Source organism: Lygodium microphyllum, chromosome 16 (genome assembly GCF_053477565.2).
Source record: "Lygodium microphyllum isolate KBCC chromosome 16, Lygodium_microphyllum_v1.1.10, whole genome shotgun sequence".
NCBI classification, from domain to species: domain Eukaryota; kingdom Viridiplantae; phylum Streptophyta; class Polypodiopsida; order Schizaeales; family Lygodiaceae; genus Lygodium; species Lygodium microphyllum.
In genome coordinates, this window is record NC_141150.1 from 12,600,064 (window position 1) to 12,672,152 (window position 72,089).

Consider the following 72,089-nt stretch of genomic DNA (forward strand, 5'->3'; position numbering starts at 1 on the left):
GATTTGCAACAACATGCATAGTCAAGGGGCAATAAGTACTACAAACCAAAAAACATTTTCATTTCCTTGAAGGATATTTGGCCCAAAAGGGCATGCCAAAGAGATACATGTGGGATGGAACTAATTAAAAAAACATGGTCAACAGAGGACCCATTAACTACAAAAGGATAGAGGCTGCCAGCCTTGGCACCTCTAACAAGCACAAGTCTACCACGGGTAATCTTTCAGGTAAAATCCTCAAATGAAACATGAAATCCAACATCATCAAGCTGCCTTGCAGACATAAGACTATGTGTAAGCATAGGTACATGACGTACATCCTGTAATAGAAAAGTACTCCCAATAGAGAACTACAATCGTATATCCCCAATGCCAACAATAGCAAGTGACCTGTCATCACCCAAGCAAACTGAACCAAAGATAGTGCGGTAGGAATGGAACCACTCACAACATGGTGTAACATGAAATGAATCACAGAATCTAAAAGCCAGCACTGCACATACATAGAGTGAACCTCGGTCAATGGCGTAGCATCACAAGAACTAGCTGCAAGTATGTACTCCCCATCGAAGTCATTAGTCTGCATGACATTTATCTCCTCGATTTTCATACTAGATTTCACAAGCATAATGCTGCGATCAAAGGATTTTTCCTGTACTTTGTCTTTCCCCTTCTCTTTCCGCTTCTCATTGCGCAACTCATGACACTACGGGCATATGTGACCCTTCTTGCTGCAGTGATGACATGTCACATTAGCATTTCTTCCACGAAACTTGTTGCATGACTTACCACGCAACATAGACCTAGACTTCTGCGAGTCTTTGCCACGGCCATTTCCACAATCATTCTTTCCATTATCATCTATGCCTCGAACAATCAAAGCATGCAACACACGAGAGGCATCCAAGTTCTTACAATTGATCTCTTCCTACAGAAGAGCACTCTCTATATCAAGCAAGTTCAAAATAATAGCAGGAGCACATAAGGCAGTGCAGAATACATCCCATGACTCACTCAGAGTCCCAAGCAAAAACAATGGAGTAACCTCATCATTGAAGGTAATTCCCTACAAAGTCAAGTTCTTGAGAATAGCATGGAATTGGCTCAAATGATTAGACATCATCATATTCTCCTTCATGCATAGGTCCATAAGTTGCTTCAACCAATACATCTAACGTGCTGGACTTTTCTTGTCATAGAGGTTCTTAATTTTATCCCAAAGATGCCAAGCACTCTGTGCTTCCTCAACCACATTTTAATGCACCTATTTAGTGAGAGACAAGATGAGGGTGGGCTTGTATAACTCATCAATCTCATTCCATTCGTCATCAGCCATAGTTTCAAGCTGCTTGCCATGCATCCTTAGTGGCTTTATCTGCAATTTTTGCACCAATACCTGCCAAACTTGACTCTTCCAATAGGCATAATCCGTACCATCAAGCTTAGTGATGTTGAAGATAGCACTGTCGGTGGAAGAAGATGCCATACTGCAGTCCAAAATGGTGCACACAGTTCAAAACGGATGTTGTTTTCTATTGTGTAAACAACCATAATACCATCAAATCCAAGGCAAAATGACCACGAACTGATAGCTTATGATGCTGCCCACCAAGTACCATCAAAATTACATAAAATCAAGATGATTCAGCATGAAAATTCCACATCAATCCATGTATAACTACTTGATGTAATAAATTACAGCCAGGTATAATGAGAGCAAACTCTAGGAAAAATGAATGGACCAAGTCAACCACTGATTGTTAAAGCATAATCAGCCGGGCATAAATCAGTATGTGACAGTCATACAAACATCAAGCAAACACCCAAGCATGTCAAATGAATCTGTCAATAAGCCGACACATCCCTTATGTAATAGGGCAAAGTGTACACAGCATTGTTAAGACTTGACACAAAGAGGTGTATATTCAAGGAGTGGAAAGCCCAAATCAGCCCAAGTACATCTATGAGGACCACGGCATGTCAATCATGCAACATCCAAGTAAAGATCCCAGTCTCAAGTATCTGAATGCTCAAGTAGCATAAACCACCTGTGTCAAGCATATCAAGATGATCCCACCGGCACAAAATCCATAAATATCAACCAAAGAAGCTCAACAAGGGCATATGATAGCACTAGTGCCAAAAGATCCAAGATCAAGCATCAATAAGACCTCATGAGCATATAGACAATGTAGCATCTATACATAGCATCCATAGACATCAAGTACATCCAAACTATAACTCTGGCAAGCTGAAAAATAGCCAAAGTAAGCTCTGAGAAATCAAATGTCAAGCCAAAGCAAGGCTCAAAATTTACCAACTCCAAATAATGTAACGGACATGTAGTAGTGGCATAGGCCAAAAGCATGTCAAGACCAATCATGAGCAAAGTACATGCCATAAGTACATCAAAGATGAAGATCCAAATGCTATGTGAAGCGAGCTCAAGCTTAACCAATGATTCAAGAGCAAATCCAAGCTCTATGTTGATCCACTACATCAATGTATACATCCAAGACATAGACCGAATCCAACTGGCATATCCAAACATAAGCAAATAATCTTCAGACCTGAATATTCCAGCAGTAAATAAATGTCCAAAACTAATCAATTAGTGTCTCAATCCAAGCTCAAAACCATAGACAAACCACAGTCATACTTTCCCATATGTATAGGTACCAACAAGGCATAATCGGCATCAAATGACTATGTAGCATGAGCATAAAGTGTAATGACAAGGGGCTACCCTATTTTGGGCTGCCTGTGAACTATGTAAAATAGTGAATGAATGAGCAAATTCAGCCCCAAAAGCATCTCATATCATAGGCATACATTCCCCTAGCATTCAGTGGAGAGCATTCGAGACCACAACCAAGCAACCAATGTCAATGTCAACCAAGCATAAGCATAAAGTGCTGATGTAACACTATTTGTGGCTGCCTGTGGACCGTGGAAAATAGTCCTTGATTGAGGTAAATCAATCCACAAATCAATGCCAATGATAACCACTAATGTCAAGCATCAAGTGGGGTGTTCCGAAGTGCCAAATGAAGTGTTTTCAAGCTGCCAATGAGTGCCAAGGGAAGACTGAAGTTAAAAAAATGAATTTTTTGTAGGTCTTCAAGCTGGCCCAAACTAAACTTGGGCATGTGGAAGGGCTAGGCAAGGTCAAGGCAAGGTTGGGGGAGTAGTTAAGGACCCCCAAGAGCTCCCTCTTGAAGGGAAAAGTCACTGGTAGAGAGTAGGCATCACAAGAACCAAGAGGACATGGCTGCCCTACTTCACAAAACCTATGGAATGAGGTGAAATAACAAAAGAGAGCTCCAATATCTCTGAAGGAATTCCTTGAGGATTCCCAAATGGGCCAGGTAGGTGCTCGAGAAGCCGGGGAGTGATGGAAGCTCAGGAGAGTCAGCTATGGCTGCCACCGGGAAGGAGACTCAATGAGTGTAGGTAATCGATAGGAAGCTGAAGAAGTCACGAACCAAGTCGAAATACTCAAGCAACCATGCTCTGATACCAGTTGAAAGGTGAGAAGGATCAAAGATTGCTTGGAAGAGCTATGGAGGGAGAGCAAGAGCAAGAAAGAGAGACCAAATGGGAACTCCAACATTCACAATGTGTGATCGGGCCTTCCTTTATTCAAATTGTCACTAAAAGAATAAAGAATAAAGTGACGGTGGTAGGCGCCTACCACCTGTAGTGTACACTAGCGGGTACTGTCAGTGTAGTAATACACAAGCGGCTAGGCAGAGGCACCTTTACCCCCAACAATGTTACTCCAAAACCTACATCAATTGCTTCTAGTGAAGAGGACGGTGAGACCTCTACACTCTTAGTTGATTCAATTCTTTACACGGATACTTCGAAACCCAATGTTAGGGGCTAGCTCATGCAAATTGATCTCTTGAAATTTGTTGAATTGCCTTGATCATCTTCATTGGGTGATCATGATAGTACTCATGCATGTAAATTGCTTGCTCCACTGAATATGGGACTTGGATTGAGTGATTCATAGCAAGATGATGCTTTTGATTCTCCTATGTCTTTGGATTTTTCACTGTGGCTTAATGATGATGTTAACCAGGGTTTGTCTCATGACACTAATGTAGTAATCATAGATATGCAAAAGAAAGTCAGGTTTTCTAGAGCCAAGGTGGAGACTATGTAGATTACACAAGAGTTGATGCAATAGTAAAATGCTATGCATGTAGAAGGGAAAAAATCACTGGCATCTTATATGCCTAATAATCTTGGAGAAGCATGTCCTATCATAACAGGAATGCATAAGTTCATGATGGATATGTATTCATTCAGATTAGTTAAACTTAAAGTGGTTCAATCATTGCAAGAATAGTTGGCTTGTGAAAAGTCTAAGAGAGACACGAAGCATATTGACATGGATAAAATGAAATAGTTACATGAGAATGAAGTAGTTTCTTTGAGAATGCAAATTCATGAACATGCTTTATAATTATAAGATATCTTCATTGGCTTTTTAAGGAGTGGACAACCACTATGCAAGATCAGTTTCAAAATGAGATAAATATGTTGGCATAAGAAAATGCTAAACCCAAGGCAAAGAGAATCCTCTTGGATGCTAGAATGCAACCTTTGTTGAAGGTTGAGAAGCAACTCTTGCAAGATATGTAAGTGGACCTAGATGGTTCGATTTTTTTGGAGAAATATTTAAGTTCCATGAAGAACACCTTGAATAAGTTTATGTGTGCTCAATGGAAACTTATTGCACAAAGGATGGCCCAAGTAATCTCGTGGCCATATGCATTGGTTCTATAGGGTTTTATTTCTAAAAAATGCTCAATAAATCCATCTAACTTATGCTTCTTGACCTTCTAAACCCATTTGCAACCAATAGCTTTCTTGCCTTTAGGTAAAGGTACCAATTCCCATGTGTCGTTATCCATAAGTATATCCATTTTCATCTATAGCACAATCTCAATACTCATCACCCACTATATGCTCAAAACAAATGGTTTCATATCCTGCACACCCTTAGCCATATATGCACTGTCATGAGCTACATAGCTATAATGTGTTAATCACTACATTGGCTTTCTTGTCCTACTTAATCTGCATGGACCTAGATCATTACCATGTGCTGTAGGATCCTCTTGTCCCTTCCATACACCAGGCATTTTAATGGGGACAAAATCCCAAACTTCTCATTCAAGCTCTACACATAGCCATTTGAATCTACTACAAGATATAGGCCTTATACCGACGTTAAAAGTGATGAAAATGTAAATAAAGAAATTTTTCCCCGTCGTCACAAAAAGTGTCATTACGCCATAGAACAGTCGGTATTAGTGTCGTTATCAATGTCGTTATTTGCGTTGGTATCAATGTCGCAAATGCAACGCTGATACCGACGCAAATAACGACATTGATAACGATGCTTTGCGATGCTAATAATGACGCCAATAATGACGCGTGCAGGTAAATTTACAATGCTAATAGCAACGATAACAGGGGAAAAAAAATTTGTGGCAGGCAACTTACAAAATAGTTTTGGCACTGTGTACAATGCTCATGTAAATAAAGACAAAGTGTACTTAAATCATAACACTGATACATGAAATAAATACATGATCGCATAATGAAAGTGACCGGTACAACCATGGCAAGATATCACTACTACATAGAAAATGTCTACACATATCAGGTGACCAAAAAAGAAGTGTGTGTGAGCTCTAGAAATCCAAGCGCGAGCTATATATCCTCGCCATCTGAAAGCTCATCCCGCCGCAGAGGAGCATCGAATGGACTCTGCAAAAAAAGAAACAACTACACATCAGTCCACCATACAATAATGTATTCTAATTAAACATGGTAACTACGGACAAGAAAGATGAGTGACTTACAAGGCTGCCGTGTCTATACAATCGGTCGATCAATACAGTGAGACCATACCTCTCTGCAGTCTCAAGGCCGATCGGATCGCGATTTGTAATGGAGTGTTGCAAAGAAAACAAAATACTAACTGTTAGAAACATGATTGTCAGTACAAAGGATATTGCAAAAAAATAAGCAAGCAAAACAAAAGAAAAACTTATAAAGTCCTCCAGATATGTCCTGTGGCCGGCCGCCACTCCCAAGATGATGGACCACTCCGGCCTCTAGTCGTACCCTTGTCGCCTCGCGCTGCTGACTCCAATGTTCTGGAGAATCTGTAGCCTCCTCCCTCAGTCGGCGCCAGTCATTCACGTCTAGCCACTTGGGCTTTGCAGCCCCACTCTTGAGTGCCCTGCGTATGTTCGATCGTCTATGTGACATATATGCACGCATGCACTCCATCATCCACGCCGTAGAAAACCTATCTGCTGTGGCTGGAATCGAAAACTCCTCATGCAAGGATGCTACTATGTAGTCCTTGCTCCCCTCTGGTATGTTTTTCCAATGATCTAAGACGTTTTGCCGAAAAACTTGTTGGCACAACTCTCTCATGCGAACCATCACCCTCCTCCCCTCATCATTCATGATGATGGCTCCTGACCTATCATCGACAACATAGGCATATCCCTCCAAGGTATGCCTAAGATGGATCCTCTCCTACCTGCGACCACGCTCCTGGGCATATCCAGGAGACCCCTATATATCTGATGTACCAACCAGGGTAGTATCTATCAGTGTAGCACCCATAGGGGTGCCAACTGCGGACGGTTGAGCAAAAGGTGGAGTAATTGGAGTAGACGTCCCCACAGATGTGACACATCTTGGAGGTGATGCAACTCCAGCAAAACGACGAGACAGAGGCACCGCGTTCGTGCCTCCACAGCAACCACCTGAGCCACGCTCTGTAGAATCGCCACGAGAGCAAGGAGTAGCACCTATATCCTGTGCCGACCGCGGGCTCACTACCTCCATATCTCTACAACATCCCCCTGACCGTGAAGCACTCCCTCCCTCTGGCCCAAGTCTAGAGCGTCGACCTCGTTTGCTCAAAGCTGAAGCATGCCGAAGTAGATCTAATAGAGCGGCATAACAATGTCCGAGACAGCTCCTGGTCCGCCATGTCTCTGAATCTTGCCATCTGATCTAGAGACATGTACGTGAAGATATCCTGCAACTCCTCATCGCTCATCCCTCAACTCATCCAGATGATCTAAGTATCCACAAAGGTCACCTACACAGACAAAAAATAATGTTAGCATAATCAATTTAAATCATACAAAGCATGGTAATATAAATCCTTAAAAAATGATCTCACTTAAAATGCATATCTTATGTACCCTTATAAGCGATTAGTCAATGAATTGAGTAAGTGAATGCTCCAAGTATGAAGTATCCTATGGTCCCATATCAATCTCCTGATACAACTCCGCATACACTGGAAGGTCGATAGACATGTCACCACAAAAGGATGTGTCCACCTCGTTCTCAAAGAATTATTCTTGGACTCCTGCATTTCCATCATTATTACCCGATATTGGCTCCTCTACATGCTCCAAGATTTCAGTTTGGATAGAAGATTACCTGTTCACAAACACGTACAAGAGAGATTAAACTATTGTGGCATGTACCATGTCGTAATACAATTAACAAACAAATGAGTTTATGCACGTGTTCACAATGGGTCGGCAACACAAAGGTGTTGCGCAAATCCTTCCATTTTTTTTCAGAATCTATTTCGAGAAATCCAAATGGACCTCGTCGAACTGTTGCTCCAGCTCCTTCAAGTACCACTTTGAACCACTGCACATCGAATAGTATCATGGAGAAGCTACGGTAGTCCACCATAACAATACTTTGCAAGTTCCCAAAATACTCTATCTCATCTATAACTGTGTTTGGATCCGTTGCTCGTCATCGGCTCTCTTGCTCGAACCTTACCATGATACCACAGTCTGTTGTGGAGCGCATTTTGTCAATATGCTCCACGTGAAAATGTCATTCAGGCAACCATGCTATACTATATATTTTGTACTGTACATTGAAATACTCAAATTAGTTGTCACATATAAAATATAGATACGACAATTCCTAAACACATCATCACCTTTGGACTACATCCCCTCAAGAATTCCCACTCCTCGGTTGAGACCTCCGCCCTTTCGCGAGACGCTGCGGTCAAAGCTCCATACAACCATCACGTTGATATGAACCATGGCATCTCCTCCATGCCCTCGGGATATTGAATCGGTCGATGGCGTGTACTACGTTGAAATTCAGATCGTGCTTCCTCTCGATCTTGCCTAGCTTGCTGGTACCTGGTGAGCCACATCTCCATAGAGGCATGGTGTAACATACAAAAGCGATTCACCTTCTCCTCCATTGCAGCATCCATTCTTTTTTCTACCCCATTTCCAACCACCACATCTCCGGTCAGTCCATCATCGTCCTTCAACGACCGTAGCATATTGTTGTCTGGATTCACCGTTGGTAGCCATTGTGAAATATGCACTAGCGCCTCAAACACCAACCAACCTTCAACCATGCTACCTTCTGGCCGAGCTCATTGTCGCACAAAGCCTTTCAGGGTTTTCATGAAGCGCTCTAAGAAGAACATCCATCGCATATGGACAGGTCCATCAATCTCCACTTCATCTACAAGATGCACAAGAAGGTGGATTTGTATCGTAAGCATGCTGGTAGGCATGTATTTCTCAAAGAGATAGACCGTCTCCATGGCTCCCCGCCTCACGGATTCAATAGAGGACGTCCTAATCTCCTTCTGTGAGATCCATTGCACTAAATTTGACAACCTGTAAATGGCCCCGCGTATTTCTGGAGTAAGGCATCCTGCGATCACGATCGGTAGTACAAACTGCCACAAATGAGAAAGCATTATGAACAATGGCTACACTCCAAATAGCAAAATGCGCACGCCAATTACAATCCATTCGTAGTACAAACCTGACATATCTTATGCCAATCGTGGGATTTTAGCCGTGATAATTGGTCATCTTTAGAAAATGCAGACCTAAGAGAACGCATCATACTCGTCGGAGTGCGGATAGACTTGACTATTTGCTTCACAATGCGCTCTTCTTTAGTGGACAAAACCTAAGGAGTGCGAGGTAGCTGCACACGACCATCAGCACTCGATTGCGGCCAAAGCGCCTCCATCTTGCCTACCTCCTTCAAATCCATTCATGCCCCTATAGTGTCTCTCTTTCCTGTGATGTGGTCCCATAGCAAGCTGTCCACATTCTTGAAAATATGCATGGGATCCATGATCTGTAAATGAGGTGTCAACCATAACAAAAACAGAATAGCTAGGAGACCAAATCCCACTGCCAGATACTCCTTTTACCACAACCAGTTTCCCAAAGCATTAGGAAGCCAACAAGAATGCACCTCAAGCCTTAGCTAGTTTGAAGACAATGTTAATGTGTCTTCCTTCATGATCAATTTTACCATAGGTCACGCTTTTGAGAAATTTAAAAAAGAATCAATACTATCACTCAATTTACAACATGGAGGAAGAAATGGCCTAACAAACAAATGTTCCTCTATAGAATGCTTTTTGCGAGTGGACTCAACCTTAGGTACTTTTTTAAGCTATTTGTGTTGATTGATTTGGATCTAGTTGATGATAACATGGTCGTGCTTGCCTCCTAGTGGCTCCCCTTGAAACCTTACCACAAGAAGAAGAGGAAAATCTAGAAGCTATGCAAAGGTACCAAGAAAGACACAAATCGAGCACCTTGGTAATGTTTAACTTTAAGGTGAGTGAGGAAAGCACATTCAAGATACCACTACCCTTGCATATAGTATGGTTGCTCATTTAGGCAACTGAGAACATAACAAGTAAATGGCTTGACCAGTTGGATCTCCTAGCCTGTTGTACATCATGTTGTTCCTAGGGAAGCAAGAGTAAATACCTTAAACATGATCTGAGAGAAGTATGGCCAAGCCTACCAAAGTGATGATATTGAAACCCCAACAAAAGACCATGGGAATGTTACCGTTACTCACATTAAGATGAGAGAGCTGATCCACTTTATTTCCCCTATTCATGGAGTCATCGTAGTGATTTACGAAGAAAGTAAGCATGGAAAGGTACAACTTTCCCCGAATTTTAAACATAAGGACCACCCTTTTGGACAAAACATACTTGTTCTATCCTGTAGATTGAATGCCTTCCTTCAACCACTTTGTGAGAGATTTCAACAACTGCCCAAATCCATATTTTATCACAACTTGTAACTTCCTCAAGATTTTGATCAAGATACTACAATAGTTGGTCACACCCTACACAGATAGGGTCCATCCATTTTCTTTAATATGAATGCAAGTGGTAATGGTGCAACTTTATCTTTGAGCTATGTTGTTACCCACTTATTGTATACAATTTCTAAAGGATATGGTGGGCAGTATAATCAATAAGTGCACCCATCCTTTCTTCCCTCAGTCCTCTTCGCAACTTCTAAGTCTCTTGACAAGGGATGCCTCCAAAGAACAAATAATCCACCCACTTCCTGAATAGTGCACTATCCTCCACATGTTTAGTTATATTTTCATTCCAAAAAAAAGGGGGGGGAGAGAGAGAGAGAGAGATAGATGCATCACATTTTCATTGCACATAAAAGGGTTCTTGAGTTAGATCCATTATGTGGCCTTGGTCAACTCACTCCACTCCTCACCCCTAGCCCTACCCCCACAACATAATCTCAATGCACATCAAGGAAAGGCATCTCAAGATTGCTCAAATGACTTGTCACCCTAATATTTGCACAACACAATATAACTTCACACCAACTAGGTACTCATGTACGTCAACATTTTGGGTTTACCTAGAATTCAACCCATCTCCCAGTTGCACTAGGACATGGACTAGTCACTACATAAATAACATGGATATAGCCTTTAGGAAGGGCACAAGTTTGCTTATCAGTTTTGATGGACTTCCTAAAAATCCCTTAACATCGATGGCCCTACATCATCCATAATCTATGTTTTCTTTATCCACCATGCAATCAACATCCTTCCACCTTTTGATGCAGTCCTTAACCATCATCCACCACTAGAGTATAAGCTATCTTCAACTCCAACAAGATCCACCCATCTCAGCTTCAACAAGAAACACCTAATAAAATTCATGGTGGATCTAGAACTTAGTTGCTAGCTAAGGTGGAAAGAAATCATATTGAAACATTTCAACTAAGTAAAGAAAGGAAATGAATAGAAGAAACTAATGAGGCAAGCACTTACAAGACATTGCTCCAAGATCTTGCTCTATTGCTTGCTTTGAAATATGAGCCAAGTACATCATTTTATAGCTTCTCACCTAGAACATATCACATTCTCTTTGCTTATGGGATACAATATATTGCATGTGCCTTTAGCACAGCTTGTAGCACTAGACCTTTTAACACTTGCCCTTGGTGTTGGCTTATCCTTTAGATAAATGCACCTAATGATGTAGGTTTTCCCTCAAAATTATTGCAATGCCTTTATCTTATGCAGCGATAAAGAGTGTAGGCACATATTATTTTGGTCTCCTTAGCTACATCATTGGTGCCAATGGACACTCTAATGTTTAACTTTGGTGTTTATTATTCTGTGACTCTTGGTTAATCTTCTTGGCTTTGATTGTCTCCTCTTCTTTTTGCTTTACTTTTTCTCTTTTGCCTTTCTTTCTTGGAATTCGACATTCTTTGGTAGGTTTGATTATTTCCTTGCTCTTCTTGAACTTCTTTGCCTTCATGACCTTCATCTTTGTATGGAACTTTTCTTTAATCAATTGCTCTTTGTCTTCAAGTTTTATGATAAACTCTTTTTGCTCAATAAGATGGATACACAAGGATACATGGCCTTGGTAGCTTCATGGTATACATGGTTTTATGAGACATTACATAGAGAAGAAACTAGTGAGGCAAGCAGTTATAAGACATTCCTCCAATATCTTGCTTTATTGCTTGTTTTGAAATATGAGCCAATCAAGTACATTTTATAACTTCTCACCTAGAATATACTACCTTCTCTTTGCTTATGGGATACAATATATTGCATGTGCCTTTAGCACAGCTTGTAGCACCATACCTTTTAACAACACCCAACTATCCTCTACGAGGACTTCTTCACCAATTGTCCCAACATTTCTCATGTTTGGTACTAGCTACCCCAAGCTACCATTGATGTAAGTGCCATAAGGCTAGCACTTGTCTATGAGGGGAGCATTATATTAACCATAATGTGAAGTACATCTCCACAATTTTTTGGAGAAATCTTTGAAATTTTTTTGAATCTTTATACTATCAATTTTGGATTAGTTTTATAAACAAATGAGGTCCAAGATTCCTCTTGTGCAAATCATAAGCATTCTTAATGGACACTATAAGTTTAGAATGTGCATGAGTTAATTCACACATTAGGGGTAAGGTTTAAGCTAAGGTGGATACATGCAATTTGAGGAAGATCAGTCAAGTGGCTTAAAAATGAACTAGATGCCCAAGGGAAAGATTGAAACCCTAACCCTAAAGGAATTACAATTGAGACCCCTTATCTATACCAAAATTACAATTAGGTTAAGTCACTTCTCTAGGGTAGCACTCCATTTGCATTTCAAGATTTGGACCCCTTTTGTATTTTAGGATTTGTTCCCATGTAAACTAGGGTTTGCACCCCACTTTGTGTTTTAGGTTTTTCACAAATATGAGTAAGGGTTTGCACTCTCTTTTGAGGTATCCTACCCTCTTTATGGGCTTTTGGCCAATCACTCCTCAATGCATACTTGTATCTTAATTTACATCCATTATTCGGACTATAAAATTATTCAATTGATTTTACAGTATTGTGAACAAAATTCACATGTGTGATCCATACAACCATTGTGGATGCGACAAATACAACTGTGGGTGATAATATAATGTGCTTGATTGTTGCCGCAGTTCGCTTTCTCTAGCCTCCTCCATTTCTTTTACAGCATTCCTACACAGTTGGTCATCCTTGAAAGTAATAAGTCTTTTTCCCTATTCTTCTACCTTCTCAAAAAGTCTAAAGAGGTATCGGTGCAATTATGAAAAGTCTAGAAGCTCTTCTAGAACCGGCAGATAATCTTTTAATCTGGGATTGGACCTCCACCATGTTTGACTCCATTCGTCCTTAAGAGTCTTCATAGATTTTGCAATCTTCTATAACTCGTCTATATCAGCCTTATGTGCCATACGATTCTGAAAATTCTGTGACAGCTGCCTCAAGCTTCTTTATGCAGTGGTTGAGAGCTACCACAGACACACTGCTCTCACTATAGTTGCTTAAGACTATGTTCTTACCAATGAGTATATTCATCGTGTTGTTTTTTCAAAATATGTTGAGCTCACACCGGTAATTCTCCAACATAGCCATATTACAATCTGAAGGGGATAATCATTTAGCACTCCAGGAGCCGAAGGAAATCGTAATGGATGATACGACCATAGTTGAGTAGGATCAATTGAATAATTTTATAGTCCGAATAATGGATGTTTTATTCTTCTCCAAAAACAAAATGACAATGGACTGGCATGTTTTTCCTCCTCACTAAAGCTCTAAATATTTTCCATAAACTTGAGCTCCTGCAACGATCAATCAATTGAGTTTCCATCATTATCTTTATTATTATGATCGCAGCTTTCATTAAGAGTGGCCATTGACTTATTCCAAATCAAAAGAATGAGACTTTCCACATGTAATCTTAGTTAAAGTCACACCGTTTAAGGTGTATAGTATCCCTTGATGCTATCCCACCTTGCCTTCTCTTTGGAAAGACCATTTCCATCATGGCATTCCATGTCAATTTTCTGGAGAGAAGAGAGATGAGAAACAACTTCTGGTCTATCTACTAGACATAATGTGACTAGCGTTATCAAGCATTTTTGCGAAAACTAAAGACCCCCTACGATAATTTTAGGTAGGAAGTGTTTTTTTATAGTTCAAATGTTGTATGAGTCTTTGTTTTGTCATCTAGTTGTTGGATTTTTTGTAATTGTTTAGCTTAGGATTTGTTTTTGTTATTTTGTTTGATTTTATTAGTGTGGAAACTTGATAGCATTGGTCAACATTGGAGTTTGTTTAGACAGGTTGTCAACATATTGAGAAGCATCATTTTTCTTGAGCAACAAAGAGTTTTTGGGTGGGTGGAGCAGAGTACAATATTTTCTTGTTGAGTGTTGAGAGGTGAGGTTAAAGATTAATTCTAATCAAGGAACTATGTTTGCATTTTGCATGACATATACAAGCACATGTAGATAAGCTAGGCACAATTCTTCAATGCATTCATATTTTCGTGTGGACACATTGCTTGTTTGATTGTATAACATGGATCTCGACATTGCAAATTTTCTCAAAAAATGTTTGATTGAGCACAGCGTACATTTTTTCGAAGCATATTCTTTAGGACATATTGCATGAGAAATCAAGTACATACGAAGAAAAAAGCAGTCTTTGAAGACTCGAGAGAGGGAGTTCATATGAACTTTAAAAAATTATCTTCGAAAAGACTTCCTCAATTAAGGTTGAAGCTAGTTACATAGGTTATCATATTCAAAGCTGGACTGTGTGAGTTTTAGATAGTTCTTTTGGAGGTGAATATTGATGATTATAATGCCAAGGACGAGGAAGAAGAATCTAATGATGAGGATGCTATCGAACATAGTATTACAAATAAACAACCACGTCTATCGAGAGATGATTCTCCTTGTGACTAGTACAAAAAGAGTAGAGTTTGAATGGGGCGAGCTCACCGGCTGAGTTGAGAGAAGGTTGGTGGACTGCCAAGTGCCACAACGTCGTGCGCTATGAAAGGCCTTCGAGGTTTCAACTCTGCAAAAATAGGCTATCGTTCGACGATCGATCAAACACGCATGGAGCCACCCACCATCGCCTGACGTGCATCAGCCGCTAAAAACTGAGGGAGCTGGAGAGTCATGCTGGACGTGGCGACCTACCTCGATTGGGGGATGAAGCCGCTACTGTAATAAGAGAGGCGAGGGTAGATCATCTCGACAAGGCTAGTGAAAGATGTATGCTGCGGCAACGATAGCCAATCGTCATCGCGATGAGCCACCGCCTTGTGAAGGCCCTCCGTTACATCCACCCAATAGCTCTAAAGGCAAATCATCACCTGTCCAATGTAGCGAGCAGCAGGCGATACTTGCATTCGCAACCTCGAGTGGATTGTCCAGCAGAGAACTCAGAGCTGGTTAAAGGACCTTGCAATCAATCTTCTTCTCTTTTTTTGAAAATGGCATATAACAAATACTTTAGGTTTACCCCAATGGTGCTATATATAGACCGATAAGACGACCCGGCAGGCACTGAACATTCATTCTATCACATGTACCATGGTTAGAGTTGGCTCCAATGTCGACGCTTATATAGCCATAATGAAAAAAACGAAATGTGTGTTTTTACCCATTTCTTTTCTTAAATGAAGTTATGATCCGTATCTTCTCAACACTCCACTCTAACTAACCATGGATCATTCTCTCTATCCCATCAAAATAAGAACACAAGACTAGCTTCAGGGCGTAGTAAACTCATCAACTTATCTTTTTACATTTTAATCTAAAGGGTTAAAGGGCTTGAAGATGGTTCCACAATTCAAGCAATACAATTCAATGTCATTTCTCCTTTGTATCCACCACCAAGTACGTGAATGATAAGAGAAGAAGAATATGGAGAAGAGCTTCACCAAGCTAAATTCCTCGCTCTCTTGCAATCTCGCAACATCACACATAAGTTTAAACTCGATCCTCTTACCATGGATGGGGAAAAAGAAAATGTAAAGCAAGAAAAAAATGTAGGGTTTCACACCACTTAATCCTTCGCTCAAGCACCTCTCTCTTAACAATACAAACAAGATGATAAGATAGGAAATATGAATGGAAAGCTTTAATAATTGTACTAATAAAGCTTCTAAAGTATAGATATGCCAAAAGAGTAAATACAATTGAGACATTCCACCCTTAAATAAACCAAGATTCAAATTACAGTTCGACCGCTTCTCTAAGGTAACTCCCTGTTTGTGTTTTACAGCTTGTCTCTTTTGTGTTTTAGAGTTTGTGTCCATGTGAATTAGAATTTTCACTCCACTTTACATTTTAAGATTTCCACAATTGTAAATTGGGATTTGCATCATCTTTTGGGTGTCCTACTCTCTTTATATGCTCTTAGCCCATCATTCCTCAATGCATGCTTGTATCTTAACCTAAGTAGACCTAGCCTATGCTATTACATATGTGATCCATACAAAAATTGCAAGTGCAACAAATACAATTGCAAATGATAATACAATGTGCACAAAAGGAGCTCAACTCTCACAAAATAATACAACAATGAACATAATGTCACCATAAAATACCACAAATAATACAAATGCCCACAAATAATACACTCAAGCTCCAAAAATAGTATAGCCTTTCACATTTCTTATTAACAATTAACCACTCCTCTCAATACATGGACAAGATTAAAAGCAAGATCTTGAGTGAAGGTTATGCATGTGGATTGGGGAGCGGCTCGTCAACACATCGCAACTACATGGTAAGAATTGGCAAGTATGCTCAATACAACGTCTCAAATCAATCTATTGTTTGGTAGATTAGTTCGCCATTTTATCTACATATAATTAGACCAGGTGAGATAGTCGTAAACTTTGAGCAACAAGCACTATGAAACAATAAGGGCATCTCCAATGGTCTCATATAGAGTTCATAAAGGCAACAATGACCAAGTAAAATTCTTGACTAACTTACTATTATAAAAGATTTGGGCTATTCCATTGATTGGATCTTAAATCTAAATCAAATGTTGGGATGGGTGTCTTACAAATTGAGAGAAAATTGTAATTACTGGAAATTGTCTAATCAGCCCTTGCATGTTTGTTTGAAAATTGTGCAATCTATCATGATGGCCTATATTCAATTCTTCTTGCCTAGGCAAAACTTGAAATTGACTCCTTTATATGTTGACGAACATAAAACTTTTTATGGAAAACTAAGAGGAACAAGAAGTGTGTTAAATTATTGGCCATGCAAAAGGTTTACTGCCCTAAATCTCTTGGTACATTGAATATTTTCCATGTATTGACTCATAATTGAACTTAAAAACACATGTTTCTAGGAAGGACAACCCCCTTGGACTAGAATGTTGACTACTTTGTTCACTCATACAAAAGTAAGTACTTGAACATGATTAATTTAGATACTTAGATTTGCCTCTATATTTTTAATATCGTGTAACCTTCACGAAACATGAGGCATGAAATAATTGGAAAATGTGCAAAAGGACTTCAGAGTCAAGGTCCCCTAGTCCTCATCTTGTTACAAACATTCATAGAATATGTGACCATCATCCCCCGCCCCCCCCCCCCCCCCAAAATAAAAAATGTGCGCACACAACATTCATAGAATATGTCATTCCCCTAATTACAAACCCATCAATTATTATCATGTATTCTTATTCTAGCAAGGGCAAACCCTAATGGAGATGAGGCTGATTTGGCCCAAAAAAATTTGTTTTAAAATATTGCATACCAAAGAATGTGCTTCAGCTTTCCCTAGTACCATAAACATCTAGCACATATCATTCTCCCTACCAAATATTTTACCATAATCAATCAAATTCAACTTACTCATCCTGATACTAGTCTTCATTCCAGGTATACAGCAAAAGCTTCTAATATCATCTGTTTAGTATAAAAGGAGAGCAACAAAATTGTTACATTATTACTTCTACTTGACGAAAGGATTGGACTATGCTACAAGACACTAGTCCCTGAGTACAAGTGAAAAGGAAAATTTCATCTCACCCATATATGATAAGAAGAAAGATGTTACATTATTGCATTGATTCCTTCAAACTGCCAAGTTTTAATATACCACAGTGGATAACCACTAAATAAATGGCCACCCATAAAAAGACTATTGCATGCAAATTATCCACTGCAAGGCATCACATTACGTGACCTGAATCCCCCAAATTAAAACCATGTATGCCGCTTATCGATAAAGGCTTTCTGACCGTAAGTTTTCTGCAATTTCTGTCTCCCATCTGTCCCCATTCTCAAGAAGTTTTTCTTTGTCATACAAGAGCTCCTGCAAGTAGAAAGCATATAAACTGAAGCTGCTGTATAATGTCAGAAATGTGCTAACATCGAAAACATCCTAACAATTGAGGCCATACCTCATGGGTTTCAGTTGCAAACTCAAAATTAGGCCCTTCCACTATGGCATCAACTGGACAAGCTTCTTGACAGAAGCCACAGTAAATACACTTGGTCATATCTATATCATACCTGCAAACCAGGAGCCAGTATGTAAGGTGCAAAAGCATTCATTTATATCCAAAAGGCCTTGGCTAAGGAACATCATTTCAATGTTAACAAATAATAAGGTTAATAAACCTTTGTTAGACAATGGCAACAAACCTTGTAGTCCTACGACTACCATCTTCTCGCTCCTCTGCCTCAATAGTTATAGCTTGAGCAGGACAAATCTGCACAAATTTGATGAAGCATATTCAACAATGGATGAGAACATTCTGGCAACAATAATAAAAAGAGCACAAAATATTTAGGGGCATCAAAGAACCATCTATAATAATAAAAGTCCAGCCAAACTGAGCTGTTCAAGACTTTAATAAACAAGCCTTCCATGAAACCAGCCACAGATACACTTCTGGAGAAGACGCCTACGCAATATCAATGAAAGTCGTTTTGATAACTAGAAAATTAGAAAGCACAATGCTGACGAGTAAATATTGAATAGACAGACCAAAACAAAAATACTGGACAAAGATCCCTCATATTGTCTTGGTAGATGAAAAAGTCTGTCAGAATGCACAAGCAAGAAAGGAAGCAAAATTATTCTGAAGACACTTGAGCAAAATGAAGATGAGAAATTGATCAGCAAAATGATGAAGCCGGCTAAGCCAATTGGCAATGGTAGCCACTGGTAACTGCATGAGAGCTACCATGTGAATCCGCAGTGAGGCTGCTGAGGAGTGAAGAAGGCTAGAACTATGAATGACAAGAGCCCAACAATGTGTCGCAAGAGTGATAGGCTGACCTAATAAAGGTGCACATAACTAAATGACTCTCGCTAGCATTTGGGATCCCAAAAAAAAGGTTTAGAAAACCAACAAATGCATAATGAAAAAACGTGCATAAAATGAACAGATCTTGCCTGTAGAGCAAACAACAGAAGACAACCAACCACTAACAGGGATCCCCTCTCAAATATTGGGTGATGCCTGAATGCGTGAGGAGCATGCATGATGGATAAGCAAAGGCAAGTAAAGGGCCTTCATGAAAAGTATCCATCCTAGGGAACCCCAGCTCCCAATCCTCTAGGACACAGCTTAATGCTTACATGAAGCACCAGTTTACTGGAGGCTGATTGCTGCATCAAAGAACAGTACACTATCTAAGTGGAAAGCCAACCTCAGCCACCTGCCAATCTGAAAGTAGAGATTTGGGTCATAATTCAACCACCAACCCATCTGAAGTAGAGATTGTTAGGTTGCCTAAGTTGGTCTTGTCAGTCTATCATCTCCTGGTTGTGAGATCCTGTGAGAGTCTAACAAAGACATAGGAGCTCTGGTAGTTTAGGTGCATTTTCTTTATTTGTCGGCTTCTTATGTGCATTCCTAGGCCAGTTTCTGCTTTCCACAGTCTGCCTACAGCTGCCAAACATTGTCATTGTCATCTAGGATTTTTCCGGGGTCTCCCCTATTTTTTTGGGCATTTTTCTTCAGTGACCAACATTTAATGCTGGTCGGCCAGCATTCATGGCCTCCTCAGGATCAGGTCAGCAAGTTTTTTTGTGCTTTTGCCATTTATAGCTACATCCCCCACTTGGTAGATATATACACTCTTCAGTCTCCAGTCTTCCCTTTGCAGGTGCACACTCTGACACTCCAACCCTCCGTACTTGGTGCTGCCATTATCATCAGCCAAATCAAGTGCCCTTACTGACGCTTTGGGCTGCATGTAGGGACTGATCAATCCATCATCATTGTATCAACATTCTTCTTCAGTCAGTGCTGTTGATAAACCACTTCTTCAATTCACACACTTCATTTGGGGTTTCACACTAACAGCCCCAAAAGAGGCTGGTGTCCACATTTTGGCCACTTTTTCAGTGCCCACCCTCACAGTGGTGTGCCACCCTAGACAACTTACGCCTATAAATAGGCAATCACTTCATTCATTCTCACCACTCTCTTCAATCATTCTTCACCTTCTTTGGTCACCACCACCACTTCCCTTCTCTCACCAACCCCTCCCACTGCCCTCACACCCCTTCAAGAGGACATTGCAATTCGTGGCTCGTGGCTCGTGGCTCGTGGCTGCCTTACCCTTCCTCTTCTGCTTCAAGTGCCCTGTTCCATCGTTAGGCCTTCTGTTTGGAGCATCTTCCACCTGGCGTCACCATCATCTACTTGGCATCGGCATCCTTCTCCTTCAAGCTCTACCTTCACCTGTGTCGCATCTTCCACCTAGCATCACCATCATCTGCTTGGCCTCAGCACCCTTCTCCTTCAAGCTCCACCTTCACTTGCATTTTTCAATCTGGACGCCTTGTCCTTGCCTAGTGTCATCATCTCCGAGTTGGTGTCAACATCCTAACCTCTCGTGACAGTCTCCATCACGAAGCGTCAGTGATTTCATCACTCCTCTATCATAGGGGTTGTTGGGACCTACGTTTCTGCAGCCTGGCTTCTCCTCCATCACCCGGCGTCACTCATCTATCACAAGGGTTGTTGGGACCTGCATTTCTGCAACCTGGCTCCTCCATCACCTCGCATCACTCGTCTGTCACAACATTTGATGCGTTTCTGCAGCCCAGCTCATCCTCCATCATTTGGCGTCATTATTATCCACCTGGCATCAGCATTTGGGCTGCTCTCCCTACGTCACACTCTAGGATTTGCATTTTGCTTCCGAGGTCACTCCCCCACATCAAAGGATTGCAGTTCGCTCCCTTGACAACTAATGATCATCTTCCACATCTCCAACAACATCAAAAGGCTACGGTCTACTCTTTCAACAATTGTCCTTCACCTTCCAGTGATTACTTTGATAGCCCAATGCTCAGAGGACTGCATTTAGCTCCCTTCATTGAGCAAATTTTCCAAAAGTGCTACTGCTTGATTCACAAAAGACAGTGCAATATCTTTTGAGCTTCGGCTCCATTGTATCAACTTTTCTTCTTATAGCATGATTCAGTACATCATCACCATGTTCTTGTGTTTCTAAGTTTCTCTTCTCTCAGTGTTTGCTGTACACACTCTATGTTACTCCCCGCAAACCCTATTGTCTCTTTGTACTGTCGCTTATTTTGGCATGGTATCAGAGCATACCTATTATTTTAACAAGAGCAATATTCTTCCTTCACCCTCTCTCTCTCTCTCTCTCTCTCTCTCTCTCCGTGTTTCTCTTCCGTTGTACACTCACATGGTATCATCTCCTAAAGGAGCACAGAGTCTAGAGAAATATTGGCAAAAGTATCCCCATTTGAAGCCAAAGGAGAAGGATTCAAAGGATAGGCTGCCCTGACAACGCCAAAGTCTATCTTTGTGCATATATTTGCCAAGGAGGGCACAGCTCTTACTTCTTCCGCTCAAGAGAAGCCTTGGCTAGTAGATAGTGGGGCCTCTTCTCACATGACCTATAGACAAGATTGGCTTCAAGATCTAAGTGCTAGAGGGGGGGCACTGTCACCATTGGTAACAACTCTACCATTCCCATTCGAGGAGTGGGAACTATTCCTTTATTGCCAGACAGGTAGTCTTCTTCCGCCAAAGTTCTCTATGTACCGGATTGAGGTTTCCCCCTATTGTCTATTCATGGTCTTACACGGCTTGGTACTCGTGTGGTATTCACACAAGATGTGGTGATAGTGGAGGATGCTTCTACAAGTGCTGTTCTTTGGACAGAATCCCAGAAGGTGGGCTTTACACACTCACAATCTTAGCCGCGAGGTCTTCCCACGAGCTTGGGCTGCTTTGGCATGCTCGTTATGGTCATTTAAATTTTGACACTATGTGACGGCCTTCTCAAAAGATGATGGTGGAGAAACTTCTTGATTTCCCACCTCTTTTGTGCCCTAGCCGTTTGTGGAGCAAGTAGCATAGGTAGCCTCATCCCCAAGTTGCCACTCAAAGAGCTTCTACTCCACTTGAGTTGGTTCATACCAACCTTTGCGGACCTATGGGCACGGTCTCCCTTGGGAAGGCCAAGTATTTGATGCTACTTACAAACGACTTCAATCGTTATGTGTCGCCTTATTTTTTGGAGTATAACAGCAAGGTGTACTCTCGTTTTTGCGAGTGGAAGGTGTTTGTGGAGAGACAAACTACCTTCAATGTTCATGATGCACAAGCAAATCATGGTGGAGAGTTTACTTCTAACCTCTTTTTTCAGTTTTGCAAAGATCACAGCATTCGGGTGGAGTATACCCATCCAAACACACCTTCACAGAATGATGTGGTGGAGTGTGCAACACAGCCCATGCTAGAGATGGCCCCGATCGATGTTGGAGCATCAGGGTCTTCCTCATACCCTTTGGGTTAAGGCGATGGCTATTGCGGTTCACATTCGCAACCGGTCCCCGACTTCTATATTACAAGATATGGCTCCCTATAAGGCTTTCTTTGGTCGAAAGCCCTCCATGCCTCACTTCCACATCTTTGGATGTGATACATTTGTCCATATGGACAAAAAGAAGAGAAAGACAAAGCTTAACTCAAAATCCTGGAAGCTCATCTTTGTGGGCTATAGCACTACCACAAAGTGCTATCGCCTCTATGACCTCACGACACGCAAGCTTGAGGGGAGCAGGGATGTGATCTTCAACAAGGTTTCGACCTCGAAGGATCCTATTGATAGTTCTAGTGATTCTTCGTCATCGACTAACCCTCCCCCACCCCCAGGTCCTCTACTTTCTTCTAGGTTGCCTCTTAGCACCCCTTCTTTGTCTTAGGTTCCTCCCCTCCACCCTCTACTCCGACTTCCCTACCACCTTTGATGAATGCAGCTACTACTACTACTTCGTCATACACTTCCACCCCTTCAACCTCTCTGTCGGAGTCTTCTAGGGCTAATCAACCATCACGGAGGAAGCCTTCTTCAGATGAGAAGGATTTACCTTCCCTTGGTGAGGGGAGTCCCTACCCCAAACAGGTGCATTATAGGTATCGAAGGCTACTTAGTCGCTCTCATAGCAGGATGAGTCTATTCAGATTTCTCATTGGTACCGACAACTCATACAGGATTTAGGTGTTAGGTGTTTCTCACTTTCATGCTTCTCCTACAGATCCACGCAAATCACCTCCCTTACATGCCTAGCGGACTAGTTCACTTTGTGTGAACTATGCTCTTATATCACAGATTTATCATGCCAATGAGCCCACTACAATTAAGGAGGCTCTTGCACAGGATATTTGGCGTCAAGCCACGTAAGAGAAGCTCAATTCTATCAAGCGTAATCAAACTTGTGAATTCATTCCACATCCCCCAAAGTGGAAGGTGATAGGTGTGAAGTGGGTCTATAAGACGAAGTACCTTGCAGATGGTTCCTTCGACAAGTACATGGATGATCTTATGACTACACGGAGCTCTACTTATGAGGTTGATTGTACTCCGGAGATTTTACAATAGGAGTTTGACATGATGGATCTTTAGATCCTACATTTCTTCCTTGGCTTGGAGATCTATCAGATGCCACACGCATCTTTATTTCCCAACACATGTACATTTCTAACCTTCTCTCAAAGTTTGGTATGGCCAATCGATTCTTTCTACAGAGTGGCTTCCATTGATCCGCTCATGATCCCAACCTATACTTCAAGGTTGAGCGTGACATGTATGTTTTGCTCATCCTATATATGGATGATCTTATGATTACACGGAGCTCTACTCATGAGGTTGATCGTCCTCCGGAGATTTTACAATATGAGTTTGACATGATGGATCTTCAAATCCTACATTTCTTCCTTGGCTTGGAGATCTACCAGATGGCACAGGGCATCTTTATTTTGCAGCACATGTACATTTCCAAGCTTCTCTCAAAGTTTGGTATGGCCGATTGTCAGCCTATTTCTTGCCCCATGGACCCAAAGTCCAAGCTTTTGGCAACCAGTGCTCCCCTTACAAATGCCACTCCTTATCAGTGTCGTTGGCTCCCTCATCTGGCTTATTTACACTCAGCTAGATGTTTCTTTTGTTGTGGCATTGTTATCTTCTTTCATGAAGACTCCCACTCAGGAGCATTGGAGAGCGGCCTTGCACATCCTTCATTATTTACAGGGAACTCAATCCCACGAGATCATGTATGGAGAGGGGGTTACTCTCTTTGGTTGGAGTGATTCTGACTAGGTAGGTGATGTGGATTTGTATAGTCTACTACCGGTTATGCCTTCAAAGGTCGAGTATCGTGTCTTATGTTCTACAACTATGGAGGTGGTTTGACTTTGTCATATGTTGGCACAAATTGGCTTTCCTTAGCCTGAACCTATAGAGCTGCATGTCGACAACTAGAGTGCTCTCGCTCTAGCCAAGAACATTGTGTTTCATGCTCGCACAAAGCACATCAAGGTTCAATATCACTATGTTCAAGAGCAGATCATGGATTCCGAATGAGTAGTGGCATATTGTCCCACAACAGACAACACAATTGATCTCTTCACGAAGCCTTTTGCCCCAGGCTTCTACCCTTCACCACATGAGGTTGTTGGGTCTTTAGACACTCCCAAGATCTCAAAGGGGGTGTTAGCCTGCCTATGTTAGTCTTGTCAATCTGTTATCTCCTAGTTATGAGCTCCTGTGAGAGTCTAACAGAGACATAGGAGCTCTAATAGTTTAGGTGCATTTTTATTTTTTGTCGACTTCCTGTGTGCATTCCTAGGCCACTTTCTGCTTTCCATTGTTCTACCTATACCTACCTAACATTGTCGTTGTCATGTAGGATCTTTCTCAGGTCTCCCCTATTTTTTCTAGCATTTTTCTCCAATGACCAACATTTAATGCTGGTCGGCCATCATTAATGGTCTCCTCACGATCAAGTCAGCCAATTTTTTGGTCCTTTTTCTATCTATACTTGCATCCCCCACTTGGCAGATATATACACTCTTCAATCTTCAGTCTTTCCTTTGCAGGTGCACACTCCGACTCTCCATGCTTAGTGTTGCCATCATCATCAGCCTGATATGGTGTCCTCATCTGTGTGTGTGTGTGTGTGTGTGTGTGTGTGTGTGTGTGTGTGTGTGTATGTTTCTCTTTTGTTGCGCACTCTCATAGAGATTTGAATCATGATTCAACCCCTTGGGTAAAAAAACAATTGATCCAATGACACCAAACTAAGGGTGCTTGCTACAACCATAAACGGGCCTTCGACAAGCAGTAGACTCAATCAAACCAATTGCCAATCCAAAGAAGAAATTTGGGCCATAATTCTACCCCTTGGGCAAAAAGGAGAAGTTGATCCAATGATACCAAACTAAGGGTGCTTGCTCCAACCATAAAGGGCTTTGGCAAGTAGTAAACTCAATCCTTTGATCATGAGACACTCAAACCTAGCGGTTGCTGAACATGAATCTCCTCCTAAAGAACACCTTGCATGAAAGCTAACTTCACCTCTAGCTAATAAATGAGCCACCTATTATGGTCAGCCTATATGGTAATCATATGAGTTGTAGGTACAAATTTCTCTGCGTAGTCTGCTTGGGCTTGTAAGGATGTCGCTTGGCAACCAATCTAGCTTTGTGCTTCTCCAAGGTAAGGAATGGGTGATTCTAGAAGGGACAGGTGAATACAATAGATGAACTTGCTGTAAACAATATCTTCAAGCAGAGCAACACAGCAGGACGAAAGTAGCAAAGCTCAAAGATGATGCCATGCCATTGCTACATAGTCAATTTAATATTGAAGACATGCGGGGGTAAGTGGTCTTCATACATGGTTGGTCTTCAACAACCATATAAGCAATCACAAATAATTACAAGTGGCAACAAAAGTTGATTAGGACAATCAGCAAAGTTCTTGATGAATCTAAAAAATGATTCCTTTAGGTCCTCATGTTAGAATAGCTATATCTTTTTTTGATCTATGATATGCACATTGGGGATCTTAGGGAAGTTGTACCTACCATGCTCCTTGGGATTGTAAGTGTTGCCTCCTTGGATATGGGCAATGAACTATGTCAGCCCTTTGTTCGAAGGAGAGTAAAAGAGCAGAGGAGAGAGGCCAAGCTGCTGTAGAAGCCTGTTGTGGAGACAGTTCAAGCCATTGGAGAGTGCACAAGAGGCAGGCAACAGCTAATCAAGGACTTCTACAAGTTGGTGACAATAGGTTGATCAACCCAAAGGCTAGCTACTACATTTTGGGCTCTTAGTCCGAGCTCGACTGCACTCAATCAGCCATTCACAGCTAGGTAGTATTAAATTTTAGCCAATTTTGGCAATGAAACTCTCAAATTTCTCTATCCAACTTCCTTTCTATTCTCTCAACCAATTCATGACTCCCCTCAAGAGATCTCAGCCAAATTAAATCCAAAAGGATGCAACTGAAGAATTTCTACTGCTAACCCTAATTTACAGCAGAAATAACAAAATACATCATCGTTGCTAGCCATAGCCATTGACTCCACTTGATGTGAAAGTTGCCTGCAAAGGAAAATATGCACAAAACCAACATGTGCTATGTAGCACACCACAAAGTCGACTGTAAACACTCTTAATTGCAAAAATTAGTCATTGTCAAAAATTCTACACAAAAGGACAAAATAGCCTACACCATATTGACAATAGTACAAACAATGCAGTAGTACAAACAAAGGTCGAAACCAACCCAAATCAAAAATTTAATGACATCAAGAACTGTGGGCTCACCCATACTGCTTGCTAACCTAAAACACTCATCAAATCTCGTCCCAATCGAAGGAAATCAAGAAGAGGGTGTTGATGACTTTTCCCAAGAGGTCAAATCTCGCTCGGATACCAATTGTTGGATTTAGGGTTGCAAAAATGCGCACACAAAGCTTGGAGAAGCAGTATCTTGAGAGCACACAGCACAAAGTATATTGAGTGGTATCAATACAAAAGATTTACAAGACAAAGTATGGCCTAAAGTGAATAAGCATCTATAGAACGCCAAGAAAAAAAATCCTCATGAAGAAGGAGAAATGTGCCTTGGCCACCGTCATCCTGAGTGTGTTCACACACATCACTACCAACATATAGTAACAATTCAAACACTCCCAATCCCCTTAATATGTAGGAAACATTATTGGCACAACTAACAATGGCCCCTTGGGATATTAGCTAAGCATACAAATAGATACCTACGTAAAGAGAGATGTTTAGAAGCACCATTGTTGAAAGAACTTTGTTGCTTTTCCTCAAGTAAGTGGCCCATATCATGGGGATGGAACGATCATAAGAGAATGAGACTGCAAATGCATAATCCTAAAAAGCATGTGCAAAATGCACTACCTCATCCTTCCCATCATTGGGACCATTTGCAACTTCCAAACCAACCTACTTCTTATTGTTCTCACAAGCCTTACACTAGCAAGATTTTGAAATATCGAGTCCATTCTTGCAGCAAATTACAGTAGTTTGTCTCTTCTTTTTCTACTTATCTTCTTTTGGTTGACCAAAAAGATAAGCCTCCCTTACTTTTATGCTGCCCACTAAATGAAGAGCTCTCTTTCCTCTATGTCAAGAGGCAAAGCATGATCATCAGTAGGTGTAATCAATCAATTTAGGCAGCTATGTCTCTCCTGCAATAACAATGCAGCCAGCACATCAAATGTATAGAGATTAGCATTGCCTTTAGCTACCAACATCAAAGCAAAAGCATAGGCACTGAGCAACCCATCAAGCACAGCAGACACAAGCTAGCACAGTGGACACAAGCTCTCTCTCTAATACATTCCCATCAATGTCAGCAAGATATTCCTTAAAATCTTTGACTCGAGTTAAATGTACATACATGCTATTGCCTTTCACCATATTTTCAAAACCCAATTGCTTTCTTAAGTAAGCCGCATATGCTTGGTTCTTGACCTGGTGGAGGGATGCATGTGTGCCCCAAGCACTCTTAGGAGTCCTTCATGACCGTAGTATAATTCCTTGATCTTGACTAAGCAACCAATGCATGTGCCAAAGCATCCCTACTATTCTAAAGCAATTGCTTTGCTGTGGGAGTAGTTAAGAGTATTGGATGTGGATGAAGACAATGTAGCATTTGATGAGGTAGAAGAAGTAGACGAATTATTGCTGCCTCAAGGCCTTGCATCAATCCCCATAAGAACACCCCAAAGTCATTTTTCCACTAAAAAATGTTTGACCATAAATACCCAAGTAGGATAGCTCGTGCCATTTAGTTGTAATCATTCCACATCATCATTCCAACATATTATGTAAATTTGCGATGCTTTTGCAAGTACTACCAAGAGTTTCATTGCTCTACACAGTACCAAAAAAATACAGCCACAAATGGTTGCCCCACTATTGAATGTACATGAAAGACAAGGCTGTATATAAAAACCTGATTTACAATTTGAACAAGTCACCCAATGAAGCAACTATAATGTGGAGTGCTAAGAACATCAAAAACCCCAAGCCTAATTTTGTCAAAAAAATTTCATGACTGCATTTGAAAGTGTGGGCAAGATAAACCAGATTTTTCTTTAAAGAGATTCAGGAAAGGAATCATGAGGATGTCACCAAAGAGAAAGAAGGCACCCAAGAAGATAGAAGACAACAAATGTGCCCTTTGGAGGTTCATTGTGGCTGGTCCCTTATTCCTCCTCTCTCATGCTTTTCTTCTTTTGTTGTAGTCTTCTTATCCTTTCTCTGTCTTTCTTATTCTTCTCTTATATGCCACTCTTCTCAATTGACACAAGAGGTTTATGAGCAGTAGAAGAGGAACAGCATGCATGCACAAGAGAAAGAAAGAAATATATATTAATATCTTCTGAGCCAAAAATCAGCCTAAGAGACAAGACTGTGTACAATACTGATCATCACTAGATATCGAAGTGCAACGCGCTACTGGTCAATAATATACTGTAAAAGAAGCTGCGGTGGTGTACAAGGCAATATAGGGCTCGTGTAGAGATACAATGTGAGGATGAGGTAGTAAATGTCTATAGCTGTGTGACTGAATGATACTCATATATCTAGTTCCGAGAGAGAGAGAGAGAGAGAGAGCGTAAGTGAAAGACTCACAATGCGTTGGCAAAGAAAGCTCAAGTCTCATAGGTAAGATCTTTCACTTTGGTAATAATTGTTGTACTCAATGTCGAGTGAGAGGAAAAAATGAGAAGAAGAGCAAGCATGTGTGAAGAGTTATCACATAGTGTAAGTGTACCTTCACTAATGTAAAAGGTATATGATCTACACCCAAGATGTGTGCTCATACAAGGAGAAACATCTCCTATGCAAGAGAATAAAAACTGCTTGGTGATAGGGGCGTTCGCACCAAAATTGACTCCTTAGAATACAAATGATACAACGTCCTCCACTTACGTAAGCTTTTGCTCTTTGAAAGGCCTATTATTGGTGAACATAGTAATTGCCTTGCATGTTTGGCATATCTTATCTATATATATCCACACAGATGTTGCAATGTGACTGGTGTTGACATGGTCGTTTTTGCTATTATTTTCTATCAATTAGTATAGCAATAAACTCATTTCCTACCACTTAAAAGGATTTCCTTACGCTTTGGAAAAGTTTTGTGAAAGATATGAAGGAACTTTAAAAGCATAATTCTTAGGAATTGGAATTAAGAGAACATATAGGTTACCTAGAGATAGTATGAGAAAGAAATGAGAGGTTCTATCGGTTATTGGACTAGAAGTGAAGAACAGATCCAAACAGAATAGGGATCAAATATTTCAATATGGATAGGAGTGACTAGCCTTGCAACCTTTGAGACTAACTCTCTCAAGAAAGCTTCTATATTTCATACATGTAGAGGTCACACCCTACCACTGTCACAGCATGTGAACTTCACAAATGGATCTATTCAGAATTCAGCAATAAATCTCTGTGTTTAAAGAGCTATAATTGGACTCAACTTCACTACGGCATAAAGTTACAACAAGCACAATTCTTGCTAACACAAAGATAACAACCAGAGGAGTTAATATAGTACAAACCGCTTCACAAAGTTTGCAGGCAATACATCGTTCTTCCCCAGTTGGATACCTCCGAAGAGCATGTTCACCTCGGAATCTAGGGCTTAATGGGCCTTTTTCAAATGGATAATTGATCTGCATAATGAAGATTCTAGTTACATTTCTTTGCGAAATGGTGAAATCTGCTCTTCTACTATTCAGGAAAATTCAAGCAATACTTACTGTAACTTTCTTGTCAAAAAAATATTTCAGGGTAAGTGACATGCCACGTAAGAGCTCTGTCAAGAACAGTGTGTTCATACTCCTATCCAAAACTGTTGTAAACCAATATTTTCAGTTCATGAAAAGTGACCATGTAACCCCTTCAATTAGACAAAAATATGTTCCTTTTCATCTCACTCAAACAAAAACCAGAAAATACCTAAGGACAGTTTGGGTTCATAGCCCTGAGCCCCAACAATCAACTACCTTATCAACTTAAACCATGATTCTTGTTTGAAAGTGATTAAGTTGTTTTCCACAAAATTCAAAATCTAAATACTCATGGTTAACAGTTGATATTGGTATAAGAGCATATAGCACAAAGATACTCACCAGTACTCCAATCTTTAGAAAGCTCATCTGCTCGTGATTGAGCCGGAGCAGCTGCAACAAAATTTTAACAGAAAACTTTCATGTACTGCTTCACTCCCTTCCTCCCTCCTTCCTGTCCCTTCCTCTTGCTTTCTAAAAATATCCATCAAATTTCAAACGCACAACAAATCAGAGATCAGAGAACAGTCTCATGTGGCATGATTTTTGTTACATTTCTTGTTTTTGCCATGCCAACATGATATCCCATATGTACCTTAGTCTCGTGCATCCATTGGTCTTTGGAATGTGTTACATAAGTTTAATTATCTCCCCTGCCCTACCACTCCTCCCTCCCTCCCTCCCTCCCTCCCTCTTGATTAGTGAGGATTCCTTAAGTGACAGTTGACGATTGTCTTAAGTACTCAACTCCATAATGTTGTGGGACAGATCCCCGACGTGGTGTCTGGGCCAAAAAGCAAGAATGAGGGACACAAGGGTCTTTGTATAGAAAACCCCAAGTGCAACCTAAAATGTCCAGGCACGCTAAAAGTATCCAGACACAACAGATATGCAATGGACCAAAATAACCAAACCAACCACAAATGGACATTAAATGTCAGAGCTCCATGACGTCCCCCACTGAGTCAGTGATGGAGCTCAGAACCAAGAGATGGCATATATTTACTGCTAGCAGTAATCCCAATGGCAGCAGTGCAGTTCACCCTCTCATAACAAGGATAATCATTGGCTTGCCACTAGTCCTGTGGGGCTACCCCCCTTAGTCGAGGCCTTATGGCTTTTCTTACTCCTGACTGCCTGAGGATGCCTAAAACCTGGCTGACCAGCATTAGATGTTCATCCCTGCACAAACTGTGAAAAATAATGATTAGGCAGCTGCAATTAATGCAACCACCTGCAGAAACCTGATTGCTACCAGCCTACAGTGCCAATGGGCAGCCTAAAATCGAAAATTGACTGGCTGGAAATAGAGGGCAGCTAGTGTGAACACACTTGTAAACAGTCTAAAACTGAAATGCCCTCAAATGGAAGGGCTGGAAACAGTCAGAGCTCCTCCATCTTTGTTAGACTTTGATTGACCTCACTACCCAGCCAGTTTTTGGGGGCTAGTTGAAGAAGAGTTTATGCCTGCCTATGTAAGCTAAGTTGACACCTACTAGCTGCTGGTTTCATGTTCTAAGCCGACACAGGAGGCAAGTGACACTTATTAGTCAAATAACTGCCGTAGGCCAAAACTGACACCAAACACCAACTAGTACCTGTCCAGTATAACTTATTACAATTTTGGCCTTTGACACCAACTGATATCATGGGTCCATAGCCCATCATTGTGAATTAATTGTCTTGCACAACACATGCACCTCACATCTGCACATTTGATTAACAACTAAATCAAATGCTAAGCAAAGTATCAAAAAATTCATGTCCCCATATCCTTGAGCACCTTTGGGTCAAGGCTGTTAATGCTTTAGTGTACATCATCAACCGATACCCGACCACGGCAGTCCTTAAAAAGACTTTGTACGTGGCATTTTTTGGCTCTCGGCATGTTATTTCTCACTTCAAAGTGACGAGATAGGAAAGCTCACCCCTTGAGCCGATCTCTTAATTTTTGTGGGCTATTCTTCTGAAGCAAAAGTCTATCGTTTGTTTGATCCTCGAACAAACAAGGTGATTGTTAGGAGAGAGATCGTCTTAGATGAGAGGGACATAGTGCAGTCCTCTACAATGGACTCTCCGTCCTCATGTTCGCTCACATCATTTGAGATCGTGCCTACTGAGACAAGTCTACTGCCCTCTCTTGACCTTCTTGCAAATACTCCAGCTCTCAAGCCTCCTCCGTGAGACTCATTACCTTGCCGGTACAATTTCACTCCAAAGAGCCCTAGAAGGTCTGCTTGGCTTGCCCCTCGGGCTTCGTATGTATCGTTGTTTATAATTGATTACATTGCACATTCTGAGCCACACAGTGGGCAAGAGGCTCTCCAGGACCTTTGTGGCATGAGGCGATGGAGAAGGAACTGGATAGTGTAGATCGCAATGGGACTTGGACATTGGTGGATCGTCCTTGTCACAAGCCAGTCATCGAGACAAAGCAGATTTTTAGGATGAAGCTAAAGGCTAATGGTACTTTAGACAAATACAAGGCCTGCCTTATAGTGTGGTATGTTGACTCAGGTGCATCAAACCACATGACAGGTCATGCAGAATGGATGCAGGATGCAAGAAAAATGAAAAAACCAGGATTTGTGGAGACTGGTGATGATACTGCACATCCTATTGTGCAGATTGGAAAAATCCCTTTGTCTATGCAGGATGGGAAAAAGAAGTACCTGTCAAATGTATTTCATGTCCCGAATATCACCAAGAATCTGGTTTCTGTTGGTCAAATGGTTGAGCAAGGCTTGCAAGTCAGATTTAATCCTCATAGATGCTTTGTTGAGGATATGAAAAATAAAGGTCGCTTGATAGCAAAAGGAAAGAAAAAGGACAGAATGTTTACATTGGATGCAGACATGCCTGAATTGAGTGCAGCAATGTTTGCACATGGGACCGGTGTAGTTGCAAATATTGATATCTGGCATAAACGCATTGGTCATGTTAATGTACAGCGACTTAAATCAATGCAGGCCCAAAATATTGTTGCAGGATTGCCTAAATTCAAGGTTACAGAAATGCATAAGGTATGTGAAGCCTGTCAGTTTGGAAAACAGGCAAGGAAAACATTTCCTAAACATGTTCAAAAGAGTAAAAAGCCATTGGAATTAATCCACTCTGATGTATGGACTACTAAAGCTGCATCTCTTGGAGACTGTCATTATTTTGTCACTTTTATTTATGACTATAGCAGAAAAGTTTGGGTGTATTTTATAAAAAAGAAAAGTGAAGTTTTTGGGCATTTCAAAACTCTTAAAGCTATGGTTGAAAAAGAAACAGGTCTGCAAATAAAATGCCTAAGGTCAAATGGAGGGGGAGAGTACCTCTTAAATGAGTTTGCAAGGTTCCTGCAGGAGCATGGCATAAAGCAACAATATTCATGCAGTCATACCCCACAACAAAATGGAATTGCAAAAAGGAAAAACATGCATATTGGAAAGGTATCTCGTGCCATGCTCAATGAAAAAGACCTGTCAGATTTTTATTGGGCTGAGACAGTTGCTATAGCAGTCTACATAATGAACAGGACTCCCATTGCAACAATACATGGGATGACTCCAGAGGAGAGGTATACTGGTAGAAAACCAGATATTTCTCATTTGAAAATTTTTTGTTGCATTGCCTATGTTCATGTGCCAGATGAGTTGAGATCCAAGTTGGATCCAAAAGCTGAGAAGTGTCAGAAGTGGAGCAGCGGTGGAAGCATAAACATGTGCTGAAATAAACTGCTGAAACACAAGACAAAAAGAGAAAAGAAAAAACACGATACAGATGAGAACTCAGATGTATGCACGGGAAATGGAATCCATATATCTGAACACGAGACAGTCGCATACAACAGTGAGTCACTGGCTGCGTGGGCACTGGCACTGGCTCCTCTCTCCACAGAGTCTGCAGATGGTGAAGATGATGTAACTGACTGAGGAGGAGCCACTGAGTATAAATAGGCTGAAAAAGTGAGGAGCAATAATGCTGGTCAGATAGCATTAATGCTGGCCGACTGGTGCATAAAAATGCCCCAATGGCATAAAATGCCACACCAGAAAAATACCTAAAATACCTAATTAAAAATGCCCAGCCCAGATCAAGCTCAGACTCGCACATGAGCTGACAAATACTCTGCTAACACCCTCTCTCAGATCATGAGTGATCTGATACAATACAATAGTACAATGAAAAGGGATCAGAAACTATACTACAACATAGAACCACCAAGTAGAACCATGGATACCCAAGCAGTGGGTGATGAAGCCACCACCAAGGTGCCTCGGAGAGAACCTGATGTCGATGTCGATCGTACCAAACACCTGAAAATAGAGAAGATCATAGCATGTCTCTGTGTCCATCACCAATGTCTCGCAGTAGCATACAAGACCATCCTGTCAAAAATGCCTCTGAACATAGGTGACCATAGATTCCCCCCCTTTGGCCAGACCACCAAAGTGTCCCCTCATGTGAGCTCCAGACGAAAGCCTCCCGCTCTCTGTCAGATAACCAGCTCAGCATGAACCTGGATGTCAATCCCAGCTCCAGGATTTGATTCCGCCAGACTGAAGTCAATGCGTCAGGGACGTCCCTCTCTGAAACCTGTGCACCTGTATAAAAGTATAGATGAGGCGCGGCTGCCCCATCTGAATACCCGCTCACACTCCCTCTCTGGCACAAGAGAGTCGTGAGGGATGACCTCATCACCACCACTAGAAAGCAGCCGAGGAAGGGGCCACCAAGCCCTTCCCGCAATCCGAAGAAGAGGATCCCTTCCGCACCTTGGACTTCACCTTGGTCGAAGGATCGGAGTCGGAGTCTGATCAAGGAGAGGACTCATCGGTAGAGTCAGCATCCCGCTTCGTCTTCTGCTCCTTCTTCCTGGAAACCGCTAACTTCTGGCGGTCCTTCCGCAAATGTCCCTTCTTGCCACAGTGGTAACACTGAGCCTTCGACTTCTTCTTTCCGTTACCCCTCTCCAAAGCTACATAAGCCTCACCTCCATAATGTGCCGAAAGCCGCCCCTGTAATCTCAAGGATACCTCATGCTCAAGAAGCATCGAGGTCATATGTGTAAAACTGACAAGAGTCGATGATGTCTGCGCCCGCAAAGCATTAGCCACTCCATCAAACTCCGGGGGGAGCTTGTAGAGGACCGTCCCGACAAGATACACCTCGGGAAGAGCAGATTACATGTGCCGAAGCTGGTCCTGTACCTGCGTAACACGAAGAAAAAAAGACTGAATAGTATCTTTTGGCTCAAACTTCATCTGCTGGAGCTGGCCATAAAGTGTGACGGCCCGCATGGTGGAAGGTGCCTCGTACATCTGCTGCAACTTCTGTCATACTTCAGGAGATGTCCTACAGGAGGTAACCGCCGGTAAGACCGCTTTAGAAATACACCGAAGCAACGCCAAGTAAGCACGGGCATCGTCCAAGTCCCATGTGAGCACCGCTTCCTCATGGTTGTCCTCATCAAAGTCTTCAGGAAGAGAAAAAGGACGGAGAGGTCGAGGATTAGCTCCACAGACGATATACCATAACCGCTTTTGCACAAACCAAGCTTTCATGACAGCACGCCATGTGAGATAATCAGGTCCATGTAACTTATCATCAGTGGAAGTGCACGGAGGAGCCATATGGAGAGGATAAGAAGAGAAGTAGAGAAGAGATGGAATTTAGAGAGGAAACACAGCCAAAACACAAGCACAGACTGCAGAAAATGAGAGTTCACATGCAATATAACCCAAAATCTGATTAATAGAAGACAAAATCTGCTGCAGAAAGTCAAAAAATCAATCAAAAACTGCCAAAAACAGCAAAAACGGCCTGAAGTAACAGTCACCCAGCCACGAGAGACGCTGAATCAACAAAACACAGGCTGTAAACTGGAGAAAAACAGGTAGAAAACTGTCGCCAGCAGCTGCAAATGAAAAACGCAGGCAGCAGAGGGTGCGTAGGCAGCAGAGGGTGCAGAGGCAGCAGCCGATGGCAAAACTCCAAAAAACGCAGGCTGAAAACAGCCCCAAAAACAGGTCGCCTGGTTGCGACACCAGTCGTCTGATCAGCAGGGGTACAAAACAGTCCTGAAATCAGCAAGAAAACACAGCAAAAACACACATCCTGAAAACTGATACCATGTCAGAAGTGGAGCAGCGGTGGAAGCATAAACATGTGCTGAAATAAACTACTGAAACACAAGACAAAAAGAGAAAAGAAAAAACACGATACAGATGAGAACTCAGATGTATGCACGGAAATGGAATCCATATATCTGAACACGAGACAGTCGCATACAACAGTGAGTCGCTGGCTGCGTGGGCACTGGCACTCGCTCCTCTCTCCACAAAGTCTGCAGATGGTGAAGATGATGTGACTGACTGAGGAGGAGCCACTGAGTATAAATAGGCTGAAAAAGTGGGGAGCAATAATGCTGGTCGGACAGCATTAATGCTGGCCGACTGGTGCATAAAAATCCCCCAATGGCATAAAATGCCACACCAGAAAAATACCCAAAATACCTAATAAAAAATGCCCAGCCCAGATCAAGCTCAGACTCACACATGAGCTGACAAATACTCTGCTAACAAGAAGTGCATCTTTATTGGTTACTCTTTGCAGCAGAAAGGGTATAGATGCTATAACCCTTCTACTCGTAAGTTTACAGTGAGCAGAGATGTTTTTGATAAGATGAGTAGCTGGTATAAACCAGTAAGTGTGATTGATAATGCAGATGCACAAAATGGTAGTGCTGCACAGAATTCACAGCAGCAGTCACAAGATATTAGTGGACCTGGAGCGTCCTCTAGCAGTGGTTCACATTCTTCACCATGGACGGGCAGATTGAGATCAGGAGAATCTTCTCAAAGCAATGCAGATAGTGATATGCAGGTATCACGAAAAGGAAAAGAGAAGGTAGATCAGCCCATGTTTAATGTGAATGCATGTCACTCTTATGTGGATGGTGAATCCAGTGGCTCAGAACAGAGCATTGATGATGAGTTGGCTATTCCTTCTATTGTTACACCTGGAGTAAGGAAGACCAGGGATGTTTTGAGAGCACCTGGAAGTGAGCCTACTTTGCGTAAGTCTACCAGAGCTAGGTATCCTGTGGATAGGCTGAAATATGATGGATTTACAGCCATTCACTATGCATATATAGTCAAAGTGATACAGGAACCAAAACCCACTTCTTTTGAGCAAGCCATGGGAAAAGAAAAATGGGAGAAAGCCATGGATAAAGAAATGGATGCCTTGGAAGCAAATGCTACATGGGAGTTGGTACCTTTGCCTAAAGATAAGAATGCAATTGGATGTAAGTGGGTTTATAAGGTGAAGCACAACGCAGATGGTTCTGTGAACAGATACAAGGCAAGATTAGTAGTCAAGGGCTATGCACAAACATATGGCATTGACTATGAAGAAACATTCAGTCCGGTTGCAAGGATGGCAACTGTAAGAGCAGTCATTGCTATGGCTGCATCAAAGGGATGGTCTTTACATCAGATGGATGTAAAAAATGCCTTCTTGCATGGTGATTTGCAAGAAGAGGTCTATATGAAGCAGCCACCAGGTTATGTACATGTTGTTCATCCGGAGTTTGTTTGCAGGTTGAAGAAAGCCTTGTATGGCTTGAAGCAAGCACCTAGAGCATGGTCTGACAAAATAGGACAATATCTTGTCACTATTGGCTTTCAAATTTCCAAGGCAGATTTGAGGTGCATTATCACTATGTGTGGGAGAGGGTTTTACTAGGTCTTATGGATCTAGTTTATGTCGGCACGGAGGATCAAGTAGCTGACATATTTACGAAGGCATTGGGCGCAGAGAAGCTGCGCAAGTTCAGAGACCTGCTTGGTGTGCAGGAATTGGGATTGAGCTCGAGGGGGAGTGTTGAGATATCGAGCTCCACTCGTGATATGCCAGGGTGACCGTTGTGCATTTATCTCACCGACTTGTTAGTTGCAGATGCGGTTGGTACACCGCCCATGAACAATAGCTAGATGACAGCTATCCTTATCTACTCTAGTTCGTGGCTCAATTAGTATGCCACCTTAGTTAGTTGAGTTTGGTTTGAGACCCATATATAGGGTTCTTCTATTTCTATGTACGTGAGTTTTTTTTGCTTACACAACTAAGAAGAGGAAAACTGTTTGCAACCTCCACCCTTATGTGTATTCCCCCATTGCGCAAGCAAGAAAGCCACAAGTGAGACTCCTTCCTTCTCTCCCACAATCTTGACAACTATACTACCTTTGGTGGTGGAATGTGGAAAATACAGAAAGGATCTATGATGGTCACTAGAGGTGGTAAAAAGGGAACTGTGTATTATCTTCATTGCAAGGCACTTCCTGGAAATTTTGTTGCAGTTGCAGAAGTACAGTCACACATGGAGCTATGGCATAAGCGTCTTGGACACATGAGCCAAAAGGGTTTTGATGCACTTTCTTCACTTGGAAGAGTTGATGTGAAAAACTCAAAGCTTGACTTTTGTGATGACTGTGTCTTTGGAAAACATGTAAAGAGTTCATACTCTCATGGAGCCTCTAGGAAGGCATGTATCTTGAATTTAGTCCATTCCGATGTATGTACCATGCCAATAAAAACTCATAGTGGTTTCCGTTATTTTGTGTCTTTTATTGATGACCACTCTAGAAAGCTATGGGTTTATTTGCTTAAGCAAAAAAGTGAGGCATTGGATGCTTTTAAAAGGTTTTATGCATTTGTTAGTACTCAAAAGGGCTTAAAACTGAAATGCATAAGAACAGATAATGGGGGAGAGTACGTATCTAAACAAATTAATAGTTTTTGTGATGAAAATGGAATTAAACGAGAGCTTACAGCCCCTTATAATCCGTCATCTAATGGTGTAGCTGAGCGAATGAATTGCACTTTATGTGAGAAGATTCGGTACATGCTATCCACAGCTAATCTCCCGCAATTGTTTTGGGGAGAGGCACTTAAAACCACGGTGCATATTTGCAATCGATCTCCACATCGTGCACTTGATAGTGGCATCCCTGAAGAGGTTTGGTCTAGCAAACTTGCTTCATGTGACCACTTAAGGGTCTTTGGCTGCGAATGCTATGTACATGTGCTTGTTGATAGCAGAACCAAACTTGACATGGAATCCCTCAGAGGCATTTTCATGGGTTATGGAGATAATGGTGAAATGGGTTATAGAGTTTGGGTTCCAAGCATGAAAAAGGTGCTACGCAGCCGAGATGTGGTATTTAATGAATCAAAGCTGCTGAAAAATGCCACATCTAGTGATGTAGACAAAAGGAAAGTGAAATTTCAGCATGATCAGCCACTTAAACAGCCATCAGCCACTAAAAATTCAGCTCCATTTGATGCTGGTTATGATAATCAATGTGTCATTATTGAGCCAGATGCAAATGGGCAGCAAAGGGATGCTGAAAATCAGTTTGGGCAACAAAATCAGCATGCTGAACATCAATTACAGCAGGCTGAAAATTTATTACAGCAACCTGAAAATGCAGTTCAGCAGCCAAATAATGAGGTCATTGACATTCCTTTGGATGTAGATCCATTGCCTGATAACACAGATCATTGGGTGAGAAGGTCTACACGTGTCAGGAGACTCATACAGAGGTTTGATCCCTCTTTGGACTGCATTTTACTCACAGATGAGGGTGAGCCTCTTACATATAAAGAGGCATTGTCATGTGAGTTAAAGAAAAAGTGGGAGCAAGCTATGCAGGAAGAAATGAAGTCATTGTATCAAAATGATACTTGGGATTTGGTTTCATTGCCCAAAGATAGGAAAGCTATTCCTAACAAGTGGGTCTACAAAATCAAATGTGTGGATGGCAAACCCAAATGCAAAGCCAAGCTTGTGGCTAAGGGTTATACTCAGAAAGAGGGGATTGACTTTCAGGAAGTTTTTTCACCTATTGTCAAAATGACCACTCTTTGGGTATTGTTTGCTATTGTTGCATCTATGGATCTTGAACTTGATCAGATGGATGTTAGAATTGCATTCCTGCATGGTGATTTAGAAGAAGAGCTGTATATGAAACAGCCAGAGGGCTTTGTTATGCCAGGAAAGGAGCATTTGGTGTGCAAGCTTAAGAGAAGCTTGTATGGTTTAAAACAGGCTCCTAGACAGTGGTATAAGAAGTTTGATGCCTTCATGCTCTCACATGGGTTTAAAAGAAGCAATGCAGATCACTGCTTATACACAAAGAAGGCTGATGATGGAAGCCTTATTATCCTTGTGCTTTATGCGGATGATATGCTCACTGTTGGTAAGCATAAGAGCCAGGTTAATGCATTGAAAAGACAGCTGAATTCAGCCTTTTCCATGAAGGACTTGGTGTTAGAGATCAGATCATAGCCTGATCAGGGGCAGCAGGCTGGTGCAGTCGGACTGGCAGTCGGACTGCACAGTCGGACTGCCACGTGGCAGTCGGCTGCATTTAATGCAGCTGCCTGGCCATTTCTGGCGCCCTATTTCCCCCGGTTTTTCAGCTATTTATACCTGGCACTTTCAGCAGTCTGGCACACTTCTCTGCTCGCAGATTATAGACCAGTGACACGCGCAGATTCCGTCTCTGTTCGCAGATTTCAGACAGCAGACAGTGCAGACTGCAGCGGACTTCGAGGTGAACAGCAGGTTGCATCGTCGAGGTGGAGACACGCAGTCCAGCGCACTGCGCCCGTGTATATATCTGCATATCTTTGTATTCAGCATTCTTTATACAGCAGATCTTCATCGTCCACTGTCTCTTTCTCTCTTCTCTCTCTGCGTTCTCTCTCTCTCAGTCCTACGCTTCCACGCCGCTGCACTCTGACATGGTATCAAAGCAGTGTTTGAGGGCTGACTGAGCGCAGAATCAACCTGAAGAGGAGTTTCCATCGCGACACAAATTTGCGTTTTTTGCGTTTAAGGGCAGACAGGAGGGCTGCGCCTTGGAACAAGGCTGAAACAAGTGTGGGCGCACAGGGAAGGAGTACAGGTGGTGGATTTGCTGCTGTTTACTGCTGTTTGACGCGGAGGAAGTTTGAGTTTTCAGCCTACAAGTGCAGGTTTTGCTTTTTCATCGCCTCCGACGGGTGAAGAAGGTTCAGGACACGGAAGAGCCTTAGCAGGCTGAGTTCTCCCAGTCAGAGGGGGCTGCTTTTGCGTTTGTGAAGGCATTGCAGGTGAAGATGTCTACAGAGATTGACTTGGAGTTCCAGGCGATTATGAACCAGAAGGTGCCTGTGTTACCGGCTCTTCCTGCAGATCAGAAGCTCGACGGCGACAACTACCGCATTTGGCGCGTCATGATGTTGGCCATCCTTGAGTCCTATGATTTGGCGGAGCTGGTACAGGAGGAGATTGGCCTTCGGTAAGAGATGAATCCAAACTCTCTTCCGATGCTCGTGCTGAGCTGGCCAAGGCCCAATCTCATTGGGACAAACTGAATGCCAGGATTCGATCCTTTCTCTTTCTATCATGCACTACAGCCGTGATCGCTCACATCGAGCACTTGACGGTGGCTCGGGAGATATGGCTGGAGCTTGATCAGATGTACAATCGGATGACCCTAATGAAGCGGGTTTCTTTGGAGGTACAGATACGGACCTTGTCCGTAAATAAGTCTTCTTCGCTACGGGAGCACATTAATAAGCTAAGGCAGCTTTAGATGCAGGTTCAAAATGCGGGGAAGCCAATTTCCTCCGAAGACATGGCGATCACACTATTGTCCCAGTTGCCGCCACAATTCGGTACATTTTACTCTGCCCTTATTGCTTCGGGGCGGGAGTCTACTCTTCGGTGGGAAGAGTTGGTTCCTATGGTCTTGGACCAAGAGGAACAGTTAAAGGGACAGAATGCTTCCAAGTCGGAGGCACTGACAGGTCAAGCCTCTCAGAAGAAGGGAAAGGACCAAAAGAAGAAGAAGGGGGATAACAAGTCCAAGAAGGACAAGGAGAAGGACAAGGACAAAGACTCCACATGCCATATTTATGGAAAGACTGGCCATTGTAAGAAGGATTGCCCTGACAAAGACACGAAGGACACCAAGAAGAAGGACACCAAGGATTCTGGAGCAGTGGCTGCACCCTCATCAGCTGCATTTCTTCATTTAGCTGTCATTGAGGACGCTTCACCGAATGCTTCTGATGCTGCGATGACGGCTTCCCAAGCTCGAGAGTGGATTGTTGATAGCGGTGCCTCACGGCACATGACTCCTTCATCAAATGGTGTTGCCCAGTTGCGACCCTCGCGTGGGCAGATTCTCATTGGAGACACCTCTTCAATATCTATTGCAGGTCGGGGTAAGATGCAGCTTATTCCGGATGGACGAGGTGGTACCCATACCTCAGAGGTTTTGTATGTTCCAGGATTAGGGTACCATCTCCTTTCACTTCATAAGATTTGCTCCCTTGGTCTTCTGGTGGAGTTTGACAGTACTACGGTGCGAGTCCTTGATCGTGGATCGAGAAAGGTTCTCTCATCCGGATATGAGGAGAATGGCATTTATAAACTGAAGTCTTCCACCGCCCTCTCTACTCTTCTTCTTACCTCTAAGTCACAGTCAAAGTTATGGCATGCTCGGTTTGGTCACCTGAACTATGACTATCTTCGGAGGGCGTAACGTGGACAGCTTGTTCGAGGGTTGCCGGATATAGTGGTGAGCCAGCAGCCATGTGTCTCCTGCATACGGGGGAAGCAGCATAGGGATGCCATTCCCCACACAGCTTCGCGGCGGTCTACTTCACCGATGGAGCTAGTATCTACGGATCTATGTGGCCCTATGAGAAATGAGTCCCTGCGTGGAAGCTCGTACTCCATGCTGATCGTGGATGACTACAGCAGGATGACATGGGCCTACTTTTTGGCATTAAAGTCAGAAGCTTTCTCGCACTTCAAGGATTGGCTTCTCTTTGAGGAGAACCGATCGGGCCGGAAGTTGAAGACCTTGCGATCCGACAAGGGAGGTGAATTTGTTTCTAATGAGTTTACTCGGTTTTGTGTAGATAGAGGAATTCATCAGGAGTTTGCCAATACCAACACTCCTCAAGAAAATGGTATTCTTGAACGGAAGAACCGCAATGTGATCCAGATGGCACGCACCATGATGGAGCACCGACAGACCCCTCAGGTTCTGTGGGCCGAGGCTGTGGCTACTGCAGTCCACATCCTTAATCGATCCCCTACTTCGACCGTGGAAGGGATGACCCCATTTGAGGCTTATTTTGGGACGAAGCCAGATGTTTCTTACTTTCGGGTCTTTGGGTGTGATGCCTATGTTCACATTCCCAAGGCTCACCGTGATAAATTTGAAGCAACTTCCCGCAAACAGGTATTTGTTGGCTACAGCTCCCAGTCCCAAGGCTACCGACTGTATGATCCCGTCAAGCGGGATGTATCCACTAGCCGTGATGTGCGGTTTGTGGAGGTTCTCGCTACTTCAACGGGTGAGGAGCATCCCGTTCTTGGAGATCCAGGGGAGAGTTGGGCTCCTTCTACAGTTCCACTGGAGCCCGTGCCTTTTGATTATGATTCTGTTTCTGACACAGAGTCTACTGTTCCACCGGACACCTCTGAGGAGTTACCACCGGTGGATATTCCAGAGTCTTCTGCTGATGGAGAAAGACGAGGGGAGGTTCGGCCTCCCCCTCGCTGGGCCCATGACACACTCCGTGATTCAGGGATCGAGGGGGTTCCTGAGGAGTGGGGACCGCAGGATGGTCCGCAGCGGTCACGGAGGCACCAGGCACATTCTACGGAGCTTGTTTGCTCCAACTATTGTTTGATAACCCGTGTTATGCAGGATCGAGAGCCCACCTCCGTGAAGGAGGCTTTACAGTCCGCACCATGGAAAAAGGCTATGGAAGCCGAGTTGGAGGCTATTGAGAGGAATGGCACTTGGTCACTCGTGCCTCGCCCCCCGAAGAAGAAGGTGATTGGAGTCAAGTGGGTCTTCAAGACCAAATACCTTAGCGACGGTTCTTTGGATAAGCACAAGGCCCGCCTTGTTGTTAAAGGTTTTGCACAGCGCCCAAGGATTGACTGTCATGACACTTTTGCCCCCACAGCTCGTATGGCGACCATTAGAGCTGTTCTTGCTTTGGCTGGCCATAGGAGATGGCCTATTTATCAGTTGGATGTGAAGTCGGCCTTCCTCAATGGTGATTTGAAGGAGGAGATCTATATTGAGCAGCCTCCTAGCTTTGGATCTTCAGATGGGAAAGTCTACAGGTTGAAGAAGGCCTTGTATGGCCTCAAGCAGGCTCCGCGTGCGTGGAACGAGAAGATTGATTCATTCCTCTAATCTCAGTTGGGATATCGGTGGTCCAAGACTGATCCGGAACTGTATGTACACACTTCCGAGGATGGTTGTGTGTTGTTTGTCTTATATGTTGATGATTTGATTGTCACAGGTGATGATGCACAGCAGGTCCAGGAGACGAAGTCAGCTTTACATCGGATGTTCGAGATGACGGACTTGGGTCTACTCCATTTCTTTTTGGGCCATGAGATTTATCAGTCTCAGAGGGGGATCTTTATCTCTCAACAGAGATATGTACAGGAGCTCTTGGTGTCTTTTGAGATGGAGGATTGTCGGGCTCTATCTACTCCTATGGATCCGAACTGGAAGGCCACTTCCCATTCAGCTTCTCCTTTGGCGGATGCGTCCCGCTATCGTCAGTTGATTGGGTCCTTGATTTGGCTTCTCAACACGAGGGTTGATCTATGTTTTGCTGTTGGGCTCTTGGCAGGGTTCATGAGTGAACCTAAGACGGTGCATTGGCAGGCTGCTCAAAGGATACTTCGGTATCTGAGGGGGACGTCCGATTTAGGGATTCATTACCCCGCAGGGACAGATGGGTCAGATCTTGTACTTGCAAGTTGGAGCGACTCGGATTGGGCCGATGACGTGGACCACAGGCGGTCTACTACAGGTTACTGTTTTACCTTGGGTGCAGGTGTTATTTCATGGAGTAGCAAGAAGCAGCCCACGGTAGCCCTTTCGTCTACTGAGGCGGAGTATCGGGCCGGGTCTTCCACCACATGCGAGGCTGTGTGGCTTCGGAGATTATTGGAGGAGCTTGGGTGCCCCCAGACTCGTCCTACTTTGCTGCGATGTGATAATGAGAGTTGCATTGCCTTGGCAAGGAACCCTGTTTTTCATGCCCGGACGAAGCACATAGAGATCCAGTACCACTTCATCCGAGAAAAGCTTATGGATGAGACCATCACTGTGGAGTACTGCACGACGGAGGACAATCTTGCGGATTTGTTTGCGAAGGCGCTTCCTCAGGCTCTACTTCGGAGACATTCCAGATCCCTCAGGCTTCTGCCCTGCCCAGGCTCTGAGAGGGGGTGTTAGAGATCAAATCATAGCCTGATCAGGGGCAGCAGGCTGGTGCAGTCGGACTGGCAGTCGGACTGCACAGTCGGACTGCCACGTGGCAGTCTGACCTGCAGCAGGCAATCGGCTGCATTTAATGCAGCCGCCTGGCCATTTCTGGCGCCCTATTTCCCCCGGTTTTTCAGCTATTTATACCTGGCACTTTCAGCAGTCTGGCACACTTCTCTGCTCGCAGATTACAGACCGGCGACACGCAGATTCCGTCTCTGTTCGCAGATTTCAGACAGCAGACAGTGCAGACTGCAGCGGACTTCGAGGTGAACAGCAGGTTGCATCGTCGAGGTGGAGACACGCAGTCCAGCGCACTGCGCCCGTGTATATATCTGCATATCTTTGTATTCAGCATTCTTTATACAGCAGATCTTCATCGTCCACTGTCTCTTTCTCTCTCTTCTCTCTCTGCGTTCTCTCTCTCTTAGTCCTACGCTTCCGCACCGCTGCACTCTGACACTTGGGTGCAGCTGAACATATTTTGGGCATGCGTGTGACGAGAGATAGAGAGCAGAAGCTCTTATTTCTCTCACAAGAAAAGTACATCAACAAAGTGCTTGATCGTTTCTCTATGACAGATGCTAAGTCACTTGGTGTTCCATTACCACCATACCTTAAGCTTAGCAAAGCTGATTGCCCAAAAGATGACATGGCAGTCAACTCTATGAAGGGTGTTCCTTATGCTTCAGCTTGTGGATCACTCATGTATGCTATGGTTGCCACTAGACCTAACATTGCTCATGCAATGGGAATTGTGAGCAGGTTTATGTCGAACCCTGGCAAAGCACATTGGGAGGCAGTGAAATGCATCTTTCGATACCTTAAGGGCACACAAAGAAAATGTATTTGCTATGGAAAGGGTACATTAGATCTGTAGGGATATTGTGATGCAGACATGGCAAGTGACTTGGATACTCGCAAGTCTACTAGTGGGTATATATTTACCTTGACTGGTGGGGCAGTTTCTTGGTGCTCTAGATTGCAAAAGATAGTAGCACTTTCTACCACTAAGGCTGAATATATTTCAGCCACTGAAGTTCGAAAGAAGCTGTTTGGCTTGGTCGCTTGGTCAAGGATTTTGGGCTGCCCACCAAAACACCTGTACTTGGATGTGATAGCCAGAGGGAATGCCATGTTTCATGCACGTACTAAACATATTGATGTATGGTACCACTTTATCAAACAAGTTCTGGATGATGGTCTAGTCACACTGACTAAGATCAAAACACAAGATAACCCTGTAAATGCTCTCACAAAAAATCTTGCAAAGGCTCAACATGAGCATTGCATTCGACTAGTGGGAGTTGGTTAAAGGTTTGCTCATGACCTTTAAGTGGGAGGTTGTTGGGTATAAAGGCCCTTCGCTACACTTCCCGTGTATATATTTTACTTGTACATGTGACCGCACTCTTACGGGTGTAAATGTACCGTACCCTAAAACATAAATACATTCTTTCATTCTTTGTGTGTGCCACACTGGTACACACACAACTCAAGTCTCTACTCTCTTTGCACTCTCTACTGCTGAACACACTCCATTCTCGCAGCACACACCACTTGGGCATTTTCGCTTTCCTTCAGAAGGAATACGAAGGACTCATCACCAAGTCGCTGTTGAACCTTCGAGGTCCCGATCTAGGTGGTACCTGAAGATCCTAGATATCAATAGAAGAGATGACTAGTCGAAGACAGCCACCCTAAGAAAGTAGAGGATGAGTGAATAACTTCATGTGGAGTAGGTTTCCCCTCTGAGAGGTGGGAGGTGGAGGGGTCCCCGTTGAAGTCGAAGAAGTAGATGCCCCCTCTAAGGGCAAAGAAATAACATCCCCCTCTGAATCCCCCTCTGAAGTAGATAGGGAATCCAAAAACTCATGGATCACGGACTTTGAAATGTCTGATGACAAAGAAAGTGCTGTCGATCGTGCCGAAGAAGATATCTAGGATGCCGAAGAGCTCCCAGAGGTAGCCTCTCAAACCTGAGTAGGCAAGGGTAGGGAAGGGTGGGGCTCAAAATGAGAATGAGATGGGCAGCAGTTGCTGTCTCTCAGTTGAGCAGACTGGGTAGCCGAAGAAGAGGAAGGAGTCGAGCAGCCACTATCTCTCGAAGGAGCAGACTAATGAGGAGACGGTATCAAACAATCATTGTCTCTCGATGGAGCGGATTGCAGAACTGTGGGCCGTGGTAGCCACTGTACCCAAAAATAGGTAAGAGAAGACTACCGCTGGCATTGTGACGATCTCCAGGAGGTCGTAGCGCCAATCAATCCTCCATATGCTCAAAAGGACTTAGGGCACATTAGATGCGTCTTATTGCCTTCAGCACAGTACTCTGATAGCCGATGCAAAATAATCTCTATGGCCCAGAAAGAAAAGGTGGCACAAGGAGTGCCTGGTGGAAAACGCATATACTCCGGGGGATAGGGAGTAAAGGTCAAAATCGGCAAGCATCGGTGGTGTGTCCAGTGATGCCACAATAGGAGCACCCAATAGTCTGGACATCTATTGGTAAAGAAGCCATGGATACCAGAGTGCCTTGTTGAAGAAGGAAGAGGTCAGCCACCATGAACCACGAACTGCAATGTCTGCCTCAAGGGGTTATGAGGGCAGTGTAAAGCACGAACCGCAATGTCGGCCTCAAGGGGTGAGAAGATAGTGGAAGGGCTGGAAGTGAGCTGCCAATGGAAGGAGGATGTGACCACCAGTAAGAGATTGCAACCAGTAAAAAAACGCAAGTGAGGAGAGAGAAAGACTAAAAATGCAGGCAACAGGTGAGAAAAAGACTAAAAACGCAAGCAACAAGAGAGAGAATGACTAAAACGCAAGCAGGACAGCTTGCAGGAGAGAGAAAGACTGAAAACGCAAACAGCAGGATTGTGATGACATGGCAGGCTGTATGGCAACAGGTCTGCACAGGAACAGCAGTCGCCTAGCTAGAATCAGCTCCAAACTGCGTGAAGAGGGCTGGAAATCAAGTGCCAACTGATGGAGACAGCAATGGACAACTTCGGCTGAGATGTCCTCCGCGAACGGGGTGTGGGGCAGTAAGCTGAAACACCTAAACTCTGCAAAAACGAGATTTTGATGCAACGGAAAAGAAAGAGAAGTGGATGCTGAACCCGCCACTGATCTTTGCCTTCATTGGAGTGGAGGATCTTTGCCGTTGTTTGAGCAGATCCAGCTCTGATACCATGTCAAAAGATGATATACCAACGAGACAGTAGGATTGGCGAGGAGGAACACGGAGTAGACTCGACAAATATAGAGAAGAGAAGAGAAGAGAGAAGAAACTCTGATGAATGGAATGATGAAGTTTCGAATCATGGAGTGAATGTGATACAAGGGACCAAGGGTGACGTAGCACAAGAAAGATGATGAAGACAGCCACAAACCACAAACCGCAATGTCCTCCTGAAGGGGTGTAAGGGTAGTGGAGAGGCTGGAGAGAAGAAGTGACAGACTGAATGAATCAGCCGTGAGGAATGAATGAGAGAGCATAAACAGGCATAGTCAGTCTAGGATGATGCCCCTTTTTGGGGATGCAAACCCTAAACGCAAAACGCAGAAACGCAAACTGCGGGTGAAGGGTGAAGGGTTTCTCAACAAAGAGGAGAAGAGAAACTGGATGGGGGGGTGGTGTGTAAATCGAGGATGACAAATCACCTGCAATAGAACCATCAAGGGGATCCTCGAAGGCCAAAGCCTCATTGAAGATCACATCCTTGCTTACCTCAAGCTTTCATATCGTCGGGTCGTAGAGTCGTTGGCCCTTCGTGGTAGTACTGTAGCCCACAAAGATGAGCTTCCTTGACTTCGAGTCAAGCTTTGTCTTCCTCTTCTTCTTGTCCACATGGACAAAAGCATCACAACCAAAGATGTGAAAATGAGACACAGAATGCTTCCAACCAACCAAAGAAAGCCTCATAAAAAGTGATGTCCCGAAACGCATGTCAGGGAGCAGTTGCGGATGTAAACCGTAATAGCCACCACCTCACCCCAAAGGATATAAGGAAGAACCTGATTCTCCAACAACGATCAGGCCATCTCTAGCATGGTCTGATTTGCACGCTCCACCATACCATTCTCTGAAGGCGTGTTCAGATCGGTATACTCCACCCAAATGCCATGATCCATGCAGAACTAAGAAAAGAGGTTAGAAGTAAACTCACCACCATGATTTGCTCGTACACCACAAACTTTGGAAGTAGTCTATGTCTCCACCGAACACCTTCCACTAGCAAAAACAGGAGTACGCCTCGCTCTTGTACTCCAGAAAATAAGACCACACATAACGACTAAAGTCGTCTATAATCAACATCAAATACTTGACCTTCCCAAGGGAGGCCATGTCCATAGGTCCATAAAGATCGGTATGAACCAACTCAAGTGGGATTAAAGCCCTCCTATGGCAATCAAGGGATGTGGCTACCAATGCTACTTACCCCTCAAACAACAAAGCCACAAAGTGCGAATAGGAGGAAAATTAGACAATCCCTCTACCATCTTCTTCTGAGAAGCCCGTCAGATCACATCAAAGTGAAGATGACCATAACGAGCATGCCAAAGTAGCCCAAGCTCTCGTGGGAAGACCGTGCGGCTAAGGCTGTGAGCATGTAAAGCCCACCCTCCTAGGAGCCTCTCCAAATAATAGTACCTATAGAAGTATCCTCCACTGTTAGCGCATCCTATGTAAAGACCACATAGGTACCAAGCCAGATAAGACCATGAACAAACAATAAATTAAAACCTAAATCTGATACATAGAGAAATTTGGCCAAAGAAGACTACATATCGGGCAATAAAAGGAAAAGTCCCCACTCCTCGAACAGAAAAAATAGAGTTGTCGCCAATGGTAACAATGCCCCCTCTGGCACTCAGGGCCTTAAGCCAATCCTATCTATAGGTCACGTGAGAAGAGACTACACTGTCAACGAGCCAAGGCTTCTCCTAAGCGGAAAAAGCAAGAGTTGTATCCTCCTTAGCAATTACATACACAAAGACAAACTGTCATCATCAGAGCAACCTTCGAATCCTTCTCCTTTGGCTTCAAATGGCAGTACTTTTGCCAATACTTCGCGGGATGAGTGCCCTTCCCACAATGTGGACACTTGGGCTTCTTCTCCTTCTTCTGATCCTTCTTATCCTCCTGCTTCTTGTCCTTGATGTACACCTTCTTCTTCTTCCCTCCACTTGTACCTACAGTAAATGCCTTGGTGGAGCCAAAACTACGGGCCCCGACCTCTCTGAGTCACTCATTATGCTCCAAGACAAGCGATGAAAGCTCCTCCCATAAGAGCATCTCGCGAGACCTCCATGTGATAAGACTTGTGTCGAGACGTCAAACCGAGGAGATGGCACCTAAGTCAAAAGGATCATAGCCATGTCTTCAAAGGATATCATCCAACCAAGAGAGGCAAGCTCATCTCTCATGTCCTCCAACTTTGTGATGTACTACTTCATAGAGCTGCCTAGGAATTCAAACAAGCAGTGGACCACCTGTTCAAGCCATAAACGCAGTAAACACAAGCTAAAAATCTACGTTTTGAAAATTCAGGCTGCTTCTCCGCAATGAAAAGCCTACTCTTCAATAAGAAATCTCTAGACTGTCCTCACTTAGGTGAGGATATGAGAAACAGAACACAGAGAGAAGTAGAAAGAGAGAGACACAAAGAGGGAAAGTGAAAGATAAGGGAAGAATATTGCATTGACTGAAGAAGAATGCTGATACAATGATGATGGACTAATCAATCCTTGCACGCAACCCAAAGCATAAGTGAAGGCACCAAGTCAGGCTGATAACGATGGCAGCACCAAGTAGGGAGGGTTGGAGGGTTGGAGTCTCGCGGTGTGCTCCTGCAAAGGGAAGACTGAAGACTGAAGAGTATATATATTTGTCAAGTGGGGGGTGCGGCTATAAATAGCAAGAGCACCAAAAAATTGGGTGACCTGATCCAAGAGAAGCCATAAACACAGACCGACAAGCAATAAATGCTGATCACATAGAAAGAAATGCCAAAAAAATACATGACATCTTGGAAAAATCCCAAATGGCAAAGACGATGTCTAGTAGGTGTAAGTAGACTGTGGAAAGCAATGACTAGCCTAGGAATGCACACATGAAGCCAACAAATAAAGAAAATGCACCTAGATTGCCAGAGCTCCTGTGTCTCCATCAGACTCTGACAGGAGCTCACAACCACGAGATGACAGACTGACATGACTAACACATGCAAGCTAACAACCACATTCACTTCACTCATTGTTTCTATCTCGTGCCCTGGTTTAAAGTTTAAAGTGTTATCTCTAGCTTGGTACTGTTGAACCTACGCTTGTGGGCTTAAATATCCTAGGTATTCCCTAATACCCTTACTTATCTTCTGTTCATTTCATCAATAAATGACTGGATGTATATACCTGGCATTTAGTGATTGAACATAAGTTAACGGAATCACAAATGTCAAAGCTAGGTATCTCACACATAGGCTCATCAGAGTGGTTTAACACATTGTTGTACATGAAAAAGAGAACAAGAAATTTCAAAGCATTGCCATAGATTTTTTGTACGATATTCAACATATGGACATTGCTAGGACTTTTCTTGCTCTCTACCCTGTGAACTCAAATCATCAAGACAAGCAACTCTATTACAAGAATGACTGCATGTTCCTAAAAGAACCGCAAACATACTCATTTGCATAATAATCATGAAGCCATTGTGGTTAGTCGTGGAAGACTAAACGACACATCGGAGGAGTGAAAACAATGATGTTATGGGATTGCCTCAATGAGCATTGGGTCCTTATTGTGACTCTCCCAATGTTGAGGGGGCAGTCCTGAGGACATCAATAACAAAAAAGGTAAGCCGCCTCATCTTTTGATAGAATGGGTTAGAAGCGTCAATATATATAGCTTTCTGTGTATTTGGCATATTGTCATGGCCATAAAGCAGCTCCAAGCATGTGATTAACTGATACTGAAATGCTACAGTAGAGAAACTCAACTGCTGGTTTTCTTCTGTATAACTTTAAGAATCGACTATTGCAAAGGGCCCGCTGGATTTAGACAGAACGAACACGGACAAGTAGGGTCGACTTCAGAACAACTAGGCACTCCATTCTAAAAGTCAGATAGAAGGTACTTATATGGCAAGTCATTGGGCTATATTACAGTTGCTGATGTGGGTAAGTAGAAGAATCTGGATAGCAATGATTCGTCTGCTTTGCAATTGCACAAAATAACATTTACGAATCTCGGCCTTCCCTTTTCTGGAGCATCTAGAGAAGGAGAATTCACATTGTATACAAGACAAGAAGCTGTAATACTGATAGGTTGAGATTGGGGTGAAAACGTGAGCAAAATAGGCATACCCTGAGGAGCAGAAGTGTGGATCGACTGGGTGAGGGCGACTGCTCTGCGCAGGGGATGGGCGTGCCTCAAGACGTGGCCCACCCTCGACGTCATCATCGTGAGTGATGCTGCTGGCCTTCTTCTTCTTCCTACCGATTCTTCTTTCTTCTTTCTCCGCTGCAACCTTGCAAAACAGCTCTTCGTGGGCTGTTCGCCTTCACACACACTACAGAGACCCAACCGCCCAAGTCATCATTTCGCTACAAATTAACAATTAGGCCATTTGGCCTTCCAAAAAGGCAAAAACTTAAAAGGCCATTGTGATCCTTGCCCTCGGGGGATTTTCCTTACCGTATTATTCTTTTAAAGAAAAATAGACCTGTAAATAGAGTGTGGCAAGAGGTTAGAGTAATGACAATAACCCCTATCTCGCCTAATGTATACAGAGGAACCGTTGCACTGCAATTACTATTAGTAAGGTTCAAGGATTTTGAAACACTAAGAGGTGTTCTTTGGCACCTTCACAATTGTAGGCCCATCAACAATCACTAGAGTGTTAAGAGCTTTCATCCAATGGTGGACTGCCAATAAAGCTTCTACAACCTTTTCTAGAGCTACTTCATTTACATCCCTACTTTTGGCTTACGTGTTTTGCAGTCCCACCACATAGACTATTTTGCACTCTTGAAATTCTCTTATGTCCCTCAAAGCCTTACATGAGAAGGGCTCTTTACGATTTTTAAAAAGCATTGTGTGTGTGTGTGTGTTTGTGTTTTTTTTTGGGGTTCATCGCACTATTACTAGTACTACTTAGGCTATTTCATTGATTTGTGGAGAATTTCGGCAATGGTCAATTTTGCAAGGAAGAACCCTTATAGTCTGCTTTGTGTTGTGCTACATAGCACGGATTGGTTTTGTGTATACTTTTTCTATACATGCAAATTTTGGATCGAGTAGAGTCAATGGTTGTTGCTAATAATAATGATGCATTCCATATATAAGCTATTAGGGGGTAGTTGATGGAACCAACTATCCATTATGGCCTTATATAATCCATCATGTATTGCTTACAAAAGGCCTCCTGAACATCATGCATGGAATTGAAAGTACATTCCATAGGTGTTTTCAAAGTTATAAGTGCAGTAGAAACAAGTGTTGCTAAGGATGTTGTAGGTTCTAGTTTTGCTCTAGTTAATGCTAGAGCACCATTATCATTAATGAGTAGATTTGTTGGGATGGTAAAGATGCAAAAGCTTGTGCCTTGTTTGCATTGTTTGTTAAATGTACCATGATCCCATACATTTTCTTATGTAAGGTCACTAAAGATACTTAGGATATACTTTCAAGTTTGTATCAAGGAAGAAATGAGGCTCGTGTTGCTTACTTACATAAGTAACAAAAGAGTGAAAGCATAGATAAAAGTGACTCGATGGATAGTTATTGGACAAAGATAAAAGATCCTAAGGAGCAATTGTTTGCTCTACAAATCAGATTTTGTCAGATAGTTCACTTGTGCCAACTATTCTTAATTATCTTTATCAAAGCTTTGCATCTATTTTTTTACGTCCATTTGATTATGAAAGGCAATCTAGATGCTTTGTCATGTGATGAGTTGGTTGTCCTACTACAAGAATAATAATCTTATGCGAAATAGGTCCATTATGCATGTTGTAAATCAAGCTTTTGTGGCTAGTCAAAAAAGCAAAGAAACAGCTATCTTTTTTGCTAGCAAGCAAAAATTTCAAACAAAGAAGGTTGATAAGGACGAGATAAAAAATCAGAGTACAAATCTATAATAGGTATTATAAGGCAAAATATCATGTTATTAAGGATTGTCCTAAATGGGCTAAGAAGAATGGGGCTAGTATGGTTATTACAGATGCTTCTCCTTATAAATCACAATCTCCAAACTTTGTGCAAGGTACAAAATGGACATTTAATGCATAATGCAATTATGACCATTCTTTACATGATTTTTTCATGTTGGTTGTGGGTTTAGATATATGGTAATTTAAATGGTGTCAGTAAGCATATTGCTTTTCAACATAGTCACTTGTCTTAAGTCTACCCCTAACAGCAATACTATCACATCCACTAATAACTCTCGTTATCCTATCAAAGCAGTATGCTAATTTGTATTAACTATTACTAATGGTAGTAGTCGCATACACCATGCACCAATAACTCCTCTTACCTTGATAAAAGAGTTGGCAGATTTACATTGACTTCTACTAATGGCACTACTTTCACACTTGCATATGTTTTGTATATACCAAAGATCAAGAAAAATTTGTTGTCAAATTCTACACTTGCAAAGATTGGCTTAATTGTCAAGTATATTACTTCTCAACTTAGTCTATTCACTTCTCTTAAGTCTACCCCTAAGGGTGATACTATCATGTGTTAATAACTCCTCTTATCCCATAAAAGGAGTTGAAAAAATTTTGTTGATTCTCACTAATGGCTGTACTTCCACAATTAGAAATGCTTTATATGTCCCAAAGATTAAGAAAATGTTATTGTCAATTCCTATACTTGCTAAGATTAGCTTGATTGTGAAGTGTATTGATGGCAAATGTATAACTTGTGATCTCTCATTTAGTGATACAGTTATTGCATCTACTTCACTATGTCATGGGTTGTACAAGCCCAATAATTATATCCAATGTATTTTCTACTTCAATAGTAGCTGAAAATCTATTAGAATGTAAAGTGGACACTCTTTGTTCTGATCAAGGGGGAGAGTATATGTTTAAGGATTTTAACGGATGTCTACTTGAATTGGGATAAAACACCAATATACATTGCCATATACACTAGAAAAAAATGGTGTATTCGAGAGAAAAAATAGATCTCTTGCGTAGATGGCACGATGCAAGATTAAAAGTCAAAGCTTTGCCACAGTTTCTAGTTCAAGATTGTTTTCTATGTAGTTTATATACTTAATAAGTGTCCCTGTTAGAAGTCAAGCTTAGTAGGTACGTCCTTATGTGTGACCGACATCGGTGACAGCTAGGTGTGTGCTGTCTCCATGTGACTACATTGAATAAGTCAGGTTTGTGTTAGTAGGTGACCTGACTAGAGTTAGTCAGTCTAGTCAACACTAAGACTAGGTTACTTTACATTGTAGTGTGTGCTTCTTAGTTAGTGTGGAATAATGAAGAAAAGACCTTGAGAGCCTGAAGGCTCATGGATATGGTGTTTCCCTATCTCTCTCTCTCTCTCATCTTTGAACATGGTATCAGAGCTTTGCCAGGTTGAGCTCTCTAGAGCAGGAGGAAGTCAAGAAGACTTGCAGGAGTGGAAGATCAAGGGTTCTCAAAGATCAAACAAGCTGTCATTGTGATGGAAGGTAGGCATTGTGTGATTGCCTACTCTATGGTTCAAGCTACTATCTATGGCTTGTTTAGAGCCTTGTGAAGGGGGTATTAAGCACTAGTGTGTGCTTCATCATCATCACCATCATCAAATTGAGCTGCTGGAGCAAAGGACAGATCTGCACAAACTGCGCCTGTATTCTGTAGACATCTTCGTGGCTGAAAAACACCATATGCAAGTGATATAAAGTGGCTAAATGCCTGACAGAGACTAGTGGAAGGTACTTGAAGAGTACAAGGTGTAAATGCTTATGTGAGAGCTCACCTATGAGCTGAGAACAGAGACTGTAAGTCTGCAACAAACAGTGGCCTGCTATATACAGGCATTACAAAGCATGTATGCATTTATGACATGAATCTGAAGCTCTCAAACATACCCAGAAGCATCGATGGAGCAAAGGTATATGCCAAGAGGACATATGTACTTGATGAAATGCATTTGAGCTGAATTTGCTCACTGAAATCATTCAGATCTGAAATATGTTAATGGCTGAAAACTGTCATACACAGTGAATGACAAGCATTGTATCTTGCTGAAGCAATACATGGTACTTTGGAGCTTCTATCACCTATATGAACTGACATATGCATGCTGAATGTATGGTGGATTGAGGAAAGCATTGGATGCTACTGAATATTCAAATCTGAACCTGAAATAAGTCCCTTGACGGTGCTTGGGCTGGTTATGAACAGTCATGTATTCCTTGATAGTGATTAATGAGGACAGGTTGTCTATGCCTACCCAAATGCTCATGTATTGAACTTGCCACTACAAAGTAAATGTATGACATGTCTTGAGGACTTTTGAAGCTCGAATACATCTTGGTTGCCAGAATATTGGTTATTGGTAATCTGTAAGCAAATTTATGTCACTTATACTTGCTGGTTATGCACTATTTTGTGCCTCTGTGCTTATGTCTTGACAGCCAAATATACTAGCAGCTATCTGGGAAGTTTTGGGACATGTATGACATGAATACCACTCAGTTTTGACCTTGGAATTGCTCCTGGTTACTCACAGTTTACAGTTTTTAGACTACATGTATTCACCCTAGAAATGAGGTTGCTTCAGCTTAAGCTGAAGCAAGTACATAGCTTATGTATTGACAGTTATACCTACAACTGAGACCACTTGTTTGTGGGTTGTTTTGGGTTATCAGTGGGCTGAAATACCATGTTTTTTTACTACAATTAATTGTAGAACACTATCATAAACTGTTGTGGACTGAACTTGGTCAATGATACTTATAGACTTGCAGGGAGTCAGGCACTTGATAGACAGTCTATTGCATCATGGCTAATGCACATGGGACTGACAATATCACTCAGATAGTAGGAGAAAAGTTAGACAACAAGAACTTTGCATTATGGAAATTCAGGATGAAAAACTTTCTGGTTGGCAAAGGTTATTGGGATCTATGTACAGGAGATGAGGCTGCTCCTGAATTGCCTGCAATGAATCCAACTAACGAACAGAAAAGAGCTCATAGGCTATGGAATGAGAGAGCATGCAAGGTGTTGCATTGGTTTTCTCTATGTATATCTGATGCTATGGTAATTCAAATCACTGGATGTAAGACTCCAAAGGATGCTTGGGACATACTGATGAAAAATTATGGAACCATGACACATGCGCGAAAGATCCAGTTGAAACAACAGTTCAACAACATGTCTAGGAATGGCAGGAGCAACCAGGTGTATACCACGGAGATTAAGACCATAGTTGATCAACTTGCTACCATTGGCTCAAGTGTATCAAAAGATGATATGATTGCTGTTGCCTTGAATGGATTAGGGAAAGAGTACAAAGCTTTTGACACATCCATCTCTGTTAGAGAAGAGCCCCCTACCTGGGAAGAGCTAGTTGCTTTGTTGCTGCATGAGGAGGTCAAACTTGGTTTGAATACAGGTTCCAGTGCATCTCAAAGTAGAGACATGGTGTTATACTCTAGCCAACGTGGCAGAGGATTTAGAGGTCGTGGTTCATTTCGAGGTCGTGGTGACACTCGTAATGCTTATGGACAGCAGCAACAGCAGGGTAATTGGCATGGTGCAAATACACAAGGCCAGTGTGGATCTGGCGGGTTTAGAGGCAGGGGGAGATCACCCCGAGGTAGAGGTGGTGGATCTGGTTCATGGCAGTCATCTGATCAATCCAATAGGGACAAGGATTGCCATTATTGTGGCAAGTATGGGCATATTGCAAAGGATTGCTACAAGAAGCAAGGAGATATGAGGGCTAAGAGCAAACAGCATGGGCACTATGCATCGTCCAGTGGTGCTCATGATGAGCAAGTTGATAGACTATTTGCCATGAATCATGTATCCAAAAATGCATCGAGACATAATAGAGATGATTGATGGTACATTGACTCTGGAGCGTCAAACCACATGACACCGCATGGAGAGTGGTTTGATGAGATGGTTGCAGGTACACATGGTCATGTATGTACTGGGGATGACACCCAACATGACATAAAGCATAAAGGGATTGTTCCTCTCATGATGCCTGATGGCAAGAAGAAAGGCTTGCATGACGTATTACATGTACCGACCATAACAAAGAATCTTTTGTCTATAGGTCAAATGGCAGAACAGAATTTGCAAGTCAGATTTAACAAAGATGGATGTTTCATTGAGGAGTATGGAAATGGTTGCAAGCTAATTGCCAAGGGCAAAAGAGATGGCAAGATGTTTACTTTGGATGCGACCATTCCGAGACTTAAGGTAGCCATGTTTGCTCATGATGAGAGTGCCATTCGGGATGTAGAAATTTGGCACAAGCGGATTGGACATGTCAATGTACAAAAGCTGAAATCTATGCAACAGAAGGAAGTAGTACTTGGATTACCTAAATTCAAGTATAATGACTTTGGTCATGTATACTCAGCATGTCCGTTTGGGAAGCAGGCACGGTTTCCTTTCATGAAACATGTAAAAAATAGCACTAGGCCTTTACAGTTGGTGCACTCTGATGTCTGGGGTCCTTCACATAATGCTTCTTTTGGAGGTGCACGGTATTATGTCTCATTTATTGATGATTTCAGCACAGGTACACTTGGCTTTATGTTTTGAAGCATAAATATGATGTGTTTGATGCATTCAAAGACTTCAAGAAGCATGCTAAAAATGAGTTGGGCTGCAATATATCCTATTTGAGATCAGATGGAGGAGGTGAATATGTCTCTAATTACTTTGACAGGTATCTTGCTAAATATGGGATCAGAAGACAGCTCACATGTAGCTATACACCACAACAAAACGGTGTTGCAAAGAGGAAAAACAGGGTCTTGATGGAATCAGCTAGAGCTATGTTGAATGAGAAATGTCTGTCAAATGGTTATTGGGCTGAAGCAGTGATGACTGTTGTCTATGTGTTGAATCAAACCCCTATAGCAAGGATTCATGATGTCACTCCATATGAGAGGTTGTATGGTCATAAACCTGATATTTCGCACTTGAAGGTATTTGGCAGCATTGCATATGTGCATATACCGGATGAGAAGAGGAAGAAATTGGATCCTAATGCACTGAAGAGTGTGTTTCTGGGATATGCACAGGAATGGAAATGTTATAAGTGTTATGTACCTTCTACGCATGAGACACTCATAAGCAGAGATGTAGTATTTGATGAGTTAGCATCCTGGTATGGGAATCCTGTTGCAATGCTTACTGATGGCTCACCCAGTATGAGTCGTGCTGAAAATACTCTTGCAGAGAATACCTCCATGAGTGGTCAAACAGGTGATGTATCATCTACAGTGAGTCCTTGGACAGGACGGTTGCGTAGTCACACTACTGCATCCACTGACATGGATATGTCAGTGAGGGGGAGAACAGATAAGGGAAAAGAAAAGGTTTTTGAAGAAGTAACATGTCCACTCACTGTAGGTTATGAGTCATCTAGCAGTGACAGCTTAGACAGTGAATTGGGGATTCCGTTTGTTATGACACTAGGTGCTAGGCAGAGTCGTTATGTGCTGCCTCAAACCTGACTTGAGTTATGCTGTGGGGCTGATCATTCAGTTTATGCAGAAGCCTCGCAAACCACACTTGGATGCAGTCATGAGAATTCTGAGATATGTAAAGAGTACCACAGATCATGGGCTGTTTTATGCATATGGGAAACCCCTTGACTTGATGGGGTATACTGATGCTGACTGGGCTAGTTGCACGTATGACAGGAGGTCAACCAGTGGTTATGCATTTGGATTGGGTAGTAGCATGATCAGTTGGCAGAGTAAGAAACAGCCTACAATTGCACTGTCCAGTACGAAAGCGGAGTATCATGGTGCAGCCTTAGCGGCCTGTGAAGCTATGTGGTTACGGAAATTGTTGAATGACTTGGGAATACACTTGGACAGCAAAGTACGGCTGTACTGTGACAATTTAAGCAGTGTCATGTTAGCAAGCAATCCTGTTTATCATGCAAGATCGAAACACATTGAGGTCCACTACCATTTCATCAAGGATGGTTTTAGCAGATCAGATTGACTTGGAGCATGTGAAGACTGAAGACCAGCTAGTAGACATCTTTACCAAATCACTTGGTAAAGATAAGTTCATTCACTTTAGACAACTACTTGGAGTGATGCAGATGACTTGAGTTTTGTTTTTGAGCTTGAGGGGGACTGTTAGAAGTCAAGCTCAGTAGGTACGTCCTTATGTGTGACCAACATCTGTTATGATAGCTAGGTGTGTGCTGTCTCCATGTGACTACATTGAATAAGTTGGGTTTGTGTTAGTAGGTGACCTGACTAGAGTTAGTCAGTCTAGTCAACACTAAGACTAGGTTACTTTACATTGTAGTGTGTGCTTCTCAGTTAGTGTGGAATAATGAAGAAAAGACCTTGAGAGCCTGAAGGCTCATGGATATGGTGTGTCCCTGTCTCTCTCTCTCTCTCTCATCTTTGAACAGTCCCACCAATGGATTGTTGTCCATCGCTCCATATGAAGCTTGGCATGATAAAAGATCATATATTGCTCACGTGTGTGTTTTTAATTTTCTAGTTGAAGCATCACTACCAATGCTTTTGGCAAGATTGTAAAATGCATCTTTGTTGGTTACAGCACCAAAATCAAAGGTTACAGGTTATATTATTTGTGAACGAAGTGTACATTGATTAGTTGTGATGTTGCATTTGTGGAAGATGACCTTCAACCTTACTTTTGCAAACTAAGTGTACATTGATCAGTCATGATGTTGCCTTTGTGGAAGATGAACTTCAACCTCACTTTTATACTAAAGAGGCAAATGTACACTCACAAAATATCTATGACACTTTGTTGCCTCTTTTTAATGGTAGGCAATCACATGTAATGCTAAATGAGGTAGTTTTCTAGTATACATAGGTTTGTCATGATAACATAAATAAGCCTATTTTTGAAGTAGATGTTAATCATATACCTCTTTGTTAACAAATTTTTGAAAGCATAAAGACATTGGAAAATGTTGTCACAAATTTTTTGAAATTGTATCAATTGGTTGAAGTTTTGTATTGATTTTATCGAGAGCCGAGCTCTTCTCCTATGCAGTTTATCAACTATAACATAGGAAAATGAATTAAGAGTGTGCAAGAGGGAGAAGATCAATCAAATGGCCAAAGGATGGCAATATACCTACTAAGGGAAAAGGGGAAACCCTAACCCTAGAGCTCATGTATAAAAGTGATGAGTTTGAATAGAAATGAATGGTTATTCTTGTGTATGCAAACTTTGCTTCTCTACTTTCTTGCTCCAAGTCGAGAGAGAGAGAGAGAGAGAGAGAGAGAGAGAGAGAGAGAGAGAGAGAGAGAGAGTGTGTGTGTGTGTGTGTGTGTGTGTGTGTGTGGAAAATTGAGGAAGAGAGAGTGTGTGAGTGAGAGGTGAGGGACCAAGAGAGTGAAACCTCTAGCCTCCTCTCTAGTCCTCTCTCATGCCTGCCATAACTTCTCTTGCATTACGAAGGCCACAGAGGATTGAGGAGCAATGGAGTGCTCACTTGAATCTTGGAGCTAGTGCTTGTGACCTTCTTGATAGGAGGCACATGACTCGATGCTCAATACAATGATTTATCCTCAATCCATGTATAAGTGACTAGGAGAGAGCTAGCCTATGATAAGTAAAGATAATGAAGAATAAGAATAAGGATATTAGTATACCCATCAAAAACTTTGTGTGTGCCTTGTCACTCACACACACACACACACACACACACACACACACACACACTCTCTCTCTCTCTCTCTCTCTCTCTCTCTCTCTCTCTCTCTCTCTCTCTCTCTCTCTCTCTCTCTCTCTCTCTATCTCCATATCTCTCTCTCACAACCATCTTACATTCCATAGATTTGACTTTGTATCCCCATTATTTCTTCCCTCTCAATAGGTATCAGAGCTAGGTTTGTGGGAGGCCATGGTTGGAGCAAGGCGCTTGAGGAGTCAAGCTTCATTGGGAGGTCAAGGATTCAAGCTCCTTTTGTGACATTCATACTTGCTATCCGGATTAGAAAGAGATACTAATCCCACTATGGAGCTCTTCATTTAAGTCAAATAGTTGTTCCATGTTGGAGAGCCATTGAGGCTCGATTTTGGAGCTTCCAGAAACCAATATGGAAGCATTTTGATAGTAAATACTAGTTGGATTCAAGGGAAAATAATTTGATTTTGAAATGCTCAAGAAAAGATTTTGGTCTCTGTATCTTATATATGCAAGGACAAGGGTTGTTCAAGCTTGAGGTAGCTTCTTATTCCTATAAGCAAGGAGCTAGCTTGTGCTCACAAGTAGGGGAGCTACTTACTGGAATAAATAGATGGACCTTCTTAAGCTTACGGCTTGCTTGTCATGAGATCCCAAAACGATATGTTAGAAGTGAATCTTATTATTGCTTACATACATGAAACACAATGGATGTTATTAGAATGATATTGATCATTTATGTGGATGCCATGCTAATAGCTAGGAAGTCTGTCATGGATATGGATGTATTAAAGAAAAGGTTGCACAAAACCTTTGATATGAAGGACTCACGGAATGTTGTGGTAGTCACATTCTTGGAATGCGCATTTTGTGGGATAAAAAGAAGAAGATAAACTATTTTTCTCAAAATAAGTACATTTGGAAGGTACTAAAGCATTGCAATATAGAGAGGGATAAGCCTATCTCTATTCCATTTCTTCCATATTTGAAACTTAGACAAGAGGATAGCCCAAAGTCAAATGAGTAGAAGGATGAAATGGCCAAGTTTCCTTATGCATATATAGTTAATGGTTGCTAGACATCAAGGGAATGCCCATGCAATGGAGTGGTTAGCACATTCATGGAAAACTCTAGCAACATCAATAAGCATTGGAAAGCAAGGAAGATTATCGTGTGATACTTGAATAGCACTAGATATATGTGCATATGCTTTGGAAGGATGGATGCTTGAGTCCTTGGGTATGTAGATGCTGATTTTGTAAGGAATGTAGACTCTACAAGGTCTATGATAGATTTTGTTTTTACATTTATAAGTGGTGCAATCTCACGAGTCTCTCAAATGCAACTATGTACGATTTTATCTACAATTGAGGCTAAGTATATTGTAGTAACCACCATTGAGGCATGTAAGGAAGCTATATGGCTCTTACCTATCTATTGGGAGATTTGGGTATTGTAGGAGAGGTGCCTACTTTGCATTGTGATAGTTAGACCGGCATCCAATTCGCATGGAATTCTGTCTTTCATGCAAAGACAAAAACACATTGAGATGAAGTATTACTTTAGCAGGGAGGTGCTTGAGGATAAGTAGATTGAGCTTATCAAGCTCCATATGAATGATAACTATGCATATCTTTTCACAGAGAATTTATCTTTTGAGCACATTGCACATTGCAAAGTGCTAATGGCATTTGATAGTATTTTCATTGATTGATTTTCCCTTAAAATGCACATTAACCTTCAAGTGGGAGATTATTGGAGTAAAGGCCAATCACAAAAGCCCAAATAGGCACCCCTTGTACTAGTACACATTCCACAATCATATTTAAGTGAAGATAATGAGAAACAAGGGTATCAATATACCCACCAAAAAATTTGTGTATGCTCTCTCTCTCTCTCTCTCTCTCTCTCTCTCTCTCTCTCTCTCTCTCTCTCTCTCTCTCTCTCTCTCTCTCTCTCTCTCTCTCTCTCTCTCTCTCTCTCTCTCTCTCTCTCTCTCTCTCTGTGAACCCTCTTACACTCCATAGCTTTGGCTTTGAATCCCACCATTTCTTTCCTCTCAATATGACGAAGTTATTCCTTTATATCAATCAAAGTATATTGAGAAATTGTTGCAAAGATTTGGTCTTGAGGACCATAAGCATATTGCTATAATGGTTCTATAGTTGTATGGGTCAAGGGTGTCTCTATCTTTGTGAATCAATACGATGGTGTGTACGGTTCCTTCATTCAAAAAGCCCTCCGCTAGTGCTTGGTTGAACATGAATGCAAGAAGGGGGGACTAAGATGTCCAATATGTAAGTAAAGTGCTAACTCTATATGCTTATATGATCCATTGACCATCCATGCTATAGATGTACTATGGCCTTCTTCACCATATATTGTGTGAAGAAGGTGGATGTGTAGTGAAATTGGTCTTTGAAAGCCCAAAGGGCAAAATACCACATTTTAACAAACACTTAATTTAAGTTATTAGTAAGTTCAGCAAGAATAGTTTGTCCCAAGGAGGATCACACACACACACACACACACACACACACACACACACACACACACACACACACACACACACACACACACACACACACACACACACACACACACACACACACACACACACACACACACACACACACACACACACACACACACACACACACACACACACACACACACACACACACACACACACACACACACACACACACACACACACACACACACACACACACACACACACACACACACACACACACACACACACACACACACACACACACACACACACGTGTGAGTGGATTTTGACTAGGCTACTTGCTACAACACTTATGTATCCACAAGTGGCTTTTGCTTCATACATGGCAACTCATGCATATTGTGGTTGAGCAAGAAGTAGCACATTGTAGGCATTTCTAGTTATGAGGCTAAGTAAATGGTATCTTTCACAACTATGGTTGATATATGTTTGGCTTAGATGCATTTTTAGCTCGTTCGAATGTTGGACAATCATCTGCCACCAAAATATTCACTGACAATCAAAGCACATTGGTGGTTGCATGGAACCAAGCGTTTCATCAACATATTAAGCACACTAAGGTGCATTGATGCTACCATATTTTGGTCGTGATGCATGTGAACATACTCAAGACCACTAGGGTATTTTTTCCATCTTTAGGAGGTTTTTTTCATTGGCCTTTTATATATGCCTAATCACTTTATGTAGTCTTGTAAATATTCATGATTGATATCTCTCAATATACTTTGTGTTATGCTCTCTCAAACTTCTTCTCCTTCTTCGTGCTTCGTATGTGCACTCTTACAATAATAACTTCAACAATTGTTATTAGAGTGGGCTTTGACCACTTGGGTAGAGTTGTTAACAACCACCACTGCATTTCCTTTGATTGGGACAAAGAAAAGAGGTATTGTTGGATACAAATAGTAATCAAGAGAGAGTGTTGTGTTGTTTGTGCTTTTCTTGAAGAATATAGTAAGAAGGAGAGAGATTATTGTTTTGAGGGAATGCCTTAATTCATCAAGCCCAAAATCATTGTCATGTCTTCATCTTGAATCAAAGACATTGGCTTCACAATGCCATCATCCTTTCCAACATTGTCCTTAAAATGACATGCATCTTCAACACTTCACATCATATACTCCTCAATTGTTATTATGGTTGTATGTGTTTTTCTTTTAAGAAAAAAGAAGAAAAGAAAATGTGTGCCTCTTCTTGGCCAGATGTGTCACTCCCTTAATGCTGAAGCAATTAGCATTGAGCAAACTGTTAAATAGCCGTATAGCTACCATAATTAGACTCATATGCCAATGAATTTTTGGCATCATTGCACATCATAATGGGTGGATTGGTACGAAGAGGTAGCAATCGATCACCTTTTATGTCGGGTAAACAGCACATGCCTTCATTAGCTCACAATATCATAAAGACAATTGTGCATAGGATCACCATGCACTTGACAACATATGCTTGGCAAAGATGACTATGCATGATCACATGAAAATCACAAGGCTCACACCTTCATGAGCATGGGCCCATAGATAAGCTAACGAGCATGGGCATGTAGGTAAGCCCACGGGCATGAGTGTGTAGATAAGCTTGCAGGGCATGAACACCTCTTGCATTTGCACACTCTCTACTCTCTTCAACATTGAGGAGGCGATGCCCTCACATTCTCATCACAATATTCCACTAATGAATTATTCACTAATTTTCCTTTCTTTATAACTCATTTCCCCCCACATTCTTTAGGGTTTCATAATCTCGTTTTCACAATGCTCATGCCCCCCTGCCCCCCCCCCCCCCCCCCCAAAACACACACACACAACTCTTGTCTTAGAAGTCTTGACTCTAAGCCCACTTCCTATGTATCTCATTAAACTCATTTCCAAAAGAGAATCCTTTGGACTCTAATACACTTTTGATGCTTACTAAAGAAGCATTTAAGTCATAGTGACTCCTTGATTGAGAAGATCCACAATCACAATCAACATGTTCATTTTTACTCTCAACATCCTTCTTTCCTAGGGTTTCTCTCTTTCTCTAGAAAACTCATTTACATCCTCAAACGATTTCTCATTAAGAGCATTAAACTCAACCACACCAATCGATCTATAGGGGTCTTTGGTCAACCTTCCATTACCAATTGTGGGTATATTAAAACTTCCATGAGAAGTCTCTTCGTTATCTCCCTTCTCACATGGAGTAACTAATACTTCTTTGACTCTCTCGTTCTCTTTTCTATCCCCAAAGTAAGATAAGAAACTTCTTGGCTATTTGATTTGGTCTCAAATTCTTCATCTTCCTCTTCCTCTTCCCACAACTATCAGTGTCCTCTTCCTCAATCTCATCTTTCTCACTATCATCATCTTCAATTTGCTTCCTGGTAGTCATGTCAAATTTTCTCGACAAGCCTTATGTTTCATAGATAGTTATGGTATCCTTTCCCCAATCTTATATAGCTCCTAATTTTCTAATCTATGGTCTTCCTAGGATTAAAGGAAAAGGCCCTAACCCAATTGGCATAACATGGTGATTAGTCCTCATAGGCACATCATACACCTTAATTTCAAGGTCCTTTATAATCCTCATACATTTTATTCGAGCATGATAAGTCAATCTTAGTCAAAATCCCAATGTTTCACTCATATGGATATCAAACTTCTCTACACAAGCTTGTGTAATCACACATACTTGTCCTCCTCCATCAATATAGGCCTCTCCAATATTATTTTTCTTGTAACATACATTCATAATTGGGAAAATGTTAGGCAAATCCTCACACTAAGTATCCTTGATGTTCCTTTTCCTTTGCTTTTGGGTTTATCAATCTCTTCCACTCTCTTCTTATCTTCCGACATAGCTCCATAAGTTGAGCAAATGACACATTGGCCTTCCTTCCCAATGGATTCTTTTGCATGTCATAGTCTTATTCTCCTTGCATTAGAGATATATTAGCTACATGGTAATGCCTTTTATGAGCTCTAGTGCTATTCTTAGCCTACTTTACATCCTCCTTGGTCTTATCTTTTAGTGTTACACCATCTTTCTTTGCCTTAGCTTTCTATCTCTCACTTGCCTTACTAGATTTAGGTTCATCCCTCTCTAAAAAATTTCCTCCTTCTCTTACTAGTAGGTGCAACTTTAGCCCTTTTGTTGGTAGGTTGTATGCAATTCAATGCACTCTTTCCTTTCTCTTTAGCAATTGGACCTCTTGATGTGAATGGCTCACAAATCTCAAATTTGTACTCATGTTCCCTACTAGGAAGATCCTTTGAGATGTGGATATATGTCTCCTCTAGTCCTTCGAGGTTGTGGACAATTTGGTGTTATATGACCAACATTACTATAGTTGAAACAAGTTGGAAATCTTCTAGGAAGACCTCTACCATTTCCCCTAGCACTCATTGATTGACAAGTCCTCTAGCTCCTCTACCCCATTTTCTATCCTTTGATGCTACAAGTCTCGTATTTTGCATTTGTCTAGCTAATTGGTTCTTAATCTTAGGCGCTAAGTGATCTCCTTGTCTTATCAATACTTGGTAATTCTAACCATTAACTTCTATGGCAAGTTTCGTGGCTTCAACCCTCGATCTCTCCTCTTGAGGTCTCTTGAATTGGTCTTTCTTTTTTAGTTTTTCAAAATTCCTCTCTTTCTCAATCGTTATTCTCGCTGCCTCTTCAAACGCATTAGGCTCCTTGATTTCCCATTTTGTCATTACCTCTCTTTGAACTTTATCCACAAATTGATTTACTTTTAGCATTGTTGGTGCCTCTCTCCATCTCCCAATGAATTGCTCTGAGGATCCCAAAGTCTCTAGAAGTTTAGGGTAAATAACTCAACGGATTGATCTTCTTGTCTATGGAACAACTCAATCCGTTTCCAAAGGTCTTGTGGTGTTTCAATGTCTAGGAGTCAATCAAGTTTGGTTGCCTCATACACCAACTGAGCTAGAGGATTTCTTTGGTTCAATTGTCTCTCAAAGTCATTAAATTTCTATCCTCATCCAAGACTTACTATTTCAAAAATTGTTTCTTGGTTGTACGAGAAGTCTTGGGATGATGTAGCCTAATTCCAACTTCTCAAGAAACCTCTGAGGATCCTCACCCTACTTTGCTTGAATCATAAGTTATAGGTTTTCTATCTTATCTATCTAAGATTATCTATTGTTTGACACTAAAATCACTCATAGCACTCCTCAATAGGGCATTAGGAACGATGACATGCACTCAAGTGATAGAGAAGATCCTTGACTATCATGCATAGTCAAGGATCTAAGGAGTGGTCATGTTTGGTGACTTTAGTGCTAAGTTCAATAGACTTGAGCTTGGACTTTTTAATTATGGGAATATTCTACAACAAACCTTGAAAGCCCTTTAAACAATCATTCTATCTTCAATGGTAAGTTTTTCTTCAAATTCTTTCATAGCCTCTATGTTCCATGCTCAATGATAGAAAATTTTATACTTTCCTTTTAGTGGATCTTTCTCACTGTAACAAGAGATTGGTTGTAACAACACTAGGCCAACAACACGTTCACTTTAACTCAAACATAGACAATCTCTAATTCTTCAACTCAAGAATCTCTCTATCTTGGATCATATCCTAGTGTGTTGGCAATTTCTAACAATGCAACTAATGAAGGAGACCCAAAGCAGCATGCCCTAATACCTCCATCCAACATTGCATATTAATCCATGACCTAATATATATCTCATGTGTTCTCAATGATAGTGAGCATTCCTATTTTTTAAAATAAATAACATATCTCAACTATCATGTCTGTCTCAAAGAAAGATCTAAATATCCTTTTTAGGGCTAGGTATGTTTGATGTTGTCTTTCAAGGTCAAAACCTTACATCACAGGATATGACACAAAATGATTATCATGGATCTCTATAATTATGAAACATTTGACATCTCCAAGTACCATGACATCAAGCAAATAAGTGTAATATAAAATTTCAACAAGGATTTTAAACACCAAAGCACCAAGAAGAATAATCACCTTTACGGTTTTCTATTCAATGATTTGTAACTCCTTCCAAGTCTCACCTTAATCTTAAATTATTCAAACTTCTCAATTCAAAAGCAAAGTGGTTGTTTAAGCACTGGTCTTAGTGCCTAACTCAAGGTATGCAAAATGCATTTTTTCAAGCCAATCCCTCTCTTAGACATGCCTTGTTATGAACACTCCTTAAGGACATGCCATGTTGTTGGAGTTATTCTTTTCTTCTCTTCCTATCAAATGTGTCATTATCTAGCCCATCACATTATGCTAATTAAATCAACATCCACACCCGCATACATTGCCTAATTTCCCCCTTTGTTCTTGCTACACTATTGATATTTGCTCTCTCACATGACAATCCCATTCATGAAATAGCTAACCTCTCTATACTCTTCAAAATCTTCAACAAAGGGGCCCTTCCCAATAAATTTTTTCTTCTACATACCCTCTGATAAATTCTTCCTTTCTTGATGCGTCTCTTCAATCTGTTAGGTGAGACTCTCATATGCCAGAAGGTGATGCCACCTTCTATCTCCAAGAGACCTAGCTCTTTGTTGATCTACCACTCATATTCATCATGGATTCGGAAACCCTTCTCAAGATTTCATTTGTTGTTGCTCCTTTGGCCTCCTTGATGAGCTCCACATATTATTGCTTGAACTCTTCTCAAGATTTCATCCGTTGTTGCTCCTTTGGCCTCCTTGATGAGCTCCACATATTATTTCTTGAACCTACACTAATCTGTATTGAGATTTCTACTACTAGGCCACCTTCTCCCAAATTTCAAATGCTACTTGCTATTGTCACAAACAAAGCTAGTGCCTATCCACTATCTCGCCACCTTCCTCCCTAATTCTTCACCCTCCTTTATGTTCTCCTTCCTCTTCTTAATTCAGAGTTTCCTTCCCTTGTCTCTACAATATTCTTGTTTAACCTTCATCCATTGGGTGCATGCCTTCTTTTCCACCTACGCTCCTATTGCAACATTCTCCTTTTTCTTAAGTCAACTCCCTACTATGCCAAGCAACCCTCTTCTTAGCTTATGAGGATAGCCACCCTCTCAAATAAAGCCCCTCATGAACTTGCATACTCAGCTCTTTCCTTCTCTTTCATGTGCTTTTGCCACCTTCTCATCCTTTCTTTCCATGTGATCTTTTCAAAAGTGTATTTTTTTGGCCCTTTTTGTCAAATAGGGATCCCCTTCTAAACACCTGTTCCTACATTTCAAGGGTAAGCACATATGCAAGCATTTGCATAAGCACAAACATGTAAATATATACACAAGCCATGTATACATACAACCTACTTACTGCACTCCACAAGCTCAATAATGGGACGTTGGATACCCTCTTATTCATTCAAGAGGCTTGATCCATGAAGTACATATGCTATATCTCACCTAGTCTCTTGCACATTCTATAAATATAATGGTACGCTTGTAGTGAGCTTGCAAGGCACTTCATCAAGCCATAGTCGTTGCACATGGTAAACTCCATAATCCAAGCTAGTGCCCTTTAGTCCTCAACTCTCTATGGCCTCCACATGCATGAGAGTAGCATGGATTTGGCAAGAGAGTATATGGAGAGGAGATAAAGAGTTTCACTTGCTTGGTCCCCCACGCTCACTCATAATCTCATTCTCACTCTCTCCCTCTCTCACACACACACACACACACACACACACACACACACACACACACACACACACACACACACACACACACACACACACACACACACACACACACACACACACACACACACACACACACACACACACACACACACACACACACACACACACACACACACACACACACACACACACACACACACACACACACACACAGAGGAAACAAGAAAGTAAATACACAAAGTTGGCATACACATGAATAGTCTCTTCTTTCTTTTTCATTATTTAAATACACAAAAACTAGGGTTAGGGCTTTCCCATCCTC

The 72,089-nt window shown here is 42.0% G+C and overlaps 1 protein-coding gene across 1 annotated transcript; it reads right to left on the reverse strand.

Annotated features, from left to right (window-relative positions):
• Positions 1-17,732: 17,732 nt before the first annotated feature.
• LOC148022539 (uncharacterized) lies at positions 17,733-53,331 on the reverse strand. The gene is made up of 7 exons (XM_087695480.1): positions 53,074-53,331; positions 30,690-30,740; positions 30,318-30,409; positions 30,117-30,230; positions 18,374-18,441; positions 18,130-18,241; positions 17,733-18,041 (listed from the first exon to the last, which is right to left on the reverse strand). Exons 1-7 carry the CDS (start codon positions 53,168-53,170, stop codon positions 17,946-17,948), a joined length of 630 nt encoding a protein of 209 aa, XP_087551606.1. The 5' UTR covers positions 53,171-53,331; the 3' UTR covers positions 17,733-17,945.
• Positions 53,332-72,089: the final 18,758 nt, after the last annotated feature.

Bases quoted from the DNA above. Each gene is read 5' to 3' on its own strand.
- LOC148022539 (XM_087695480.1), bottom strand. From the start codon at position 53,170: ATGATGACGTCGAGGGTGGGCCACGTCTTGAGGCACGCCCATCCCCTG. The intron at 18,442-30,116 runs GTTTGTACTATA...AAATTTGTGCAG, and splicing joins CCTGCAAACTTTGTGAAGCG to ATTTGTCCTGCTCAAGCTAT. The intron at 18,042-18,129 runs GTATGGCCTCAA...TTCTACTTGCAG, and splicing joins TTGCAACTGAAACCCATGAG to GAGCTCTTGTATGACAAAGA.